This window comes from Ixodes scapularis, unplaced genomic scaffold (genome assembly GCF_016920785.2).
Source record: "Ixodes scapularis isolate PalLabHiFi unplaced genomic scaffold, ASM1692078v2 PGA_scaffold0__279_contigs__length_252992795, whole genome shotgun sequence".
Taxonomy (NCBI): domain Eukaryota; kingdom Metazoa; phylum Arthropoda; class Arachnida; order Ixodida; family Ixodidae; genus Ixodes; species Ixodes scapularis.
In genome coordinates, this window is record NW_024609835.1 from 136760832 (window position 1) to 136811678 (window position 50847).

The following is a 50847-nucleotide window of genomic DNA, read 5'->3' on the forward strand; positions in this document are numbered from 1 at the left end:
AAAAAAAAACTGATTTACCACTTGGAGTAAAAAAAACTATCTGCAAAATTCAGCATTAAAAAGAATAGCTAGGGCAAAAATATTTTGGAAAAGGTACTTTTACATCACCAATAACTGGGGTTCCATGCTTTCGGAGTTTATTTTTCGTGAAATTTGTAGGGCGTTTTCCAGAATTTTTTTTTTTTCACTAAACTTCAGGGTTTACAGCAGTTTATTCTTGTTAGATTCCCAGTTCTCCTGTGTTTGAAGCTTAATTTTTGCAGTGTTACTAATTTGTGACAACTTCAAAACAAAATAAATAAAGTCCGGGGATCATGACCCCTTGTTCTGAAAAAAACTTGACGAGTTAAAAAGCAAACTCCTTCTGCTGATAATTCGAGATTTCAAAAGCAACTGAAATGGCCTCTCCTCAGGACCACTGACCCTGCCCTCTCATAAAATTTATTTGCAAAACACCTGCGTTTTAGCTTTTTATTTTGTCGTTGTGACCTCAAAATTTGAAGTTTTCTGATAAATCCGAATTGACGGCAAATTAACCAGCAAGTGTTTTTCTGTTTTTTTCTCAGATTTATCCAAAAACACAGAACCCTACCAATAATACGCACAATTCTGCGAGACCGAATCCATAAGGGTTGAATGTAGGCCTGGATCAATTAATGTGGAATGACCCAGATGTCAAGTAGGGATGTTTATTTTCCGGCAAGTGCCGATGTGTTGCCTTGCAGCCAGAACGCTTGAGGGGGTCGGTTTTCGTTTGCTGGGGAAGAAGCGGGTTTTATTTTGCTCTTGCTGTTTTTCGGTGTACAGTGCGCGCCGTCTCGTGTGAATGACGAGGGAGGTGATATGGAGAACTGGTATCAAATGGTCAAGACCTATCGGCGCCAGGCTATGGCACTAAGGCACCAAGGAAGGCTCCGTCTGAACAACAGGTGGCTTCAATTTCGTGCTCCAGCCCCACGAGGCAGCCCTCTCCAGAGCGTGTAGTGCAATATGCCGTTTGGAATTTGTCCTCCGCACCTGGAGCCCCATATTGCAACAGAACACGCCGCTTTGCCCCAGGGTTACAGAGGCCCCGACTTCGAGTGCTCGTGTGAATGACGAGGGATCTGGGATGGAGAACTGGTATCAAATGGTCGAGACCTATTGGCTCCGGGCGTTGGCACTCAGGCACCGAAGAAGGCTCCGTCTGAACAGGTGGCTTCAACTTCGTGCTCCAACCCCACGAGGCAGCCCTCTCCAGAGCGTGTAGTGCAACACGCCATTTGGAATTTGTCCTCCGCAACTGGAGCCCTATATTGCAACAGAACAAGCCGCTTTGCCCCAGGGTTACAGAGGCCCCGACTCCGAGTGCTCCCCTGTGCAGGCCACGATGTGCCGGACTGCTTCCTTGTGCTGTATTGTCCATATTATATTTGTTTGTTTGTTTTACTTTGGTGTTTCACCCTTCTGTGTAATATGTGTCCCTAATAACTTGTTTGACAATGTCAAGTTATGTCAAAACCTGCTGGGGCAGTGTGGGAATGCAACTAGCGATATACCAATCAGCAGCATAAAGCACTGCAGTTACACGCAGATACACATACTCGGCAATGAGGCTCCACCGGGTTAACTGCTAAAATGAAGTCTTAGCCTGGTACAGAACGTCGAAATGAAAATAGAAGTTACTTCACACTCACTTCAGAAATCTGCAGCAGCAAAAGAAACAACAGCGTAAAAGTTCAAACTACCAACCCTTTCTTTTTTTTTTTAATAGCAAAATTGAATTTTGGTCACAAATTTATTTTCTGCAGGTTTGTATCTTCCACATAGATAGGAGTAATATCAAAAGAAAACAACGAAGAGATTTTTACAAACATATTAGACCACGCCTCAAAGGAGTACACCTCGAGCAAATGAAAACGAACTCGGAACAAAAGTTAAAGCATGACCCAATGTGCATTCAGATGCAGAACATAGAGAGCAGCAGCTCTGAAAAACGTTAAACGTCTCCCATTACACTGCGCAACCTCAAGCTCACAGCTGGCAAGGAATCATTCCCTACTCCCCAATACTCTACTGTGATGACAAGCGGTGGCATTTGGACAAATAGTCTGGCTCTGTGCACAATCTCTATGGCTCAGCACACCAGAATTCCGACAAACCTCATTGGATATTGCTGGCATTTGGAAGGCCCATTTGCCGCCAGCGTCTTTATGCAAATGCCCTTAGGTTTTTTCAAACTCGTGTGTTGGTATGAGCTTAATTATTCAAGACCGTATAGAAAACGACCTGGGATGCTGCTGGACCTTGTGAGGCTTATTGCGCATAAGCGCTTCAATATGGCGAGATTAACTGTTAATCCGAGCAAAGGCTATGGGGCATTGCTTGCACTTGGGCATATGTACATTTAAATTAAAATGGCATACAATTCTGCATGAGTGAAATTTTTGCACACATTATAAAGCATGGCAGGCTCCACTTACAGGACAACTGCAAGGCATGTGTGCATTTGATTGTGGTGGATTAGGCTCCTATTCTGAGCAAAGCTTTTGGGGCATCGTTCACATTTGTAAGGTTTTTAAACACTGTGTGTTTGTTCGATAATGGCGGATCAGACTGGAGTTATGAGAAAAGGTTCGGAGGCACTGCTTGCATTTAAATGGCTTTTCACCAGTGTGTTTTAGATTATGGCTCCTAAGAACGAAACTTCGAGAAAAGGCTTGGGGACAAAGTTTGCACTTAAATGGCTTTTCACCAGTGTGGGTTTGGTTATGAAATCTTAGATGTGAACTCCGAGTAAAGACTTGGGGGCAAAGCTTGCACTTAAATGGTTTTTCCCCAGTGTGTATTCGTTTGTGGTCGATCAGATATCTATTCTGAGAAAAGGCTTGAGGGCACAGCTTGCACTCATAAGGTTTTTCACCACTGTGTTTTCGATTATGGATTTTCAGAAGAATATTCCGAGCAAAGGATAGGGGACAAAGCTTGCACTTAAATGGCTTTTCACCAGTGTGTGTTTGATTATGGCTTATTAGATTGCACTTCCGTGCAAAGGCTTGGGGGCACAACCTGCACTTAAATGGCTTTTCACCTGTGTGTGTTTGATTATGTCTGGTCAGATGAAAATTAGTAACAAAGGCTTGAGGACACAGATTGCACTTGTACAACTTGTCACTCTTGTGCTTTCGAGTGTTGCTGGGCACTTTTGACCCAGAGCCAGAGAACATGGAAGGATGCTGGCACTTCATTTGTTCACCAACATTGCACACAAGGTGGCTCATGATTCCATGTTGATCTCTGGTGGCATAGGTGCAGAAACAGCATCTGAACCAGATGTCCTCGGTGGCTTTCAGCAGGCTGCTGGTGTGCTCCAGCAGTGTGGCTCCTTCACCTACAAGAAAAGACCTCATCTATAAGGGGACACACAAGGAGAGCCCAACCGAAATAGCCACTTGGTTTAGAAATAAGCAGCCGTTATTGCACTTTAACTTCGGCTGAACAGTTTAATGTTTTGGTGCCCTTTTTGTTTCTGTTACGGAGCACTCTAATATATTTGTTCCATTAGCATGAACAGCACTGGGCCTGTTTAAGTGGTTATTTTTCCCCCAGATGCTAGATGTTTGTTTTCTTTGAGAGTGGCACAGTTCCTCCTTGTGCGCATAAGCGTAGTGCAAACCAACGCGTTTTTGTGCGCGCGAGGGTCGTGCGCTTTTCGGAAATCGCGTATTTCGTGACGTTTTTGCTGTTTCCGGTGCACTTTCCGAGTCAGAACCATGCACGTTGGTTAGGACATGCGCCTTTGGGAGAACGGAGAGCATCTGCGACAGACGGCGAAGAAAGGCAGAGCCAGAACTAGTGCCCTCCATCGATTGGCCGGGAGAGGAGCGTCCTACTACGTCACAACGCGTTTTTGTGCACGTTCAGAAAAGGTTGAAATCATCCAACTTTCTTATGCACGCCCGGAAGGCGCAAGGAATCGGCACAACATCACGAAATACGCAATTTCTGGGATGCGCACGACCTATGCGCGCACAAAAATGCGTTGGTTTGGATTGCGCTTTAGGCTTCGCAGCCATGCAGTACCAAGAAAAACCGTTCTGACTAGCTCCTATTTGTTGAGCGAACCAGCATCATACGAGGGCACCATAGCAGGTTCGGCAAAGATAAACAGAATCATTCGCCATGAACAAAGCCGACAACAACATTTCTGCTCTGTTTCGCGCTTTAACTCGAGATGAGATTGTGTTCTTGTCTCCGGAACTGACATAGCCGTTTGGTCATAATTTTAAAAATTAATATAGTTTTACCGTCAAGTCTTTCATCTTTTTATTTTATAATCTTTTAAATTTTAAAGATATATTCTCCTTTTTTTTTTCTCACCTCCTTTCCATGTCTCTTCCTTTGGTTTTTTACTGCGGGGTGAGATACCGAAAAAGATAGCTCTGGCTTTATTGTGACGTTGCTAGTTGAAACAAAATGTATGTCATCCCTCTACCAACATGTCTTATTCTTTCGGTGTTCCTCAATTAATGTAGTGAACATTTATGGTTTACTCCCACAATGCAGTTCTTCAATCTGGAACGGTTTGAAGAAACAGAAATTTCGCGCACTCAGCTAGTTCAGAGCGAAATCTGCGACATATTGACTCGGTAGAATTTCACCAAGCCTCGTCATCTGCACCGGTAATATTAAGCGCTTTGCAGCAAATGATATGAAGCGCGGTGCGGAGAGAGTCTGCTTTATTAATATCACTCGATAAAATTGTTTGGATTAGACTCACTCGGCTTACTAGGCCCCCCAAACCAGGGAAAGGCAGCGAACGTCAAAGGCAGGTGAATGATCTCGAAGAATTTCAAAAATTTTGGCACTGCTAAGGAGTACGTTATTCCCCATCATCGTATTTCTACACATGTGCTTCCACTCATCACGTCTGTTGAAGAATATTCACCGTGCCGCTAACCGGTACCGCCAGTATGCTGTATGCACTGCTTCCCCACTTGTCACCGCCATGTTTGTTTTCTCTTTTCGGCTTTGGCTTGGATTTGGGATAGGCAATTTGGTTCGGATACAGGATCGACAAAAAATAACAATCTTTCAAAAGCTCGCTCCAGATCGAAGATAAGACGTCACGGCAATGTCGAGCGGCCATTGGCCACGTCCATACTTCTCCTTCAGGTGATTGACACGCCTCGGTGAAGTTTAAGCAAAATTTCACTCCAAGAGTGAGAAGTGTACACATCCTCTTTTTTTTTTTTTTTTGTCTTTTCCCGTCTTGTTTAAACGGTGCATGTTTTCCAAAACTAAGTTTTGTGACACTAGGCTCACCAAAAAGACTAAAATAAGTGCTAGAATTTAGTTTCAGTAACCCCCCCCCCCTTTTTTAATGGTGTATATACCAATTCACAGGGGAGCTCCCTTAGTCCCCTCGCCGACAGTATTTGGAATTTACTTTTTCATTTAGCACTGGAGATGTCTGTCAGCTAGTATGAACCTAGTGGTGTATGATCCCACACAATATTGTACTGTATGTACTTCTTTTATCAATAAATTGTAATGGAGGACCTTTATGCTTAGACATGTGTGACTGAAGTCTGTTGGCCTTTCAAAGTCGGTAATTGCTAGTGAGAACAAAATTACAGAGTTCAGCTAAAACAGTAATGGATTCCTTTAATGAGGAGCTCCAGTGAAATTGTGGTAGTCCCTTAATTTTCCTTAAAATTGGTTTAACACGTTAATCTGGACCGGTAACAAAAAATTGAAACCTACAAAAATATTTCTTTTTTTCTTTTCTAGAGTTACTGAATTTTTAAATTTAGTACGAGAAGCTGAGGCTTCGTTGGCAACACTGAAAACATGTCACCAGACGTTGTAATCGAGGCAATATAGTGGCAGTACAGCTAATTCCCGACAGGTTAAAAGAAGTTTGATGGTGTGAAATGAATGTTGGGAAGACTCATGCCAGCAAAATAGAAAAAGAAACATGCCAAATGCTGTTACTTAGTCTTCTCGACTTGCAACTTATACAACATGCGACGTCAGCCCACTAAAGAATGTGGAAAGATTTGAATATTAGTTTTGGCATACCTTTTATTTATGCATTTGCTTAATGGCTACTTTGAATTTAGAGATAATAAATAGCATGCTGAGAAAAGTAAAGCTTGCGAATTCCAACAATTTGTTTAGTTTGGGCAGCGCCGAAGACCGCCGGAGCTCCCATTTGAACAGTTATTTCGAGGAGTAAAGAACGAGCTATGTTTTTATGAATATTCCCGCTAAACTTAGCGGGAATACTGAAATGGTATAACGGGTCATGTGAGATTGATTTCCCTACTCACTATAGTGGGGAAACTAAATTCGTGTTTACGTTACATGGCATCGATTTCCCCACTAAATTTAGCGGGAAAGTGAATTTGTGTTTAGGTCACATGACGCATTTCCACGCTAAATATAGAAAGGAAATACACCAACACACTGACATATTTTGGGAATCATGCGCTTCCATTAAAATATGTTCTATGCTAATATGGTAAAGTTTACTTCTCACTATAAGAAGACACCTGATCCTACCAGAACAAAAATGCAGGCTCCTGAAAGGTGCATTGGTGTGATTGGCCCTAGTCATTTTGTAGCATCTTTTGGAGCAGCTAAAAGTCTATTATGAAGCGGAAAAAAGTGCTATTGGAGCACAAGCACGCACTTCATTTTTATTCATACTTCTGCGAATATTACATGTTACAATTTGTGCGTTGGCCTATCCAGATAAAACATGCCTACTTTGCCTTCGCACTTCTAAGCAACCTTTTGTCAGCCTCAACTGCACAGCAGGTTTGGTTCCCCCAAACACAGAACTAGCTGTGTGGTTGCACATAGAAGCAGTAGGCATGACAACAAGATGCTGATTGATGAAGGACAGTATACGACAGGGGTGGCCAGCCGGACATATTAGAAGAGTAATAAAAGGGACCATTCAAGTGAAGAACTGCAATAAAAAAGTCCTGGCACTGTTTAAATTCAAAAAAATTTTCCTACTTAGTTGAATTTTACAACAAATTCCACCCTAAAGCGATTGCTCATTATGTTTCGCTGTTGCAAGTCCTCATTCAAAAAACAAGGGCATTGTCCGATGTGCGGATGATGGCACAAAGCTGACAAAACGTAAGCCAAAACGTAAGCTGCCTTCACTTCTATATGTCTTGCCTTTTGATCTTGCAAGCCAGAAAGGGGGGGGGGGGGGGGGTAGGTTTATTAGGGGGCCGTGAGCAGCACTGTGGCTCCCGAAGAGATGGATGAGAATCGTGAGCCGCAGTTTGGCCACCCCTGGTATAGGAACTGCTGTGAATGGTTATTTTAGGTATGAAACAAAATGTAAACCAAATAATATATTCCACTGAAATGATGTTAGAATAATCTTGAACACACAAATTGATGTTTCATTCAAGTTCTAAGGGTTGTAATAAAACAAATTCCTAATTCAGATAAAACATAATTATTTTGTCATTAAGTTGTGAACATCAATGACATGTTTTATGTAGAACTTCATGATGACAAAGATTGACATGTGAGCAATAAGTATGCTTTCTTAAAACAATCGAGCCAAACTGTTTGATATTATTCCGAAGCTCACTTCCACTGCTTCACCTCCTTTAGTTTTAACTTTATCCAACTGACCTTACCTCGAACAGAAAAAACCTAAATAAAGGTGACAACTAAACAAGAAAGGTGAAAAAAAAAAAAACGAAAAGCTATGGAGCAGTTTATATACATGTTCTTGCAAGTACCTGGATTAAATCTTGGGTTTTAAAATAGCCAGGATATCGCAGTCAATCATTAATATTAGTCACAGTTTTAGTCAGAAGTCTGTACTGCAACTAAGAACTGTTAAACTAACACTCACCAAGTTGCTTTTCTTTTTTTTAAAGACACTAAAGACGTGAGTGTTTAATGTCCTGCTTTGGGGGAGTGCTTTCCTTTAGCACGCGGGTGCACAGCAGCGAAGCAAGATAAGCAAAATCACGATGCTTACTTTGCAGTTGTCGCTTCACTCTAGCACAAAAGAGCGCGATGAGAAGCACTTTCAACAAGGCTAACTCACCTGCCGGAGAAGACTACGAACATAAGAGACATTGCAGAAATTTCTGCTGTCAGTGTTTGACTCTCACAGGGATATAAAATAGAATAGTATGTTATTTGTGGCTATAATCAAAAGTTCCGAAAATTTCCACAAGCCCCCTATAACAACCTGGACGCGTAGCAGGGCCTGAAGGTAGGTTCGTTCACACACTTGCGTTGAGTCCGACCCAGTGTGGCTGCAACGGCGTGCAACATACGGGTTGCTATGGCAACAGCTGCGTCCGCTCCAAGAAAAACGGTGTAAAAGCCAATTTTGTTAGAGTCGATGCAGCTGTTGCCTTAGCAACCTGTACGTCGCAAGCCGTTGCAGTTGCACTCGGTCGGACTCGACACAAGTGTGTGAATTGCCCATGAGCCATTATATTTGTAGTATTAATAAAGTGAAATCAAGTTTTAGCACAATGCTATTGCAAATTCCTCCCATTTGGGCTAAGTGTAGCAGGATGTAGCAGGGTAAGCCCTTTGGCCTAGTTTGGCACAGAAGGCACAGCAATCACATCACCGTGTGTGCTCCATTCCTCATTTATTAAAAATAGTCAAGGATCTCTACGGGTTTTTATGACCTCAGCTATGCTACAGATCGGGCAAAACTGAATAGATTGCCGCTCAGGGGACAAGCTCCGCATCAATCTGAGCATTTAAAACAAAAATATTACCTTCCCTCGATCATTTTGACAAACCCGGGAAGCACAGTATTTGTTGTGCGTGTATTATGCGTGCGTTATGATTTGCTATGCTTGGTTGCGGGAAGCTTTAAGCGGTTTTGGATGCACTGCAACATGACACTCTTATGATCGGGTTCATCAGAATGATCAAAGGAAGTTTGAATTTCTTGATGAGTATAGTATGTCTTGAGCATGTTTTAATAAGTTTTTCATTGGCTCTGCTTTTTTAGTGGCTGCATATAGGCCCTTGAATTCTTATTGCTCCTGGATTGAATTAAATTGTTTTTTTTTATTTAGACACTAGGTTTTGGGTAGCAGGGCAAAAGGCAAATAGCTTATCTGATGTTACAATCTGACTACAACTATCGTACTTGGTTTTGATATAACCTGATTACTTTTGTTAATATTGAAAATTTAATTTGCATAGATTATGGGGAGGATTAACATTCTTTTTAATGCAGATGACACCTTTTTCTTTTTAATGACTAGGAGTTTTGGGCTTTTTTTTTAAAACCAGTTCAAACTGGTTTGTGCTTGATGGTACCAGGGCCGGCTTGCTAGAACAGCATCTCAGCCGAGTCTGGGTGAAAGAAAGCACTGCAAATGCTGGAGCGCGCGAGCGTCTTGAGTTCGGCTCAGCTCGTGCGCTAGTTTTAACAGTGCTTTCTTTCACCCAGTCTCAGCTGAAACACTGTTTCTACCAAGTCGGCCCAGAAACCGAATCATAATTTCAAGCTCATCACTGAACCCGAATCATACCGGAACAAACCTCAATGCTACTGAAACCAAGGCGAACCGGAATAACGACTAGTTGGACTCCCTGCTTTTAACCCACGTTTAGGTTTACGTTTTAAGGCAGGTTTCTATAAAATGCTGCTACACTCCCTTGTGCTGGCGCCGTATATCAATTGCAATTTGTCAGTGGTTTTCTGTTCTTGCCGCAGTGCGTGGAGAATTGGGGCAGTTATATGCAGCGTCGCTTCTAACAGCACACTAGCCGTGGTCTTGTGCAAGTATCCCAAGCAAACAGCAACGTAGCTTCTTGCACCACGCACAAACTATTAGACATTTTTAAGGTCTTATCAAACAAACAACACGCTAACCATGTATCTGTTGTGGGTATATGGTCCGTTTGCAAAGAAAATGAGTGGTTTTAATTGTTGGCCTCTGTTGCAACTCGTGAGCCTTTTACGCTCGATAGCGTGATCGATGTCAGCAGTGACACCAAGTGCCATAAAGTGCTTTGTGCAACCACCCTTCGGCTTGGTAAAATTAACGATTAGAGGAAGCTTTTGCATGCATTTTTCAATCGTCTCAGCATTTGATAATGTCAGCAGCTTTATGCTGCTTCTTTCCAGCAACACAGTGTGGCTGTCAAATGCCATTTTTTCACGTTTAGAAATCAAAAGAATGGCATGGTGGAGTTCAGCCATTTCAGGAGTGGGAATGGGCCCGATGTTTTCATTCCGAGGAGTTGAAAGGAATGGAATTGTTGGAAGCTCTAATTCTTCGGAATAGAAATGGAATGAGGGTGCCCATTCCACAACACTGCACCCCAGCCACCTCAGTTTTCCCTCCCTCCCCTCCGCTCCCCTCCCCTCCCCTTCCCTTCTCTTCCCTTCCCTACCCTACCCTAGCCCCCCCTTCCCCTCCCCCCCCCCCCCCCGAAAAACATTTCTGCCTACACCACTGAGCGGCAGTGAACATGATTCTGAGACTGAGAGGAGATTGGGGGGAAGGGGTGCGGATGGAATCAGGAGTCAGGCATCCACATTTGAACAATGCAGTTCCGCAAAATTGCAGGTTCACACAAATTCACCAACGCAACTGACCCATAATTCAGTCTCACCATCTGACACCAAGGGAAAGGCACGCCAGAGACTGCCCAGTCCACGCTCGCATCATACATTTGTTGTTGCTGTGGTTTTCGAAAGTTTGAACACAGCCTCATTCTTTTGCCGGTTTTTTATTTCTTTTTTTATCGGCGTCTTCCCACGCAAACAACTGAGATCTCACACATTACTTTCCTATTTACATCATCACTGGCCAACATGGGTCAGAAAGAATAGCAACGGATATTAGAATCTTTTTTTTATATAGAAAAGAAACTTCGATCACGGCATTCCACTTCGTGGGACGATGCAGTCACTGCTGACCCATGCCGGGACTCGGAGTCAGAATTTATTGAGGCAATTCTTGTCCCAGTCACTCCTGAGCAACTTTCGCCCTCCAAAATCAAGCTTGATATGGGGTTCACCCTCAACTCACCAGTTTCAGGTATGTCTAGTCACTTTTTACATAAGGATGAATATTTTTGAGTAAAACTAAATTTGACCAGATATATACAAGAGCAGTACAGAGGTAGAACACAGCACTGTAACAGCACTCTCGTTCCTGGTGCAAGATAAAGGTCTTTCATGAACTGTTAGGAATCAAACCCAGGCCATCCGCAGGGCTGTCCAAACAGGTCACTTCAGAAATCGTGAGGTGACGAAACTCCGTCATATTGCCACGCTCGTCAGCGAGCGGCCGCGCGCGTGGCCGAGTGGTTACCGTGCTCGACTGTCGTGCAGAAAGTCTGGGTTCGATTCCAGTCAGTGGAATGCTCTTTTATTTGTTCTTTCATTGCGTTCTCGTCAGTTCGAGAACATTCTCGTCAGATCGAGTTCTGAATGTTCCAGTCGCCCAACAATCTAGGCCGATTGTTCCAGAACCCAACGCGCGTACATAAAGGGACTCCGCGTGCTGATCTGCAGTCAGTTTTCGCCCAGCGTTCGACTCTGCTGCTACGCCGACTTCGACGCCCGTGACGCTCCGTTATTATCTTTTTTACCCTTTTGTTTTTGGCACAAGTTCGCCACATTAAACGTTTATTTCTTTCTGTTTATTTATTGTTTATTGGTCACCGCCCGTGACATTTTGGTGGAGGTGCTGGGTACCGCATGCCCGTGCAGCGTTCCCCTCCCAGGACCCGCAGTGCAAGCGCGACTCCAAGCTCGCTGAGAAGACCACTCAGCGCGGAACCTGAAACTCGCACCAGCCGCCGCACCAAGGGAGAGGATCCAGAGTACGGTTTGCTCCTGGACAAACCCAAGCCGAAGAAGACGACGATGGACAACCAGTCGCAGGCCCCCGCCGCTCCTGCCGTCGTCTACCTACCCGTCGCTCCTCGGACACCGGCTCCCTTCCACAGCGAAAGCCACGAAGACATTGACGACTGGGTTCAACAGTACGAACGAGTAGCCCGTCATAACGGGTGGACACCAGAACAATGTCTGCAAAACGCTTACTTCGCCTTGGAAGCCACCGCCAGGAACTGGTTCGAGAACCACGAAGCTTCGATCACTTCCTGGGAGCAACTCAAGGCTGAGTTGCGAAGAACGTTCACGAACCAACAACGAAGAGAACGCGCGGAAGAGCATCTTCAAGCGAGGATTCAAGGCCCTAACGAGAGCGTCGTTAGCTTCGTAGAAGATGTCCTGCGACTGAGCAACCGCGCCGATCCCGAAGCATCCGAAGCAAAGAAGCTCAGAGTCTTGATGCGTGGCGTCAAAGAAAACATTTTCGGTGGTCTTGTGCGGAGCCCGCCTACCACCGTCGAAGGCTTCATGACGGAGGCCACCAACATCGAACGTGCCCTTCAAGCACGAGCCACCCACTATCACCGAGTTCCCGGCGTCGGCTCCTTCTCGCCTTCCGGCTGCAACACCACGGACATCCGCGAGATGATCCGAGACGTCGTCCGGGAAGAGATCAAGAAACTTCTACCTGCCGCCGCAAGCCCAGCTTCGCCCTCAATCGCCGAGATTGTCAGGGAACAAGTCCAGCAAGCGCTGCAGCCCGAGGTTCTCGTCAGCACCGCTCCGGAACCACCGACGTTGAGTTACGCCGCAGTGGCCCGACGGCCACCGCCTCCTCGTCGCACCTATGTCACGCCGCCCCGACGTCAGTCTCCTGCGCCGCAGCACGACCGACGCCACGACGACCAGTTCCAGTACGCCTGCCCGGAGCCTCGCGCACCCCGCAAGACCGACGTGTGGCGAACGCCCGACCGACGCCCTCTGTGCTTCCATTGCGGGGAAGCGGACTACACCTACCGCCGATGCCCATACCGACGACTCGGGCTACGCGGGTTCCACCCGAACGACCCGCGCCCCCGTCATGGCGAACGCCCTATCGAGATCGACGAGTACCTGCGACGACCTCAGTCCCCCGAGCCTGCGTCCCGCCGAGAGTTCCGGTCGCCGTCACCGCGACGTCCAGCTTCGCCGATGCACCGACCACGTCGTGAAAGCCTGTCCCCCCTCGCTCCTCGCCGGGGAAACTAGGCGTGGCAACCCCTGGAGGTGGAGTTGCCGAAGACGACCGACGCCAAGATCCTCCACGAACGTCGGGGGGCCCCCACTCGAACGCTACCAGAGACCAAAACGACGCCGCTGCAGTGGTGTCCAATAACCTAAACGTCGTCATCGACGGCCACGACGCATCTGCACTCGTGGACACCGGAGCAGACTACTCAGTCTTTAGTGGGAGGCTCTCCCGCCGCCTTCGAAAAGTCACGACGCCGTGGGATGGACCTCAAATACGAACCGCCGGAGGGCACCTCATCACACCCATCGGGAGATGCACTGCTCGCGTCGAGATCCGCGGTGAAACGTGCCCTGTGAAGTTCATCGTACTACAAGACTGTTCCAGAGACATTATTCTCGACATGGACTTTCTGTGTGAATACGGCGCCGTCATCGACCTTAATGAGAACAGATTGACGCTGCGCAAGCCCGTTCCGTCTTCAGAGAAACCTCAAACAGCGTCAGCCGCCATCCGAGTCGCTGCCGACCACGTGAACCTGCCGTCGCGATCAAGTGTTGTCGTACCCGTAGTGGCCGATGTAGCTACCTGCGGCGAAGTTGTTCTTGAAGGCAACCTTCAATTACTCCTAGAAAGAGGAATAGGCGTCGCAAGAGGAGTGGCTGAGCTTCAGGATGGGCGCACCGTGGTCTTCGTGACAAACTTTCGACAAGAAGCGCAACACCTCACGAAAGGTGCCGCTGTAGGTCACGTCGAGGAAATTCGGAACTCCGCCGAAATCGCCGCGATTGCTGAAGAATCCTTCCCACCTCAGCAACACATTACGGCGCCAGCGCAGCTCGACATTGACCGCAAGCTTCCAGGCCCGAAACGACGGCAGCTAAGTGACCTTCTCGCCGAATACAGTGACTGCTTCGCGACGTCGTCGAGGGTGCGCCAAACCACCATTGCGAAACACCGCATCGTTACCGAGGACGACGCGCGCCCTGTGCATCGATCGCCGTACAGAGTGTCCGTTAAAGAAAGGGAGGTGATCCAGGAGCAAGTGCAAGAGATGCTGAATGACGACATAATCCAACCCTCAAGCAGTCCGTGGGCCTCTCCAGTTGTACTGGTTAAGAAGAAGGACGGAACGCTTAGGTTCTGCGTGGACTACCGGCAGCTGAACGCAGTGACGAAGAAAGACGTCTATCCACTCCCCCGCATCGACGACACGTTAGACCGGCTGCGCCACTCCCGATACTTTTCATCCATGGACCTGAAGAGCGGCTACTGGCAGATCGAAGTCGACGAACGGGACCGAGAGAAGACAGCTTTCGTCACGCCAGATGGGCTGTACGAGTTCAAAGTGATGCCCTTCGGACTGTGCACGGCTCCAGCAACTTTCCAGCGTGTCATGGACACCGTACAGGCAGGACTGAAATGGCAGAGCTGTCTCGTCTACCTCGATGATGTCTTAGTGTTTTCCAGCGACTTCGACGAGCACTTGCGACGACTCCGAGCAGTTCTCCAAGCCATACGGACCGCCGGACTCACCCTGAAGCCGTCAAAGTGTCGGTTCGCCTATGACGAACTGAAGTTTCTAGGTCACGTGGTTAGTAACGAAGGCTTTCGCCCCGACCCAGAGAAGACTCGCGCCGTCGCAGCATTTCCAGTACCGACAGACAAGAAGGCCGTGCGAAGGTTTCTTGGACTATGTGCCTACTATCGGCGCTTCATCCGGGATTTTGCAAGGATTTCCGCGCCACTCACAAACCTCACAAAGGACGCCGAGAAGTTCGAATGGGCCGAGAAGCAGCAGCAGGCATTCGACGAGCTGAAGCGACGACTGCAGACTCCTCCTGTTCTAGGACATTTCGATCAAGATGCGGAAACCGAAATTCACACGGACGCAAGTAACGCTGGACTTGGCGCGGTACTGGTTCAAGTGCAAGACGGCACCGAGCGAGTGATCGCCTACGCAAGTCGAACACTGTCCAAGGCGGAGAAAAATTACTCCACGACTGAGAAAGAATGCCTTGCTGTCGTCTGGGCAATCACGAAGTTTCGTCCGTATTTGTACGGGAGCCCGTTTCGTGTAGTCACGGACCACCACTCGCTCTGCTGGCTTGCGAACCTCAAGGACCCGTCAGGACGCCTCGCTCGATGGAGTCTGCGACTACAAGAGTTCAACATGACTATGGTCTACAAGTCAGGCCGCAAGCACAGCGACGCCGACTGCCTGTCCAGAGCCCCCATCGAAACACCTTCCGGCAGCAGCAACGACGAAGACGACGAGTGCTTCCTAGGTGCAGTGAACACCGATGACATGTCACGACATCAAAGAGACGATCCTGAGTTGCGCGCGCTAATCGAGCACCTCGAAGGACGAGGGGGTACTGTCCCCCGTGTCTTCTCGAGAGCCCTGCCGACTTTCGTCCTCCGACAAGGTGTACTTTACAAGGAGAACTTCGGAGACAACAGCACACCATGGCTGCTGGTAATCCCCACCGACCTTAGAGCGGAGATCTTCCAAGCCTGTCACGACGACCCGACGTCCGGACACCTTGGTTACAGCCGTACGCTGGCCCGAATTCGTGAAAGGTATTACTGGCCCAAGCTGCCGAAGACCGTTCACTTCTACACACGGTCCTGCCACGAGTGCCAGCGACGCAAGAAACCGCCGACGAAGCCGGCAAATCTCCTGCGTCCGATCGCTCCCCCGACCGTACCGTTCCAGCAGATCGGAATGGATCTACTTGGTCCTTTCCCACCATCGACGCAAGGAAACATATGGATTATTGTCGCCACAGATTATCTCACACGGTACGCCGAAACGAAAGCCCTTCCTGTAGGGACTGCTGTGGAAGTCGCCAAGTTCTTTATCGAATCCATCGTCCTCCGGCACGGCGCTCCCGAAGTTTTGATCTCAGACCGTGGATCATCGTTCATGGCCCAGCTGACGCAAGAAATCCTTCGTCTCAGCCACACCAGCCATCGGCGCACAACGGCGTACCACCCCCAGACCAACGGGCTGACGGAGAGACTCAACAAGACCATTGCCGACATGATCTCCATATACGTCGACGTGGAGCACAAGACATGGGACGAGGTGTTTCCGTACGTCACATTTGCCTACAACACGGCCGTGCAAGAGACCACCGGGGTGACACCCTTCCAACTGGTTCATGGTCGTAAAGTAACGACAATGCTGGACGCGATGTTACCCCATGAACCGGCTCTCGACGGAAGCGACGACGCCCAGGTGGTTGCCCAACGGGCAGAAGAAGTCCGCCAGCTCGCCAGACACCGTATTCAAGCCCAACAACGTGTTGACACTGGCCGCTACAACCTTCGTCGTCGGGACGTTCACTTCCAGCCCGGAGACAGGGTATGGGTGTGGACACCGATCCGCCGCCGTGGTCTCAGTGAGAAACTCCTAAAGCGCTACTTCGGACCCTACAAAGTACTTCGTCGACTTGGGGATCTGAACTACGAGGTGATGCCCGACGGAACACGGACTTCATCACGCCGCGCTCCACGACCGGAAGTCGTCCACGTCGTGCGCCTGAAGCCGTATTACGCGCGATAAGACTGCGAACTGTGATCTTGTGCACCGCTTGATAGGATTGTGTTTCGCGAGCCTCCGTATGTTCCCATTTTTTTGTTTGTTTCGCTCTGTTTTGTTGCCTTTTACGTGGCATCGAGACGATGCCTTTTTAAAGGGGGGAGTAATGCCACGCTCGTCAGCGAGCGGCCGCGCGCGCGGCCGAGTGGTTACCGTGCTCGACTGTCGTGCAGAAAGTCTGGGTTCGATTCCAGTCAGTGGAATGCTCTTTTATTTGTTCTTTCATTGCGTTCTCGTGAGTTCGAGAACATTCTCGTCAGATCGAGTTCTGAATGTTCCAGTCGCCGAACAATCTAGGCCGATTGTTCCAGAACCCAACGCGCGTACATAAAGGGACTCCGCGTGCTGATCTGCAGTCAGTTTTCGCCCAGCGTTCGACTCTGCTGCTACGCCGACTTCGACGCCCGTGACGCTCCGTTATTATCTTTGTACCCTTTTATTTTTGGCACAAGTTCGCCACATTAAACGTTTATTTCTTTCTGTTTATTTATTGTTTATTGGTCACCACCCGTGACAATATGTTGTGGAAGTTGAAGTCCGGCAATTTGATTTTTCTTTGGATGCCATCCATCAGGCAAACATCACGACTTTCCTCCTTGCCTCCTCCACTTTTTGCTGACCTCGGTGCTCGTCAGACTTGACGTCACATGCCACCTGCCAGTGGTGTGCCTGTTGCCTGTCCATCTGTTCTGCCATGCCCTCGTATCCTTCCTTTTCCCATTTTCGGAACATGAAGAGGAGCGGAGGCCTTGAGCGATTGACCGACAGCCAACAGAGCGTATGAGTAGCTGTCCGGACCCACGTAATGAGCATGCTCAAGGCCCTCGCAAAGGACACAAGCCAACTTTGATGAAAAAAACCATTCCTCCAAACAAAAAAAAAATAATAATAATAATGTTGCCGCACGACATATGACGGAGTTATGTCGCCTCACAATTTCTGAAGTTTATTACGCTTGGCCACAAGGGCATTGTTTTTTTTTTCTTTATTGTCGGCCACAAGGGTATAAGAACCACCAGCAGTGTGGTTCTTTGTTTTCTCCTCTCCTTCGCTTTTCCTCTACGTTCAGCTGGTATTAAAAAAAAAGGCCTTAGGTATTTCTCTAGCGTCAGAGTGCGTGTAGAAACCTACGTCGCGTAAATGTGGCCAGCTGGGTCCCAGTATATTTGGGGTGTCATGTGGGGTGACGGTAAAACTTTGAAGCTCACAGACCGTGCTAAATGTTGGCTGCCCAGTGCAAGGCTTTGAAGTGGCCCTGCTAAAGTTTGGGGGGTTGGCCCAGCACAAAGTCTTGAAGCTAACAGAGGCTCAACAAAGCGGATGCCCTCTCCCGATTTGAAGACCCAGACAGGGAGCCGGAGTTTCCAACTCAATAGGACAACGAGCAGTGGCAACTCCATTCGCATGGTAGTACTGGCAGGCAACAGTTGCTTACGTGAACACCAAAAGACAGATGGAGACTGCCAACGACTACAACAACCGCCAGACAAGGGTAACAGAGCTTGCACAGAAACATGGCATCCTAGTGAAGATAAGTGCTGACGGAAGCGGGCTAAGGTGCCTGCCATGTCAAGGGACACTATGCCACAGATTTGCCACGACTCAAATACTTATGGACACACAGCACACACTAAACCAGATTCAAAAAATTAAGGTACTGGTGGCCTGGCATGTCGCACCATGTAAAAGCCTATGTGCAGTCCTGCCACACATGCCGAAGAGTCAACCGGAAGACCACAATCGCAGAAGCGTCTTCGCAACCGAGAACCATCCTGGCGGTACCCAACATGGTGATATCGCTCGATCACTTTGGATCCTTGGAAGAATGCGATGGCTAACAGAATGTGCTTGTGTGTATAGACCATGCTACACATTACGTCGATGCAGTTGCAGTGCCTTCGCCAGCTTCAGAGTTCCACCCGGACTTCATGAACCGGTTGATACCAACATGGGTGTCCCCACGACGATAGCTTCACAAATGATAACTGATGAGACGTCGAAGACTGAAGCAAACTAGACGTTTAATGGGGCGAACTTGTGCCCAAAACAAAATGAAAAAAGACTAGCGTCGCAGGCATCGATGGCAGCGAAGCAGCAGGATCGAACGCTGGGGTAAGACTGACCCTGGCTCGCCACGCGGAGCCCCCTTTGTACACCCGTGGGCTTCCGGAACAACCGGCGTAGAAGATTCGGTGCGTAGAACATTCTGACCTCGAACAGACGACAAGGTTCTCGAACTTACGGGAATGCTAAATTGAAAGGATAAATAAAAGACGCGCCGCTCCCAGGAATTAAACCCGGGGCCTCCGCACGAAAGCCAAACAATGTAACCACTCGGCCACGCACGCGCTCGCTCGCTCGGTGACGCGCGTGCCATTACTCCCCCCTTTAAAAAGAGCATCATCTCGATGCAACTTGCTGGGGAATGAAGCGGCAAACAAAAATAATGGGAAACTACGGAGGCTGGTAAAACACAGTCCTATCATGCGTTGTACAAAAGTGGAGTTCACAGTCCTATCGATCGTAGTACGGCTTGAGGCGCACGACGTGGACGACTTCCGGTCGTAGAGGGCAGCATGATAAATTCCGTGTTCCCTCGGGCATCACCTCAAAGTTCAGATCCCCAAGTCGACTAAGTACTTTCCCAAGTAGCACCCAATGTTGTGCAAATATTCTATGGACGTTCTGAATGTTGAAAAAACGTTAAAACACCATTCGGAACATGTAGCAGAGCGCGTTGGATGGAGTACAGTTCACAGGGAAAGAATAAAAACACAGAAAGTTTTTGTGTTCTTATTCTTTCCGTGTGAACTGTACACCATTTGGAACGCTCTAGGAACGTTCGTACGCGAACATTCCCTACAAGGTAAGCTGCTTAACATTTTAAGAACAATGGATAGTTGGGCGAGTTGGTGGGAATTCATCTTGGGACAGCGCGAACAACAGACGTGGTCGTAGAAGAAACACCTGGTACGAGCGCTGACTATCAACTGAACTATTTTAATAGGAAAACACATGAAAACGACCATTTATCTTTTGCAGTTCACCCCCCGTCTGCGTATTACGAGACACTTTCATAGCAGCATGATGGCACGTGTTGCTATCCCAAATTCAAAAACGCCACCTCACTGTCCAGCAGTGCCAAAGACGGTTGGCTGACACACGAGGTTCCCGCCCTTTTTATTTGGTACGCTTCTGCTATCTCTCTAGACACTTGGTCCCTGTGCTTGAACAACACTTCAGTGTCACTGAATCTCGGCTCACAGTTACAATCGCGACAATGCATTGCAAGGCGAGAGTACGCACACCCCTTCAACAAACTCTGGTGTTCTCTTAAACGGATGTTCAAACAGCGCCCCGTTTGGCCAATATACACCCGTCCACATGAAAAAGGTATCCTATACACTGCTCCAACGGTGCATGATACGAACTGTGTGTCATGCTTTACAGTGCAACCATGACTACTCGGATTTTTCCGCTTACTAACACGCCTTTCTATGGCATGTTACTGTGCAATAAGCTGAAGAAGTTTTGCCGGTCTCGTTGGTGGTTTCTTCCATCGTTGACACTCATGGCAAGATTGGGTGCAGTGATGATCTTCGAAAGTTTGGGCCAGTATAGTGCATTTCACGAATCCTGGCAAAAGTCCTGCTGTAGTCAAGGTGTCCTGCCGTCGAGTCATCGTGGCAGGCTTGAAATATATCTTCTCGAAGACTGGAAGAGATCACCAACAGCCACGCCATGTTGTTGTCGCTGAAGTTCTTTTTGTAGAGCACACCTTGTCGGATGAAGAGGCTGGCAGTGTTCGTATGAAAACGCGGGTGCTCGATGAGTGCTCGCAGTTCAGGGTCGAACTCTCATTGGAAGGCTGCCACGTCGTACATCCAGAGCGCCGAGGAAACACTTGTTGTCGTCCCCTTCGGTGTAGGTAGGACCGGTCTCGACGGTGGCCCTTGACAGGCAGTCGACGTTATTGTGCTCCCGGCCAGGCTTGTACACCACAGTCATGTCGAACTCCTGCAGTTGTAGGCTCCACCAGGCGAGGCGTCCAAAGGGATCCTTCCGATTCGCGAGCCAGCAGAACGAGTGGTGGTCTGTGACCACACGAAAAGGACTTCTGTACAAATATGGGCAGAACTTTGTTATTGCCCGGACGACAGCAAGGCACTGCTTTTCAGTCGTTGAGTAGTTCCTCTCCGCGTTAGACAGCGTCCGACTTGCATATGCGATAACTCGCTCTGGCCCGTCCTGCCTTTGGACTAGTGCCGCTCCAAGTTGGTGGTACTGGCGTCGGTGAGGATCTGTTTCAGCGAACTGGTCGAAATGGCCAAGAATCAGGGGCATCTGGAGTCTTCGTTTGAACTCATCGATTGACCGCTGGTGTTTTTCTGTTCATTCAAACTTTACGGCATCCTTCGTGAGGTGCGTCAGCGGTGCGAACAGCTTGGCAAAGTCTCGAACACAGCGCCTGTAGTAGGCACAGAGTCCGAGAATGCTTCTCACGGCCTTGTTGTCAGACGGCGGCGTTAATGCAGCTACAGCACGGGTCTTCTCGGGGTCAGGAAGAACACCTTTGTTGTTCACGACGTGGCCAAGGAACTTTAGTTCACCATAGGTGAACCGACACTTCGTTGGCTTGAGTGACAGGCCAGCGGACTTAATGCCTTGAAGCACGGCTTGAAGTCGTCTCAGGTGATCGTCGAAATCCTGTGAAAAAACCACGACATCGTCCAAGTAGACAAGGCAGCTCTGCCATTTCAGACCTACTAGCATGGTCTCCATGACATGCTGGAAGGTGGCTGGTGCCCTACAAAGTCCGAATGGCTTCACTTTGAACTCAGAAAGTTCATCAGGAGTGACGAAAGCAGTTTTCTCACGGTCGCATTCGTCGACTTCAATCTGCCAGTAGCCACTTTTCAGGTCTATCAACGAAAAATATTGGGAATGGTGCAGTCGGTCTACCTCATCGTCGATGCAAGGGAGTGGATAGACATCTTTCTTAGTCACAGCGTTCAGTCAACAATAGTCCACACAAAACCTCAGGGTTCTGTCCTTCTTTACAAGGACGACTGGGGGCGCCCACGGACTTCTTGAGGATTGAATATCATCCTCGAGCATTTCCTGGCCTTGATCTTGAATCACAGTCCTTTCCTTTAAGGAGACTCGGTACGGTGACTAGTGGACAGGGAGTGCGTCGTCGTCAGTAATGGTGGGGTGCTTTGCTACCATTGTTTGTCGGACCCTTGATGTTGCGGCAAAACATTCGCCAAATTCACTCAGAAGGTCAAGCAGCCGTATTCATTCTGTAGCTGGAAGCTTCGGGTCGACGTCAAGTTCTGGAGGCGGCGTTCTCTCGTGCTGCATTGAAGTCGGCTCTTCCAAAAGTGCAGCGATCGCGGCCAAGTTCTGGAGTTCGTCGATGTGGTCAACAGCGATACCTTTTGCAAGGTGCTGCGGCTCTTTTCGATAATTTGTAGCCAGGACTATGGCGTGCCCGTCTACAAGTTCTGTTACTCCTCATATGACACCGATTCCTCTTTCTGGAAGCAACTGGAGGCATCCCTCGAGCAGAACTTCGCCTCAGAAAGCTTCAATGATCTTGACGGGTACAAAAACATTCGACGCGCGGTGGTAAGTTCACGTGGCATGCAAGGACTCGGACCGCAAATAACGTCGCGTTGGGTTCCTTTGGTGGTGGAACAGGAATTAACATACTGCCCACAAACCAGATCTTTCTTGTGCTCAGAAGGAAGGTTTGCATCGATGAGGCAATTCAAAACAACTTTACAACTTTGAGCTTCCCGGGGCATTTTTCTCTTTTCGACATTTCCCTGGGATCAAAGCAGGACAGCCCTCGGACAATTGGGTATGTGAGAGGACTTTTGTAGCGTTAGCTACACTGGCCGAGATTGAGCACTTTCAAGTGGCCCTCAAAGAGCCGTGCTGCGCAAGCGCGAGGAGCAGTGACGTCACACGGAGCACAGCTGGCGCGCCCGAGATGCCGCTACTGCGCGCGCCTCGCCGGTCTGCACATGCGCAAGGAGCAGTGACGTCACACGGCGCACAGCTGGTGACGCCGCCGCGCGCCAAAGCCGCCGCCGCCGCGCGTTAAATCCGCCACCGTGCGCACCTCGCCGGTCTGCACATTCCAGGGGAAAGACGTCATAGCCGCAGCAGACGCACTGGCGCCGCCGCGTGCCCAGCTGTGCGCCTCCGTTGCGCAGCAGTCAAGTCTGACGCTGCACCGGAGCCGCTTCATAGTGCCTCTCATTTTGTGCGCATAAGCTCATGCTACGTATATCCTGGCATAGCAGAGCTAAGCCACCACAATTTTTTTTTCAAGAAGCTTCAATGTCATTTCCCATCGAACCATTAACAGCAAAAGTTTCCCAAAGATCTTCCCGTCGAACCACTAACAGCAAAAGTTCCAAGCGCCTAACTGGTAAAACTAATGCGTTTATTAACTCCGCTGTCCCGCGAGGCATCCGCGATTGGAACAACCTTCCCAACACCATAGCCGACATTAGTGACACCGGCCTGTTCCGAGAGGCGATTTGCACATTGTTTTCACAGTTGGCTACTTTTACTTTAATTCTTTTATTTTATTATTTTATTATTCTTTTATTCTTTTAGCAAGTGCTTACATAGACAATATTTTGGTGATTTTTAACCTCATTTTTTTCTGTGAGGATTTTCTCTTTGATTTTTCATAGCATGTAAAAATGTATAATTGATGGTTTTTTTTCGCTTTGTGCAGTGTTTTGTATTTTCGATTTTATATTCCTTGCCCCCCTTATGTAATGCCCATTGGGCCTTTAAGAGTTTAATAAAGGAAATGAAATGAATGCCGCGGCCCGTGAGGTACTTGCATCTGCACGCTGGTGCCTAGGCGTATCCGACGCCAAGTCTGATGCTGATAGACAGGAGGTGATAGATGAGCTGGAAGCAGCTGACTCGGCTCCAGATCGATGCTTTGCGCTTTTCAAATGACTCTTCTAAACGCTTTCACCAATTGTGGTGACATCAATCGACTTTCGACAGATTGCGCACTTCGCTCGAAAGGAGTCATTCGTATCTGGTCTAACCCACTAGCGAAGGTCATTCTGTTCCAGCCATGAAGGCTGGAACTTACACTTTTTACCCGGCATTTCGGATTTCAATCTCGATTGAAAGTGTCTCACGTTCACCAACACGATCCTCAACACACTCAACACAAAGAGAAAATGGCGATGACACGGGACGCCTTGGACTGAATTGGCTTTATCCTTTAGAACAAACGACATGCCATGTTGCCAGACGACGCAGCCCCATTTACGCATTTGTTGGAGGATTTTTAAAGAATAGAAGGATCGTTTCAACTCTCAAGGGTATTTAAGGGCCCTTAAAAGGCTCCTAATAAAATCACAGGTATTCAAGGACTTCAAGGAGCTGTACGAACCCTGGTTACGCAAGACATCAGCATCCCTAAGCTAGGCGATTCTATCATCGGCCGGCAACTTCGACAGTATCCCACTTGGAAGGTGATGCTGAAATCTCAGAAGAACAGAATCCCAAATCAGAAGGTGAGACTGAGAACTCTGAAGAACGGAGACCCGATGCAGAAGGTGCAGCCGAGAGTATTGAAGGCCGCTATCCCAACTATGACTTTGAGGACTTCAAGCCAGGTACCCACATCAGTCCTGAAGTACCAAGTAGAGGGCCAGAACTCCCTGATGGTATACAGCTGCACCCATCCAGGACCTGCCGAGTTCCCGTATATTTCAAAGACTTTAAGATCTGAGGTCAGATCAAAGTTATTTTGGGACGTGAGAGCCCGATCCCTGTCGGCAACAGTCACATCAAGGAAGACATTACGCACGAGATCCGAAACATGGCGACAAACTGCTCAAAACGTAAAAAAAACTATGCTATCTTTAGCCATTCAATCCAGAGTAATGATTATTCATTTCACTCAGTGAATAGATAAGAACAGTAACTAACAATTGAATCAAGAGTTGTCATAATACTTGCAGAGGACCTTTTTACATTAGTGATTAGATTAGCATGATTAGTTGATTAGATTAGCATGGTTAGTTCTAATAGTGCTAACATTTGTTTGAAAATCTATAAGCATGTTGTAAAAATGTTGCAGGAATGTGTTGGTTGTGATTGCATGAATATACAACCTCCTTGCTCATTTTTGGCCATTATATATTTCTGCAGATTGCAAAATATATTTTTCACCCTGCAACCCTCCCCCCCTCCCCCCCTTTAAAGGGATACTTCAACGAAATTTGAAATATTCCCGTCGTGTTCAGAAATAGGTTGAATATGATCCACAATATCCGTAAATGACAATCGCACGTTTGTATTTTGAGCCTGGTGGCTGTATTTTTCGTTATAAACCACCCACTCAGGGCAAGCGCCCGGAGAAGGCCCAGCGGAGACCACGTGACATCAAACACAATCGTGACGTAGGTCGTCTCAGGACGAGCAAAGCTAAGGCGAGGCTGACGTCGAGAGGATGGCCTAGTCGTTCCAGCCACCGAAGCGGCTGCTTTTGTACAAATTTTGAGTGACGGGTTAATCTTCAGTAATCTTGTAGGGGGACAATAGCGACTTCTGCGACACACAAAAGGCATTCTCGCGAAGAGGGGAGTTCCTCCTGCCCCTCTTCTCTCGTCGTGGCCGGAGGCGAGACAACCTCCGTCACTAGCTGTCAAGGTTCCTAGACGGGCATTACAAGCGAGGCGTTAGCGACATCCACCAGGTGCTCTTTGCTAATTGTTTAATTCGTTTTAAAATTCCTTTTCGTGACTTTTTTACCAAGATATTGGTATGTTCGATGTGATGCTGCTCCTTTGAACACATATCAACCAAAAAATGAACGCCGAAATTTCGTTGTAGTATCCCTTTAAAAAATAAACATCAGGTGTGAAATTTTTGCCTTTAACAAGAGAAAATCCCGCCGACGCTCATGGAACTGAGAACCGCTTTGCTCCCTTTCCTCTTGGCATGCACAAAGCAAAGCGTTCTGATGCGTGGTGTGCAAACCGAATCTTGCAGGCAAGCAGTTAGAAATGTCAAGCTTTTGACAACAAGGGAAAATGTATTTTTGTACAGATCGGCAATTTTCATTCATCACTTTGCAATGCCAGAACCACGCAAGACTGGCAGGCTGGATTTCTATTTGACGACAGGAGTCTTTTCCGATATATTCTGGAACATTCAGGATAAATTTTCCAAGTGCAGGGAGTTCCAATTCAACTGGCAAATTTTTGTAAAAAAATATCAATGGTGTTTGAATAAAGTCAAAGGCCAACAAGCAGCAAAAAAGGAGAAAACTCTCCCTCAATTCCTCCTTCAGATTTGAATGTTCTGTGGAGAGTAGCTCAGAGACTTACTCTTGTGGAAAGAGGAGGAGAGAAGAGAGGGAATAGAGAGAAGGAAACTGGAAATCGGTTTTCTTCCTGGTAGAAGACGATTCTGTAGGTCGGCCTTTAACAACAAACCTGCCGTCACAGGCCTTGTAAATACGAGGAGTAGCAAGTGGACAATAATATTAAAAAAGGGTTTATGCATGTCTTTCCACAGTGAAAGAATGCAAATTAGGTTCGCTCATTGGATGTCGAATATCTGCCTGCGAAGAAGTGCATCGTGAAGATTTACAAGCTTATGGTTCTTACGAAGGACTGCGGAATGAGCTTCCTAAAAATGCCGAAAAATTGTTAAATCAGCTAGTCCTTTCACCTGTCTCACAATATATCTGTCCCTTTTGCTGTGGCTACAAATAAAAATGCCAATCGCCTCAACTCACTATGAACCTAGTTTATTTCTACTCACTTTCACATTATGTCGTAAACTAGATTGTTTGTTTTTCGAAAACAACTGTTGAGTGAAAGATAGTTTGGGCTCAGTTAGATGGTTAGAAAGATGATACATGAACAACCCGAGTAATATCAAAACAATAACGTCATTAAAAATAATTACGGGGACAGAAAGAGAGGTGGGAGGGGGTTGCAATTGAGCACGGCACCGATGTGTAGTGCCATCCCTCGGGAGCATCGAGCGGATTTCTGTCTGATGCCGTACATCCATTCCTCCTTTCTTCCGCAATGCACCTCATGTTGCTAGTTTCACCCTGCCACGGTGGAAGCTACAGCTGCATTCCCCTGGAGACTATGCTGTGAGCGTAGGAGCTCTGTGGGAGCTCTAAAATGGGCTTCCGCGCCCATCGATCCTGGATGATCGGCACTCTATGGGTATGGTCAAAAAATAAGATAGATTTAGAGCGAAATCAAAACCCCTTTGCAACTCAACACGTCTGCAATTTTGAACAGCAGGCTCTGGGTTAAACTGATAACGCGTTCCTCGTAGAAGATCTCAGAGTCAGCACAAACTCTTAGGAGTTTGCAGACAGCTGTACAAGAAGTGCAGCTCTAGACCATGGCCGCCTGTATTCTAGACATTGTCACTGTCCTTTGTAGTATATAAAACAAGTTGAAAAAAAGAACTCACCGTGACTTAAAGAGTGAACTGGCTCCATAGAAATTACTGGCCGCAGTCAGGCTCCCACAATGGCTTGCAAGATCATGGAGGAGCAACAGGACTACTTGAGGAGCCTAAGAACAAATTCGAAGATCAATTACAGCAATTAAGAACCAAGAAAGCACAGCCACCATGCACATATCAAGCTAACCAAACAGCTGCAAGTATAACACACACGAGACACATTAAGAATTTTACTATTTCAAGGTTACAACGATGAATAAATGACAGGGGAGATCATGGTCGGCTGCCAAGGCCAGGGTATTGAACCAAACCCGACCCGTAAATCGAAAACTGAGAAAAAACTTAATTTTTGCGCGAACTGGAGTTGACCGGGAACGAAATAATTTTTCTTGCTCCGGAGCGGAACCAATATGTTTTCCATGCGGTTTTCGGTTTATACGTGAAGTCAGGTTGCATGAAAAGTGTGTGGCGAAAAACACAGTAACCTAAAAAGCAAACAAAAAAAATGGAAAATAAAACAATTTTGCGCAAATCAGAGTTGAGCAGGACCGAAATAATTATTTTTTTCGTTCCTGGACAAACCTGATCAATTATTTTTGTGGTGTTTTGTTCATGTGGAAAGTCAAAAAGCGAAAAAAAAAATAGGTAGCGGAAAGCTCTGTAACGTTCCATTATCAGGTTTTCCCATAACGGTCGTCTTCATAATTTATAAAGTTTGTCTCGAGAAGTCAAGCGAAATGAGCACAGTAACTGTAAATTCTCCGGAATTTCTGGTCTTATGTATTTATTTAACACATGCCCACATTCGTCCCACCTTTTTCTTGGGAACTGGAAATGGCTCATCAAAGAACATTTAACATTTGAACATATCCAATTCGTACGTCAGCAAAAGTGACCAATTAATGAGCCTGTTTGGTGGCAAAAGGTGAGTTGCGGGCTAGTTGGTTTTTCATCTCGGATTAAACGCAAACAAAGAGGACAAAGAGAGGAATAGACAACACCCCTAGTGTTGTTTAAGCCTCTCTTTGTCCTCGTTCTTTTTTTTTTTATTGGCGTTTAGCCTAAGCTATGTTTGGCGTTTCTTGTCTTCAATTTTGTAGAGTTGTGTGTAATTTACTTTAAACACCTTGATTTCATTGTACAACTGATCGGTTAAGAAAGTGATACAAAGGGCGATGGATATTTTAGAACCTGCACTAGTTGCCATGCTGTGGCACATCAAATCTGCTTTCAAATTAACTTTACGGATTTAATAATCTGACTGAAATTAAAGTCTAGCACCGTGAAAGGGGAGGGGGGATTCAATCAACAGTTACAGCTACAGAAAATAGCAAAACAGCTTCGATCTCTTGTAGCAGAAACAGCAAGACCCAAAACGTTTACTCGTCAGAAACACAAAGATCAAGGCGCACACCTCTTCTGAGCATTGCTACATTTGCGGTCAGCTTTCTGTGACAATGCAGTCAATGCTAGGGGAGAAAGTGCACCAACCACTGTACACGCGCTTTCCTCCTCTTTTAGGACTGCCACAGAAAGCTGACCGTGAGCATAGACAAGGAGCCACGGCTTTCAAGGGAGGCTAACGGGTTACAGTTTTGGGAGGACCAGAAGGGAACGCCACCCAGAACGCTACCCGTTGGCGCAAGTAGCCCTGGGAGTGCCTGCGACCCAGATCAGCGTGCATGAGCCTTTTTTGCACTGACGTGCATTCTATTGTCTCAGAGGTGTCATCTTTCCCCGGATATGCGTGACGACGTCCTGCTTCTTCAGTCAGCTGCCCGACATTGAACTGCGTTTTAACCCATGTCCCAAGGTGCCCCGGCACTAGCTCGTTAGTTCCACAAAGTGATGTGAGCCTTGGTTTTCTATATGTAACACTTTTATAATATACGTAAAGTTTATCTTTTGCTGACGTCAACTGTTTTTGTATTATGAGTATGAACCAATTCAAACCAGTTTGAACCTTTATTTTTTCACTCCGGAGTTGAACCGGAACGAAAAACATTTCGGTTCGACACCCTGGCCAAGGCGTTCCGCCTGGGTTCTGTTGCGGTAGGACGTGAATCCATTTCGCACACTTTAAATGTTTTGCTGATGACTGATCTTCATTTTTTTTTTACTTTTAATTTTGCAAGACGTGAATGCGTATGGCACACGCCTGAAGAACGGAAAGCTTTACCCACTTATTTTTTACTTGAATACTGGGTACAGCATGACATTACACAAACTCGAGTGCACACTTACTGTCTTTTAGTCAAAAGGAGATGCCCTGCCATTATGTTGCGGACCCGGCCACCTGACACGAAGGATTCGCGTCAAAGGCTACTGAACCAGGGGCTTTTGAAAGAGGGGCAAAAAGGGCGGGGTGTTTGACATTGGGTGCTTTTGTCCACCACCCGCAAAAGGCTGCTGGAACTCTATAATATTGTGCATTTGAACCATTTCTGCTGCTATTTGTGCAACCTACAGCTGTGCAGTGGTGAGGCATGACTATGAAGCCAAGCTGTGAGAATAGCAGAGAGTCAAGCCGAATCAGTACTGTCTGAACGACTGAATGGACGAGAGAGCACCCAAAAATGGCGTCTTTCTCTTTCCTCCCCTTTCGCAGAGTTGGCACATGCGCCCAACTATATCTCCAGAAAAGGTCCATCATTTTGGTTTTACTGTGACCCTCTTTAAAAATGATTGGAATGCCAGTGCTTGAATTTTAGGCTTCAGGTGACGTACAAACTAATACACATGTAATCAGATTAATCGTTGAATCGTGTTGACCAACCTTTAAAATTAAAGCAAGGAAAAAAAAGAAAATCGACGATGAAGCGGGCAGTTACAAAGTCACGGCATGAATAGGGCCTTCTGAAGTTTAGTTCAAAACCATCACCTAAGGATTCAGCTTTTAGTGCAGGGGCCTCAAAGATGCAACTCGCGACTAGTTGAGATGCAGTCCGCAGGCTTTGAGTCCCGGTTCCCATGTCTCAAGCACTAGAAATGGTATACGCTATAGTGATTGCATCTCGCCGATTCATGTACACTCCAAACGTAGCTCTACTTTTTTTAACATATTCACATAGTTTATAGTTATCTGTGTCAATGGCGTACCAACTTGTTTTTGAGGGGGGGGGGGGGGGGGGCAAACCAGACCCCCCCCCCCCCCCCCAGGGCCGGGAGGCGGTACCCTTAGTACCTCTTGGGTGCCGCCGGATAGTGTTCGCCCTACCCAGTGGCGGCTGTTTCAGGGAGGGCGAAACCCATGCCTTGCCCCCCCCCCCCCCCCCCCACTCTGAGAACTGGGGGGGCAAGCACAACCCTTGTCCCCCCCCCCCCCCCCCCCCCGGTTGGTACGCCCATGATCTATGTTCATTTTCCCTTTGTTAGCTTTATGTTTATCTTTCCAGCTTTTTGTCATGTACAACCATTCCGCTACTGGGCTGCAAGTGTGAGCTATTTGTTAAAGGATGCATCTCGGCTTCGCAAACTCTCGATCAGCAGGAGCAACCACCAATGAGAAAAGCTACAAACTCGAGACTCTTGCCTTAAAAGAACAAAACATATTACCATTAAAAGACAAGTATTTGTTCAGACTGTTGTAATAAAAATCGTCAGGAAAGCAAGAACTGTCAAGTTAGCTGTTTTTTTTAGAAACATGTTGAACTTGTTTAATTCCTGAGTGAATTGAGCAATGGGAACAACAGTGTACTTGCTCTCTTGTTCTATTATAAGAGCCAGCAGGTTGACGGGGAGTTGTTTTTTAATTCTTGTTATCACATCAGGTCAGGGACCAAAGTAGTCATATAAACAAACCAAATCTAAAGATGAAACAAAGAAAACTGAGTTTACAAAAAGCAGAGGATGAGGTCTCTTTGAAATCTTTTTAACACTCCCCCCTCGACCTTTCCTAGCCTACACCGGAAAGGCCATCGACCCTTCCAGTGTAGGCTTTCTGGCCCCCACATTTGAACGAGTTTGAGACCACTGTTTCAATGAATGTCACCCACAAGATTTTAATGGGTGTAGCACGATTGCCCCGCATGCAGAATCCCTGTCGCAAAAGCCTCGCTTCATTAGCCCCACGTGCCCCACTTTTCAAAGACCCCTCGTTCAATTACCCCATCGCGTATTCCCCGCGTGCCAAAAGCCCCGTCCTTATTGTCCCCGTCCCACCCTCGTCCACTTCAACCATCATTGTTCCATGTCTTAACCTAATTTGTTGAGGGCCTACAAAAGCTCATTTAAGGGGGCGATGCAACAATTTTTGCACTTTGCGCAAATACCGCTAGGAACGGATCACCGACGTTACTGACCTGTGAAACACCCCTTCGTTTTTCACCAGATGCAATCAAAGCCGCAAAAAAAAAAATTAAAGGAAAACTAGCAGCCTTCACCCTTTCAACTCGCAGCCAGAACAAGCGGCTACGTGATCTAGAGCCGATAATATGCCGCCAATGTTGATCATAGCCACGCGCTGGGGTTGGCAAGGCACAGGACACGCGCAGAGTTCCAGACATTGTCATGATGCTTCTCGAGATATAGATTATCACGAGCCCAAGTGCCCACGCAATGCTCACGTCCAATCTATGAGCCGCATTCAAATTTTGTCACTGGAGGATACTGCGATTCCCCAATTACGTCATGAAGTTTCGCGAAGGAAAGATTGAATGAAAATGCTCGCTTTTGTCCTTTAAATTACGCCGCAACAAAGGAGTTTCTTGGCCAGTGGCATTGCGTGCGAGTATCCATTTGTACCCCTAGTGCCAGTAAGCTCGAGTAAAGTCAACATTGATTTGTCGATGAAACAATTGACAGATTGTTTCATCGACAGATCATTTCATTGACAGCTCAAATGAGATTTTTTCGGTGATTACCAGCATGAGACTGTCACTGCGAAGCGGCGTGTACGGGTCAGTCAGGCGGGTTAACATTTTTGTAATGAAACACCGTAGACTCGCCGCAAAACAGCATGAATGCAGGCGCACGCGCGTGCGCGTTGGGGGGTTAATAAGCACTTTAGTGATACATGCATGGTAAAATGTCCCTACAGTGTGAAATTCGCGTAACGAGTGTCGATGAAACGATCGTGTCGATGAGACGTATGACCATGAAACGTGCGTCCATCAAAAGTTGTCCATGGAACGTAATTCCACGAAATGATAGGGGCCCTTATGTGCCACGAGCGTTTGGTTCGCCGTATTTACTTGCACACCGCAGGAGTTGTAGTTCTAAAAAACCAGTAAGTAGAAATAACCGTCTGTACCAAGCAATGACGACACCTGCAAACTATGTATAAGGTTAACTTGAACTGTTGAAAAACTTGAGACCTACAAGTGGCCAGTGTCATGCATCTGTATCACAAACAATGCACTTAGCTCACACGCAGATTTAGACTATCTACCTAGATTGATGCAAATATTTTTTTTAGAACGACGTAAGAATGGAACTGGTGTTTGGTGCTGTGACAAGTATGGCGCCATGAGCTGCGGGTTATTAGCTTTAACAGAACCCACTTCGTCGGATCTGCGAATCCGCGCCTGCTTCAGAGTCGACGAAAGCTTTGGTTTAATGCTGATTGATAAGAGTAAAGCCGTCACTTCAAATGTTTCGCCATGTGGCTTATATGTTCCGTTTGTTTTCACTTCTAATGTCGCAAAAGGCGGATCTGTTTAGCGCAAGCCTGAGGAACGGGCAGTTTTATCGTTATTCCTCACTTGAGTCACGGGCACGGCATGATTACGTTACACAAGGTCGCCTGCACACCTGCTGTCTCTTAGTCTAGTTAAAATTAGAACACTCCGCCGTCACATTGAGGGACCGGCCACCTTACATGAGGAATTCGCGCTGGGGCTTTTGAAAACGGGGCAAAGAGGGCGGGGCGTTTGCCGCGGGGCATTTGACACGGAGTTTTTGGCATCGGGTGCTTTCGTGCACCACCCCTGCAAACACCCAGTTTAAATTACTGGATGTGGAGCCGCGTAAGTAAGGGTGATTATAGGATGATATAATCTACAAGATGCATGATTTGCAACAACTAAGAAGAGTACCTGTTTGCTGAATAAGAAGTCGAGAAGATCAAGGAGTGTGATCGCCTAAACGTAAAATGGGTACTGTTGTCTCGGCAGCACAGCTCGGCCGCTCGGCGGCGTCGGCGGCTCGGCCCGCTTAAGGCCACGGTCCCACTGAATGTGGCAGTTTAGGTACTTTTTGGCAGGTCATTACTCATCTCCTTATAAATACTGTTTTGTGGGATTGATGTTATTCGAAAGGTAATGCAATCCTCTTTCATTTGATATTATGTATGTGTTGGATTTTACTGTTCATGCGCGTTTGTAGCGTTGCGAATATGATGGCGCGGACCCTCACTTGCTCCGCTAGTTCATGTTTTATGAACGATCCATTAAAGATAGCACGGTTCCAATATAGCAGTTTTGTTAAGATGAAGTCGGAGCAAAATGTAACGATACACTTTTTTGGTATTTGCACTACTTTGTTTTTTTCATCCCTCCAAATATTGCCCTAAAATTGACATTTTTCAGCACAAATATGTTTTTATTGACAAGCGCTAGGGCAATGAAATTAGCTACAGATGTAGTGCTTATAATTGGTAATATGCAGAAAAAAATTTAATGTTGTGTAAAATTCTTTTGTTTAGATATTTTATATCAAACGTAGCACTTTTTTGTGCTTTGAGTCATCGTACTTCAAATGCCGCTGAGGAAATATTTAAACTACGATAAAATATTTTATAACATTTAGAGCTACAATGGTTGCCCAAGAGGTGGACGATGACTTTTTTTCATTTTCAAAGTCATAACGCTCCAGGAGCTTTCAAACTTACCTGTTTTTGACGCATATCTTTTTGGACATCAAACAGATTTATTGGCATCTAATAACATTGATTGTTTGGAATAGACATACATTGCGATGTATTAACTTTTCAGAATGATCTTGCTTTGGTTTTATAATAAATGTAGAGCTTAGCTAATTTTAAAAACAATTAAAAACTGTTTGGGTGTTTTGTTGCGCTACCTGGCGGATGGCAGACAAAGTGCTGATTTGTAGTGTTCGAAAAATTTCCGAGGGCGGCGTTGGCGTCTGTATCATCATCAATCGCCGTGTCTTTTTACCTTCACATTTAAAAAATATATTGGAAGATTTACTATCGATAAATGAATGGTTTAAGTACTGGGTCAGGTTAATAAATCTAAGACAAATAATTACACACGCGTAGCGTGATATAATGTGTTAATTATTCGATATGATTGAAATCAATAAACAATGAGGACGAAGAGGAAAATAATACACACTCTACCTCGTTGACCCGAGTTCACTTCATGCCTAGAGTCACTGAATGAGCTTTAAAGTATCGGCACTCCGTTCCCCAAAATTGTTTTGGGCGCCGCCATTTTGGGTCCTGCTCAGTGCAAACGCAACTGCCGATCGTCATGATCTAAAAGCACGACTTCCTCAGCATTAGATGCGGTGCTAGGAAGCTGATGCAATATTGCAATGCTCTGTCGCGGGTAGTTTAAACATTTGTGGGGGACGGAAAAGCGTTTCCTGTGATTTTAAATAAAGCTTCAGGTAACTGGCAGCCATGATTTTAAGCCACAATATGGCCAAGTGTCGTTACTCTGAACCGTAGCTAATTTACTGGCACAAGCGGGAACAATGAAGAAGAGGCAGGTGTCAAAAAGTAGTGGCTTGTGGAATCCACGGGGCTTACGTCTTGGCCCCTCCAGGTATTAGAATCCTCTTGAACAAGAGCATGAGTGTCATTAAATAAGCTACACGTCAGAGTAGCGACACTTGGCCATATTGTGGCTTAAAATCATGGTTGCCAGTTATTTGAAGCTTTATCTGAAATCACAAGAAGCGCTTTTCCGTCTTCCACTTTAAACAGTGTGCGACAAAGCGAAGCAACATTACATGAGCTTCCTAACCCCGAATCTAATGCTGAGGATGTCGCACTTTTGAATCATGACGATCGGCTGTTGCGCCTGCTCTGCACAAGAGGAGGAAGCGGCCAGGTAGGAGAAACGCGGGTTTTATGTGCGACCTAGTGCCACTAAATAAGCTACGCTTCAGAGTAACGACACTTGGCCATATTGTGGCTTAAAATCATGGTTGCCAGTTATCTGAAGCTTTATCTGAAATCACAGGAAATGCTTTTCCGCCCTCCACAAACGTTTAAACCGTTCGCGACAGAGCAAAGCAGTATTACATGACCTTCCTAACACCGAATCTAATGCTGAGGAAGTCGCACTTTTGAATCATGACGATCGGCCGTTGCGTCTGTTCTGCATACGAGCCAAAATGGCGGCGCCCACAACAATGTCGGGGAACGGAGTGCCGATACTCTAAGCGCAGCTTATTTAGTGGCTCTAGTGCGACCGTTCTAACCGTCTCAAAAGAGAGAACGCGCGAGCTTGCGCTGGTTTAAAAAAAAAAAAAAGGCATCCAAAGAAAAGAGGCGGCACGCTGTGCTCTTTGTTATTATGCGTCTAATTGCAAATTGTTGTGTGTATGTTTATACAGCCGGAAGTTACTCCGCCTCAGTGGGCGTCTGACTCTCAGCTGTAGATAAGCAATTTAGCCAGTGCGGTACAACCGCAAACCTGGTGTCTTTAACGTGCACCACGCAGTAGTGATACACGACCACACGCCGGTAGGATGCTCTTCCAAATCGAAACGGGCAGGGGCGGGGTGGCTTCTGCAGCGCGAGCTTTCGCTCCCATTGCTCCGAGCTGGTGTGCGCTAGACCATGCACTCGGCAACCAACCCCCCCTTGTGCGTCTAATTTATATACAGTTATAAGTATTTGAAGATCGACAATGGACGTCGATCGTCTCGAGGTAATGTAACGTAATAACATTATATAAATTATAAACTGGTTGAAGGACTGAACGACTTAATTTTTCAATTCTTGGATTGTAATGTGGCGGTAGCCTATTGTACTTACTGTTGATGAAGAGCAATATGAGGTGACGAGGTAATGATTAAATGATGAGGCTCTATAAGGACGACGACATTAATGGGTGTTCAACCACAACGTACAGTGCCAGACTTGTTTCAAGTATCGTGTGCCCAAAGACTTTCTTCACCCGCAACAGAATATGGTAGAATCAATGAGGATGCTACTTTACAACTGTACGTGGAACAGAAAAACTGCACTGTGCAGAAGTGCGGCTTATTCGTTAATAAGAGGGACGGATTTCTAGCAGCATTCCCTGATTGATTACTTGGAACAAATGGCCTCATTGACGTAAAGTGTCCCCGTTACAAAAGATTCTTGAAGCCTACTTAAACCGCAAAGGAGTATGAGGCGAAAAATAATAAAAAGGAGCCTGGTGTGAAAGGTCCAAATCACCCACCATGGCTTCTACTATCAAATGCAAGGGCAGTTACACAATACACAAAGAGAGTTTTGTGATTTAGTTATATTTACACTCAAGGACGTTGATATCCAACGTATACAGAGAGATGACACCTTCTGGTCAACCAACATAGAGCCTTTTCTACTCAAGTTTTACAGGACTTCCGCTGAAAGTCCTTACGTAGACGAGTTGTCCGACCGAATAAACTGCAATTACTCCTGATCTGGGAATCTCTCGATCTTCGTTTGTAAGCCATAGTATCATGAGATCGAGGGGTGTGGCTCTTCGTCCACCGAATATTTCTTCGGCGAGTGTTTTTACCGTGTAAGAGGAGACCGTCGCGTGCTGCTGGAACAACAACCTGGCGATTCTTCACTGAACTGCCTCTTCCGTAAGCTTCGAAAGGGCTTTTTTTGTTTCGCACACCATCTGTTCTGCATGCCCGTTAGTTGCAGGATGGTATGGTGCGCTAATGTGCTGCCTGATGCCGGTTTTTTTCTTCAAAAACTTGTTTATTTTGTTTGAAGCAAGATTTGGCGCGTTATCAGAGAAAAGTATTTTCGGTAGGGCATAAGTAGGTAAAAGAGACCGTAGAACGTCAATGACATGTTTGGACGTCGTGGCAGGCATCGTGTAAACTTCCAGCCACTTGGAGTACGCATCGCCCATGACTCTGCAGATGCGGATACGTTTCGCCACCCACCGATTGAATAGTGGATCGTTTTCAGTTACTGTTCATGATGGCGTTGGACACAAAGAAGACTTCGAGTCTTTCCAGAAAGTTAGCCTAGGTGCCAGGACTTTTGTCGAAAGCGGTAAGTGTTCGAAACGTCGACAACGTCGGTAGCCACGTGTTGTGCTTGACACTGGACACTTACCATTCGCTGAGACGAAACTTGCTTGTTCGTCTGCCACGAGTCGTCCGATATCAGGTCATCACCGCAACACCATCTCCCGACAAAAACGCATGTCCATAGTTAGCAATCACGTGAATTTATAAATTCCCGAACGCTCATAACTTGCCGTCGCTAAACGCCATTCATTCATAGCGTCATCATTGCAAATAAACGCCTTCCTATTTCTTCTGATGGTTTTCATCATATTCCTCCTAAGCTGTACTTACAACATTATCTGTGTCGGTACTTCCGAACATATTGCAACGGCGTTGGTTTTCTGGGAACCCCCCCCCCCCCCCCCCCCCGCCCCCCCTGTAATGTAACAACCTTTACAACATCTCCCGAATCCCATGAAACACAATATATCGTGACGTTATTTTAGTCGTCATTAAAATGGTGAGGTAAGTACCGTAAATCGCGAAGCCGTTCACTAGACGTCCGCTTCCACGGTGTCTTGGAAGATTGAGTCTACTGAGCGTGCATTCCTGCAGAAGAAATTTTCATTGATAGAATATTGACACGTCAATCAACATTTGATTCCTTCTTGGTAAGATTTATTGCGAAAGCCCGTTACAACCGCCGAACCGCATCTTCCTATATCAGAGAACAATTTATACCCAGCCTGACATTCTCGGATACATCCGTTTGATGGGCCAGGCTACTTGAGCTAGCTGAGCACAGCTGGCAGCGGCGCGAGCAAGGCCACGAGGGGAACGTGATGGTGCTCGAGCCATCCCACTGTTAACCAATGTTTCGGCCACCCCACGGGTACGTGTCGCCATCTATTGGTTGAACTAACGCCTTGTTCAAGATGGCTGCCGTGAGACCGCAGCCTTAAAGCCCCTTGATAAAAGCGTTTTTTTACAAGTACCGCCAACCATTGTTGTGGAAGCGCGCGAGACACGTGCCATGAGCGGGTGCTCCGCCGCCATTCGCTTCCAAGGCCCGCTTATTTCAGCGCTGCGCCGCCATTTGCTTCCAAGGGCCACTCGAGACATGGGCGTGCACTCGCGCATTTGACGCTACTTGCAAGACAAACGCAAAAACATCGAGGGGCTTTAGGCCCGCTCGGCTGGCTCGGCTGCTCAACTTATTACTCGACCGACCGGCTCGGCACCGTTGTTATGCCGTTGTCGGCTAAGCTTCCCTCGAGTCGTTTGCCAATTAATAAAAATAAATCAGCGTAAGTCTGAAAGTCTTAAGTATGCACAAAGATGTTCTTAAAATAATTGGCTACTTGGGTACACTTTCCAGTGTAGCGTCTTTTACCCTCCCCTCGTTCACCTATATACACCGGTCGCGGTTCGAGTTCGACCAGGTTCGACTTTTTCGAACTTTTAGTGGAAAGTTCGACGAACCTTGTATTAGGGTGTCTCTAGCCACCATACTTGTATTGAGGTTCGACTCGTGTGCGCATGCGCGACAGGCTGGCCAGTTGGCTTCGGATTGGATGGTAATGGCTAAGAGATGAATTAAGTGCAGCGCTGATTGGCTATTTCAGTCAATACAGTACTAAAAATTAAGTTATCAACTTCTTCAGTGATTAGAATTAGTTTCTTTTAATTGCAGCTTTTCACAAAATAAAATAACCCCTTGCATAAAAAAAAAAATTCTCCAAACCTAGACATGCTTGTATCAAGGTCTGGCCACACTGTCTATAAAGTCGAACCATAGAGATCATACATACTAACTCTAGAGGAAAAGGTCCGCCATTTTCCCATACATTCTGGCTGCCGCAAGCGGCGGATCATGCAGGCAGACCTTCTGGGTCCCAAACACGGTTACATCATCAGAGCAGTTTCGTGAACTTCAACAATTCACGAACTTACCGGTAGAAAGATATTCACGTTCCTTTCGAAGCTTTCTTTTTGAAAAGCGCGCAGATGTACGGCCTCGCGTTAACGCTAAACTAAACCATATACCCGGCTTCGCCGGTGGGGCGCGGCTGGGCGCGGTTGAGGAATACGAAACTGCGCAACCACCAGATTTCCGAGATTTCGACAGAAGGGAAGTTAATGCAGCGTAATGAGTTTATTGCTTTTTATAAGCGTTAGAATAGCTAATAATTTAGTTTACAACGTTAAATTATTACTGTTTATATTGCTGAGAGTTTTCACTCTTCGCGTTACCATGGCAACGTTGCTTTCTTTCTCTCGTGTTCTGTCGCTCTCTTTTGCGTTCGTTCACTCGGGACCCAGGATGTCGGCGCACGGGATTTGCCACTCCTCCTCACCCACCTTTAGCCCCCTGAGTCGAACCCAGTCGAACCGGTCGAATCTGGTGAAAAGTCGAAGGTTCTCGAACCCCGGAAGTTCGACCAAAAAATCTGGTTCGACAAAAGTTCGCGACACCCCTAATGCAAACTTCGGGTCAATAAATGTTGTTGCTAGTTGGAAGTCTTCGTTGTCCGTCCCCCCTTTCTATGTATCTTCCTCATGTCTAATTACTTTCAGCACTTTTGAGTTTTCAGTTATTTTCCCCGTTTAAACCTTGGCAACATTGGCCGCTAATAATACTTTTTTATTTTTAAGCTAGGTGGCGCAAGCTACCGCCCGTTATAAAGGTTACAGTACAGCGGCTTTGATTAGCATCAGAGCCGTCAGAGCTCTGATTAGCTTTCATTCATCCATCCGTGCAGAACTAAAATGGCAGCTCGCATTTGAAATTGAGTAAAGCTATACGCACTCCGGAGTGCGCTTCGCGCGGAAATGGCTATACGCACTCCTCCGAGAGATCATGCCGCTCGGGCCACCCTTTTCGAACGGCGCGTGAATCACTGGGGCGCTCGTTAACACAGCCCCCCGCCTGCGTTCACGCCGCTTCGCGGCGTCAGTATCGGCTGCTAATTACTAAGCGTAACCAGTACACGCCGCTTCGCGGCGTCCAGCCGGCAATCCAAACCCCGCTGTCCCCGATCGCACCTCCGGAAAGGGAGTCCGATACCATTTAGTTCTGCAAAGTTTCTCGACAACATTCGATTTTTTTTTTTTTTTACTGTTCATTGCAAAAAAGGAAATGTCGTAAATATCGCCAAATGCCTCAACAAAATAAAATGTTTGAGAAAAAGAAAAAAAAAAAGTAGGCCCACCGCGGATCGAACCCGCGTCCACTTGCCTATGAAGCGGACACCCTAACCACTACGCCATGGCACCGCTTAGGAAACTCGTTGTGTCCACTCTTTTTATACGAGAAAAGCGGAGTGCGTATAGCCATTTCCTTCCGAAGCGCACTCCGGAGTGCGTATAGCTTTACTCTTTGAAATTTGTAGAAATTATATTCGGCCAACAAAATTCTGTCTCAAAATCACAAGCGCGAAAAAAAAAGTGGCATCACGCATACAGGGCCATCTCATGTATCTTACAGGGAGTACAAAACACTCAATCAAGTGCTTAAGTAATCTATTACGCCGCGAATCGGGGGCAAGAGCCGCGTTACATCGCGTCGGTATTTCAACGGCACCTGCAAGCTTTTCGTATTCGCCGGCATGCAAACGCTGCGTAATTTTAAAACGAACCATCCCACAGTTCACCTCCACCCTACGTTGCCTCTCCAAGAAGACAACCAACACCGGAGGTGTGACCACGTCCACCATGATCTTGCAAGACGGGGTGAGCATTGAGGAATTGCCTGTCCTCATTAAGAAACTTACCGCCGAGTCACTACTATCGAGAGAGTATGCATCGAAACCGGACGCACCGCCCACAGAAACGCACGCAACCATAGAGGCGAGCGGTAAATTATTTAAAGACTGTACGTCGATTAAGGACGTGTACGCCACCTTGCACAAGTGTGATTCCAAGGACATAACTCCCGCTGTCGGCGTGAAAGCACTGGACAAAATTTTAGAACTTCGGGATTCTAACAAAAATCACGCGCGATCAAGACGGAAGAATGATGCGGACGGAGCTTCCGTCGTGATCACTGAATTGTGCAACCTTATAACGTCTTCAGGAAGCTCCGAAGTTATCTTGGACGGGCTTCGAACAGTCGTCAGGCACCGCCACAACGAAGCCGAGAGAAAACTATACGTAGATACTTTTATCGAAGTCATCTTCAGCCGAATCTGCGATGGGACTATCAGCCTGCCCGAAATCCTCGAGGTCACACTGTTGCTGGTGAACTGTGGCACGCAGTACCTCGACACCGTCGACCACTTCTGGCAGAGCATTGTTACGCAGACTGTCGACATGGAGAAGGACGACATCGTTAAGCTCTATGGCCTGCTCCCGTACTTCAAAAGCTCACAGAGCGTCGTGCTTCGGACAGTAGCTCGAAACACAACCAAGAAGATTCTCAGTTTGAACTCCGAGGACGTCGCCTACATACTCAACGTCCTGACACGGCTCAAGCTCGTTCCGCAGAGCCTGCTCTCAAGTCTTACGAAATGGGTGAACCTGAACCTTCACGTCATCCCAGAAAAAGACTTCGGTTCGGTCGTGCGCTGCCTGAATGACCTGAGGCACCTCGACACAAGCATCTCCAGGGCGGTCGAGCGCTATGTCCGCATCAGGGGCTCGAGTTGCGATGAGCACACCATTGACGCCTTGTCCGCATATTGTCACCAGTTCCGGTGGAGGAGCGATGCCGTGTTGAGTTCCGCTTCCGATTTCTTTGTGGCAAACCACAAAAGCATGTCGCTGCCAACTGCCGTGAACATGGTGAGGGCGTTTGGATACCTGAACCTGACGCCCAAGAACCCCATGGGCTTTTTTGGGTCGCTCGAGTGGCTGCTTCGCGAGAAGTTCAATGTGTTTCGTCCCGATCACTTGGTCGAAATTCTGGTGGCCTGCGTCTATCTTCAGAGGTACCCGCTCAACTTCGTCAAGAAGGTTTTCAGCCCATACTTTCTTGACAGAATGACTGGTAAGTGGCTCGGTTGTTGTGATCACTAGGCACAAGAAAAACAGATTGATGATATTGTTGCCATGGGACATATTTCAAAAAGTCAAATTTGCTGTTTGAATGTACGAACAGCGAGAAGATAGCCTTCCTCAAGGGGCGACCTATTTAGATGGGTGCCTGATGCTTAGGATGTATGAAGTGCATAATTAGTTTTCAATAATAATTGCTGGCCATGGTCTAGCTGGCTTAACACTCAACACATGAACTGTCAAATTACCAAGCGAATTACACTAGCAAGATGCATTTGGAATTATGGCAACCAAGGTTCCATGCAGAGTGTCACACTAAGACAAAAAAATAAGCATTGTGTGTGGGCTTTATTGCAGCATACATGACAGTCAGTTCTTAAGCCTAGCCACCATAAGATCATTGGCACGCTATCTATGGCATCTGTAGACTATATGTCACAAGGCATATCTTTCACGTTTTATTCGAAGTTCACAATTAGCTCTCCTCCATGTATTCTACTGTTTGTACTGGCTCCAAAACAACTTTGAAGCAGTTTTATTGTGGGAATTTCCATTCAGACACGCTGGAAGAGAGCATCCTCCGAAAGACTCACCAGAAACTCAAGTTCCTCGACTCTGCACTGACTTTGGAGTGCAAGCAGTACTACGGACCTTTCTTGCCCAGGGACTACTCGGCCAAAAGTGTAAAAAGAGGTATGGTAGTGCCACTAGTAAAGGTAGAGCAAAGTGGTAGCAATGACCAGAATGACAGCTGTAGAGTACTAAGTGATATTAGAATACAGTACTTTGTAGTAACTACTGTGCGAGTCAGAAGTATTTTTGGCTCTTTGAAGGTACCACATGAATTGGCTTCATAATGTGTCAAGCTATAAGTTTGTACAGAGGAGGCCGAAGATGTTATGTTTCGTGTATGAAAATGTTGAAGGATCAGCTTACCCAAGTAAAGGGTTACAAATTAAGAGCGTGAATTTGCTAGCTACAGTAGCCGTCTGCTAACAAAAGGCGTTTGATTGGCGTAATAGCCGATAGACGGAGGCAGGTAGGAGTAAGGGCGTCCGATAGCAGACAATATTTTACGAGTCAACTGCGGTGTGGGCTTTTTCGGTGTGGTCCACAATTTCTTTATTTTTACTAATAAAACACGTTGATTGAACACAATACCAACAAGAAAGACTCTTGGTCATGCTATTTTTGCTATGTCAAGCACTGCCACCATCTGTCAGGTGTTGCACCAATCAAACTTCTTTTGTTAGCAAACAGCAATCATAGGTATCAGATTCGTACTATTAATTTGTTGCTCCTTACACAAGCTAGCTTATTCTCTGAAAATTTAATGCACATAGTGTACCAGCTTTGGCCACCCCTGTATAAACTTGTAGCTCAATACATTAAGTAGAAATTATTTTTGTAGTCTCTACGAAGGGCCAGTGATATATTTGATTCATGCAGTAGAGTACTACAAGGAGTCAGTCTGGCATTACAGATGTTTGGTGTTACGCTAAAGATATGAGCAGCAAGCTGTGACCGCTGATAATGCTCTTTAGATGGCAGGCTCTTGCGACTGATGTGCTCGCTGCAAGAAGACATGGAGCAGGTTGTGGGTGTTGAAAACTTCAGCTTCTCGGTTGTGCAGCCACGTCTTCCCCTACTCGACATGTACATCATAGGTAACCCATTCCTGATCCATGGGCAGTTATGCTGACATTGCTGATTGATGGAATCGTGAAAATGACCTATAACCCTTTCCATCTGCAATTTTTCTCCAGATTATGTGGTACAGCTGAACAAACAAGGAAAGCCTGTAACTTCAAATGCTGTTGCTGGAGTTGACAAAAAGTAAGCTGGCCTTATAACTTTTTTTTTCCTTTCTTGAACTTTTATTATTTGGCTAGCACTTTCCTTTGATCCACTAGTGGCAAGTCTCTGTGTATAAGCAGGGTTTTCAAATAGCAATCCCAATGTGTTGTTCGCTTGGGACTTCACTTTTTGATTTCCCACTTGTCTCTGCTGACTGTTCTGTGAACAGGCTATTTCAAAGGCTAAGGACACAAAACAAATCTAAGAAAGGGAGCATTTTTTATTAAAAAATGTTAGTGCATTGAAGGCTCTATTCATTGCTCACTTTCTTTCGACAGAGTGACAAAAATAAGGGGAAAATATGTCATCATAATGTAACACCCGAGACTGGTGCGGTAAAATGAAGAAACTTTCAAGTCGAAGGAGAAGAACAGTAGGAGAATGTTTCAAACTCATCTGATTTAATTTTTTTAAACGTAAAATGATTTTAACAAATCTCCCCAATCTCAATTTTCTCCATCCGTCCGTCCATTTCTCGCTAAATTTAGCGGGGAAACTGAATTGGTGCCCAGGTCGTGTGACGTCAATTGATGTCACATGACCTGACAGCATGTGACCTATACACCAATTCAGTTTCCCCACTAAATTTAGCAGAAATATTTATGTATTGTGACTTGGCAGGAAATTTGATGTCACATGACCTGACGTCACAAGACCTATGCACCAATTTAGTTCTGCTAGATTTAGTAGAAAAATTTGTCATATGACCTGATGTCATGTGGTCTATATACCAATTTACTTCCCTTGCTAAATTTGGCTGGAACATCACTGTCAGATGACTTTGTGGAGAGTCTGATGAAAGGTGACTACCTCTGGTGAAATCCAAGATCGAACTGATATTGGATTTCATCAGACGTAGTCGCCTTTCGTCAGTACCTCCACATTGGTGACCCGGACGTGATGGTACGCTTTCTGTAGGTCGAGTTCCGAGAATATAGTACATCCGTTCAGGTTGGTAGTGAAGTTTTAAATGTTGGAGATAGGGTAGTGGTCGAGGACTGTAGCCACGTTTAAGCTGCGATAGTCGCTGCAGGGTCGCCAGTCACCTGTTTTCTTTGGGACTAGGTGGAGGGCAGAGGACCAACTACCCGAGGATGGGCGAGCAATGCTGATCTCAACCATGTGTTGAAACTCTTGCTGAGTGACGCGAAGCTTTTCGGGAGCTAGCGGACGACACGAAGCCTTTCGGGAGCTAGCGGACAAGACATTGCGCGTGTGGGTTGACCCTTACCTAAACACATTCAGTTTCCCTGCCATATTCAGCGGGAAAATTTGTCACGTGACTTGGGATGTAACATACACATCACTACGATTTCCCCACTAAATCGAGCAGGAAAATTAACGTCGCATGACCTATACACAAATTTAGTCTCCCCACTATATTTGGTGGGAAAATTGACACCTTGTGATCTATGCACCCAGTTCCCCCCCTCAATGTAGCAGGGAAATTGATAAAAACAAAGGTTCTTCACCCCCTGGAATGGCAGTATAGTGTATTCTAAATAATATTAAACGAGATCGCACCTTAAAGGGACACTGAAAGGGTATTTATGGTGGCCAAGGTTTTTAATTTGTACATGACATATGAGAGCCACACTACCCAGGGCACTGGGACAGACTCGGACAGAATGTGCAGATCTTGGATCCCTCGGTTCGTCAGCTCGCTTCATGCGCTGTCTGGGTAATGCGCGGCAGAGCCTGTTTTACGCGTTGTGTTTATTTTGTGAAGTGATATTTGTAGTAGGACATATTACCGAAGTTTGAAACGGTGGCACACGTAGTCACGCTAACGAACAGTTTTGGCGCTGAGGTGTCAAAGCCTTGGAATGAGAATGTGCTGTTCTCTACCCCAGTACAAAAAGCTGAATGATGAAAATGCAATATCCAGCACTTTACCCAACTACATCTATCACGCGAATAGGGTATATTTTTTATTATGATTCGGACAAAATAGAACTGAGAAAGGAATGACTCATCAAGTTGAAAAAAGGAAAGCGAAATTCGAGAACCTCTTGAGTATGTAGTAAACACTTTAGTGAAAGCGACTCCATGTGTCCTGTTGGTTCCAACGTGTTCTCCGAGTGCTGTTCTCTTCCTAGCTCCGAGTTGATTCCTTTGTGAATTTTGTGAACAAATAAATGAATATTTCTTCAAAATAACTGGCAGGAAGAAGCGGTGGTAGGCTTCCGTAATCGTTTCAATTAAATTCCTGTCTATTCACCCGTTCGACGCGAAACATGCAAGACCTCCTTGCAATCAAAGTCTTAAAGAGATGCTGAACCAAACATTTCATATCCCCCATCCAAGCATGATGACGTAATTTCGTTGCATGTGCTCGCACACACCGGCGGCTGCTGACTCATGGAAAGTGCGCCACTTATTTTAGACACTGAAATGTTTGGTTCAGCATCTGTTTAAATCTAGTAAGTTGGTGACACTTTAGTGTCCCAAAAGAATGAGGTATACACCTGCTATGAATTACTGCCATTTGTATGTTTAATTTTGCGGTCCCAAATGCATATCATGAGAGATGCACTTCTCAGCGAGCGACTTTACATGTGTAAACAATTCTTAGTAAAAATTGGACAGAACAAATTAATCAATTGCCTGAATTTGCCGGGCTATGTCCGACAATTTAAGAACTTATAAGAAATTCAGCTTTTTTTTAAGCAGAGGTCACGATGTGACAAACTTCTTCGCCACATATTCTATACGGGAAGAGCTAAGCGTCAGATGCTGACGAGCATTTGTTGTCGCAACTGTCGAGTCGCACTTGGATAAAAGCGTCGGTATCGGCAACTGTCGAGTCGCACTTGGATAAAAGCGTCAGTATCGGCAACTTCAATGTTGCTAAAACAAGTGTGCGGCGCTTTGCAACACAACTGTGCGTGCCTGCGCAGCTAAGAAGACAGCATGTCATTTACTCTGGTAAATGCAAAACCATTTTCTACAGCAGCCTCCACAGATCCAAAATAAACAAGAATCACAGAGGCTGTGAAAAGCCCTGAAGCACGCCATGCAAGCAGTAATGTGAAGCTCCAGGGTTGTTTTTAAACATTTTATATGTTTTTAAATAAGAAAAACAACTTGGGGGCTTTGTTATTCATTAGAAAAATCACTGACAAAAATGTCATATATGTCTCTGTAATAAATAAACTGTTTTTAATCGGCAGAGATGCAAACTAACATGGCCACTCAGTGTTTTGACATAGCGTGTCGTCTGCTCGCATCCTACCAGCTTTGTCACAGGAGGGCGCCCGCGAAATGGCACCACTAAAACATCTCGTCGCCAATACTAACAACATTAAAAAAAATATGTATCGATTTTTTGTGGCTTCTAAAAAGTTGCAGATATGTTGATTGAAAAAGAAAAAAAGTTGCACAGACACTTGACTTCCGGTAACTTTATATTTCGCCTTCCTGCCCAGTCTGGTTTTGGTTTTGAGCAGTTGCGTATTTTGACTTTATAAGGAAGAGACGTGATGCGGTAGCAAGATATTGATTGAGTAGTCTTCTGACACTGTATTAAATCGCCTAACAAAAAATAAAAAAAAAAAATTTTGGGGGGGTATTAGTGTCCCTTTAGATACTTATTTCACGCATGGACTTTGGGGATAATGGGGTGGGGATAATGGGGTATTCACACAAGAAACAAATCCACCACTTTGCCCTGCAGAGTGCACGTCATGTGATGCTGACGTCACGCTTTTCTGAGGCAGCGCGGTGACGTCGAGCTCCATGACGGAGGCGCGGAGGAAATGCTTAGATGACACAAACACACCTCGACTGCGACGCTGGTTCCGCATCAGAAGTGAGGAGACACGCCTCGCCAGCTGACGTCATGCAGCTCCGTCTGAAGGTTTCTCCCTCGTGTGATTACTGCATTAAGGTTGCTGCCAATTTGTAATGTTTTGGCATAAAATGCTCGTTTTCACGAAAACCTGCCAGTGTCAGTCTGTATATCAGCGCCATGCATGACATTGTGAAGAGGATGGGGTGGTGAGGAGGTTTTGTTTCCGCTCGCGAGAGAGGGAGAGAATGGCTGTGCTGATGTCAGCGCCTCGGACCAGTATGAGCGTCACACAGCTGGCGCTGAGCCAGAGGCGAGCAGGTGGTGCGTTGCTTTGGAATGCTGCTCAGCTCAGTTGCCGCTCCGGCGATAGATGTTGCTCTTTCCATGAGAGATGTGGCTGAGTGACGATGGTAGAAAGCCGAGGCCATGGGTTGGCGACATCAGGCCGATGACATCAGCATCGGGTGTATATAAGGAGCGAGAAAAATGAATGAAATTAGCCGAGTTTGATACATTCTCCTACTCTTGGCTTTTCCTTCAACTTGAAAGTTCATCAATGTTTCTACACAATTAACAGTCTCAGGCGTTACATTATAACTAGGTAATTGTCACCAGCTGGTCTGTAGACTCAGGTTTTTTCGTTGCAGTAAATATGTTATTTCAAGATAAGTGGCATGTTTTACTTCACACTGAACAAGACAGGCAATTCTGAAAGCAGGTTTTAGTGACAGTAGTACCCCAGCATCGTTTTCATTGTAACTCCTTCGGAAAAAAAAAAGTTTTAGGTGTACCGTAATATACCGGGCAAGCGCCCACTCAAAATTTGGAGGTAATCGTGAAACAACGAAGGAGGGGCGCTTGTCCAATCATTAATTTTACATATAAATGTACTCTGCACATTTTCTCAGATCTTACAAATTTGGGAATGGGCGCTTAGTGTGGAAGAGGTGGATGTGCGGTATTCTATGGTAGTCTCCTTGCATAGCAAGCAATCCATTGCTACCTAAGTAATTAACAAGCAAAAGTGCATCATATTTGTTTCATATGTATGTATTGCCAGAAAACGCTGTTTTACTACTTGCTGTCATTCAATTTGAAATGGCATACTGGAGCCTCTAGCATATATTGAAGAAACTGCCAAGTCTCTATACTTTGTTTACCTTTAGGTCCGAGCATGGCTGATGTTATGGGCCGAAGGGCCAATCAAACAGCGTAAAAAGTGCAACATCATGGCGTTCTCTTTGGGCTTGATAGGACTAACCGGCGGAGGAGGACGCACAGAGAGACGGCGAATACAGGCTGGTCCTATGAACTGCAGAGAGCACGCCATGACGTTGTGCCTCATTCGCTCTTTGATTGGCCCTTCGGCTCATAACATCGGCCACGCTCGGACCGAAGCTGAAACGAAGTATAGCAGATATTGAAGCAACTCTATACCACAGAGTGTAGGGTTATGTAGAGTGGGTTCCAGTTCTTCATAGTGCATATGGTGTCTGCTGTGCAATGTCCTCGTGCAAAAGAATGCTTTTACACCCAGGCTCGCTGTGATCATCGCCCTACCCGAACACTACTGCATGGACGGCAGTCACCCAATGGGGGCACACGCAACAAGGATCCGGCTGCTGGAAAACTTGGGATACAGCGTTGTCGAACTCAGCTTCGATACGCTCCAAAAACTGAGGCCAGCATCCAAGGACCGAATTCGTTACCTCAGTGCAAAGATCTTGCCTGCTCAGCCAAACTAAACCACACGCCTAGGGTTCAAATTTCAGTCTGGTTTCCTGTATATTTTGTACAGAAGGCACATAATTGCAGAACACATCGTTGCAAAAATGTCTGTTTTTGCCTGAATTCTTCTTCTTTCAGCATTGGCGGATTTCGGGAATGGGGGCAACCGCTCTTCTTAAGCCACCCAAGGTCAACTTCTTTTTTTAATGGAAAAAGTTGATACACATCAGTCAGAAGTTTGGTTTTGGGTGACATAGCAAATATTTGGTTAACAAAATAGACCTGGGCAACGTTTCGGTTGTAACGTCATCTCTCAACAGACACCTGCCCCCCTCCCCTCCAGTTAAATGGCTACTGCTACCGCCAAACCTGACCCATAAATTTGCGTCTAGCTGTCAGTGCCTGTAAACCTTGGTGGAAATAGCAATCTGCAGTGACAAGGTTGGAGACAGGCAAAGGAACGCAACACAACATTCGGAGTGAGAAAAACTGTGCAAAAAAACCGACTAACCAGTAAAACTACTGGCCTGTTGTTTGTTTGTGCTGTTTTTTCGTTCCGGTGCATCACCAACTCGGCCAAATTTCTATGGTTCAACACAAATTTGTATGACCTCTTCATACGTTGCCTTTATAGTCATTGACATACTTGCTTGTCATGCTATTTTGCCTGTTAACCTTGGGGCACATAGAGGAATACAGATTGTCAAAGCTGCACCTTAATGCCTTATTATGCCAGACAAAGAGTGGGTGGATGCAGTTTGCCAGCTGCATTTTAGAGCTGCTTTTGGTACACTCATACAAGTCTTTTAGAGCGCAGCTCTTAGGGGCCCGTTTCCGGCTTGAGCGGCGTCGGCGTAACCGCGCGGTGCATCATGGGAAATGTCCCATAATGCACCGCGCGAGCCCCCCACCGGGGTCACGTGACTTCGTGGGGGGGCACGTGACCCCCTCCTCGAGGTGACGTGACTGCCCTGAGGTCACGTGACCCCCGCCGATGTCGCGTGACCCCCCGATGACGTCATCGACACTGATGACGTCACCGGCATCCACATCGTCATCATCACTCATGACGTAATCATCAGTGATGACGATGCGGATGCCGGTGACGTTATCAGTGATGATGATGATGACGATGTGGATGCCGGTGACATCAT

At 46.5% G+C, this 50847-nt stretch overlaps 2 protein-coding genes across 6 annotated transcripts; one reads left to right on the forward strand and one right to left on the reverse strand.

Moving 5' to 3' along the window:
• Window positions 1–2088: 2088 nt before the first annotated feature.
• LOC115327066 (zinc finger protein 2 homolog) lies at window positions 2089–33301 on the reverse strand. Of its 2 annotated transcripts, XM_040207899.3 has the most exons (4): window positions 33216–33301; window positions 30062–30162; window positions 27187–27290; window positions 2089–3370 (listed from the first exon to the last, which is right to left on the reverse strand). In XM_040207899.3, the coding sequence occupies exons 3-4, from the start codon at window positions 27212–27214 to the stop codon at window positions 2541–2543; spliced, it is 858 nt and encodes a 285-aa protein (XP_040063833.1). In that variant the 5' UTR covers window positions 27215–27290; window positions 30062–30162; window positions 33216–33301; the 3' UTR covers window positions 2089–2540. The 2 variants fall into 2 exon arrangements, with proteins under 2 accessions (XP_040063833.1, XP_040063831.1); XM_040207897.3 differs by lacking the exon at window positions 30062–30162 and having other exon boundaries at window positions 33216–33279.
• Window positions 33302–40063: 6762 nt separating this feature from the next.
• LOC8036093 (FAST kinase domain-containing protein 3, mitochondrial) lies at window positions 40064–50407 on the forward strand. Of its 4 annotated transcripts, none has more exons than XM_040207686.3 (6): window positions 40064–40102; window positions 40699–42307; window positions 42874–43008; window positions 43860–43982; window positions 44082–44151; window positions 49503–50407. In XM_040207686.3, exons 2-6 carry the CDS (start codon window positions 40795–40797, stop codon window positions 49708–49710), a joined length of 2049 nt encoding a protein of 682 aa, XP_040063620.1. In that variant the 5' UTR covers window positions 40064–40102; window positions 40699–40794; the 3' UTR covers window positions 49711–50407. The 4 variants fall into 4 exon arrangements, 2 of the variants coding, with proteins under 2 accessions (XP_040063620.1, XP_029843838.2); XR_006077664.1 differs by lacking the exon at window positions 40064–40102 and adding an exon at window positions 47849–47983 and having other exon boundaries at window positions 40705–42307; window positions 49503–49602; XR_006077665.1 differs by lacking the exons at window positions 40064–40102; window positions 49503–50407 and having other exon boundaries at window positions 40705–42307; window positions 42874–42979; window positions 44082–44153.
• Window positions 50408–50847: the final 440 nt, after the last annotated feature.

Excerpts from the sequence above, each read along its gene's own strand:
- LOC8036093 (XM_040207686.3), top strand. The coding sequence starts at position 40,795 with ATGTATCTTACAGGGAGTACAAAACACTCAATCAAGTGCTTAAGTAAT. Across the intron at positions 43,983-44,081 it reads ACTCGACATGTACATCATAG|ATTATGTGGTACAGCTGAAC; the intron begins GTAACCCATTCC and ends ATTTTTCTCCAG. Across the intron at positions 44,152-49,502 it reads GTTGCTGGAGTTGACAAAAA|GCTCGCTGTGATCATCGCCC; the intron begins GTAAGCTGGCCT and ends TTTTACACCCAG.
- LOC115327066 (XM_040207899.3), bottom strand. The coding sequence starts at position 27,214 with ATGGAGCCAGTTCACTCTTTAAGTCACG. Across the intron at positions 3,371-27,186 it reads AGTTCACTCTTTAAGTCACG|GTGAAGGAGCCACACTGCTG; the intron begins GTGAGTTCTTTT and ends CTTTTCTTGTAG.